Genomic DNA, 72,089 nt, shown 5'->3' on the forward strand with positions numbered 1-72,089 from the left:
AGTTTATAGATTTATTGACCTCTCAAAATGGTAATACTTGTATTGTTAAAAATTTAGCTATGTATATTTATAAAGCATGGGACATAAGAAATACGTATAATACATATTATGATTAGTGTTGGTTGTTGGTATATATTTATGCACCGATTCTCGCTGTATATTGTCTTTTCTAAAATACCCAATATTTTTTTTATTTTTTTATTGTTTTTTTGGACAATTTACCGATCTTTATGTGTGATGTTTATAATTTGAATGACCTGTGGCTTTGTTATATGTATATTGTATTGGAATTTCATGTATACTCATGGACTTATTGTCTACTGTATTATCAAATAAACTCTATATATTATTGTCTATTTTACAAGGATTTCACTTCACTAGACAATGCGATAATACGATGACGACAATGCGAGAGTGCGAGAATACGATGACGACAGTGCGACTATAGGTTGGCGACACCGCAATAATACCATGGCGACAATGCGATAGTATAATGGTGACATCGTATTCTCGCACTCCCGCTTTGTCGTCATCGTATTATCGCATTGCGCCATCGTACTATCGCACTGTCGCCATCGTATTGTCGCACTGTCGTCATCGTGTTCTCGCACTCTCGCATTGTCGCCCTCTGGATTGTAATGTGTAACCACGATTGCTCTAACGGTATTCCGTAGGATACTTCTGTCCGCAGATCTTGCTACCATGTTAACAACATAGCCATAAGTTTATAACTTAACAATATACGTTGAGTCACCGATAATCTTTATTTGATTGTTTTGTTTTTCGTTGATGTATGTCAACATAGTTCTTAATCTTTCAAAGTAAGTTATCAACTTAATAATTGATACTTTTACATATACGTTTAATTTTGATACTGATACCCGAATTTGCAATATAAGTCTACGCGTACTTATAACATGTTGGTTTGAAAATATTTTCAAATTCAATTTTCTAAAAGCTTCGTCATATTTTTATCCAGTGTTAGCATAAAATTCTTCGTTACACAAAGCGGTCACTTTCTTTGCACTTCTAATATGAAGCTTTCGAATGTTTTGGAAAAAAAGACTATTTGTTTTTTCAAAGCAAATACTGTTTACAAAACAAGCTATAGTGTCGACCGTTGTAACATTGATGTGTGTTATATATTCACCTGTATAGGCTAGAAGCTTTATTTTAAGCTATATTGCGGAAATAAATGTTGTTTTTGTTGTTGTTGTGTGTTGTGAAAACTTAAGCTGTATCGTGATGTTTGCCTCGTAGATGAATAACTGAGAATATACTTTCCATTCTATCATAAAAAACATTTAATTTCAAGATTTTAATTGATATAAACAGTGCTTTGTTCTAGTCAAAATCATGTTAAATACATTCACATCGGTACAAACCAAATAATATGTGAGGATTTATTCATAAAATGCACTCACTATTAGATCAAACACTTACAATTAATGTGTCGGTATCAGTATTACATAAGATGCAAGTTTGTCGTTATGAACTATATTTAACATTACTATTATAATGGATACCACCCACTATCTCTTTAATAGATTTAAAGCTTTTCTTATTTGTATTCGTCTGCTAATTTGTTTCGTTTATAATCATTGAGAATAAGCAAACACAATGTTGGCATACACTCTATATTTTGTTTAAAAAACGTATCGCTATGTTGATCGAAATGTACGAAAAACGTTAACGTACCCAAAGGAAAATGTAAATCAATAAACATTACCCACCATACCAAAAAAGGATCTTGATAAAATATTCTCTCGGTATCTACGTTGTTCATATTGCCGTTGACTGTGTACATTTGGAAACGATACATGTGTAACGGTTCAGCTTTGTTACGTATCAGATGTCCGAGATGTCAAAGCATACTAGTATGCAGAATCTGGACGTTTACGGGGCGAAACGTCTCACAATTTTATTATCTGGCAGGACTCTAAATTTTAAAAACATACATTGAAAAACAATAGCATTTACTACCGATTCTTTTATTTGTCGGTAAATAAATTATTTGATTTATGGTTAATAGAAATATACATCATGAGTAGATCAGGAAAATATAGGCTACCGGACGAACAGACACACGTACGACCTCAGAGAAACACTATTTCTGTATCTTACATCATTTAATAGTGTATGTTCGATATAAATTAGCAGTGTATCGTATATATTTATATTGTTTATGCGTTACAACTGGGCCATATTGTTGGCATTAATTCGTTTCCAAGCATGCGATAAATTTACGGCATTTACGCTTGGTTTCATGTGTATGCGGCAACGCGCATCTGTAGTATTACGTTTTCTTTCGGTTCCGCGATTGCCGATTTACCTATGCTTAGCGGCTGAAACTATTATAACCGAGTAATATACATCAAGTTCAAGCTTGCGTTCTATGCTTTAAAGTACTCTTGACTATTTACATTATGTGTTATTCGTATTTGTTGACGTTTTATTGTGAAGGTAGAGTTGCACATCTGCAAGCCAAGGCTGAGTGTAATGTCGATTATGACATACATCCATAAAATAAGTACTCTAATAGTCTTGCAATATGTTAAAGACTTAAAAGATCTTTGTGGCTTATATTATTATAAATGAGTTATAGACATCAATGCTATTTCACGATTGTGTTATATGTCTCTTTATTTACTTGCTTTTTAGCTCACCTGAGCACAACGTGCTCATGGTGAGCTATTGTGATCGCCTTTTGTCCGTCGTCCGTCGTGCGTCGTGCGTCGTCAACATTTACCTTGTTAACACTCTAGAGGCCACATTTATTGTCCAATCTTCATGAAACTTACTCAGAACATGTGTCCCAATAATATCTTGGACGAGTTTGAAAATGGTTCCGGTTGGTTGAAAAACATGGCCGCCAGGGGGCGTGGAAGTTTTCCTAATATGGCTATAGTAAAACCTTGTTAACACTCTAGAAGTCACATTTTTATTCCAATCTTCATGAAACTTTGTCAGAACATGTGTCCCAATAATATCTTGGACAAGTTCGAAAATGGTTCCGGTTGGTTTAAAAACATGGCTGCTAGAGGGCGTGGTATTTTTCCTTATATGGCTATAGTAAAACCTTGTTAACACTGTAGAAGTCCCATTTTTAGTCCAATCTTCATGAAACTTGGTCAAGACATGTGTCCCAATAATATCTTGGACAACTTTGAAAATGGTTGTAGTTAAATGAAAAACATGTCCGCCATGGGGCGGGACAGTTTTCCTTATATGGCTTTACTGTATGGTAAAACATTGTTAACACATTAGAAGTTACATTTGTGGTCCAATGCTCATGAAACTTAGTCAAAATATTTAAACTAATAATATCTGGGCTGAGTTCGAAAATGGTTGAGATCCGTTAAAAAACATGGCAGCAAGGGGGCGTGGCATTTTTCCTTATATGGCTATGTAGTAAAACCCTGTTAACACTCTAGAAGTCAAATTTATTATCCAATCTTTATGAAACTCGATCGGAACATTTGTTCTAACAATAGCTCGGGTGAGTTTGAAAATGGTTATGATCGTTGAAAAACTTTGCCGCCAGGGGGGGGGGGGCCGTTGTCCTTATATGGCTTTAGTGAAAACTTGTTGACACTATATTAGCCACATTTATTGGCCAATCTTCATGAAACTTGGTCAGAACATTTATCCCAATAAAATTATGGCAGAGATTGAAACTGGGTCATATGAGCTCAAAAACTAGGTCACAAGGTCAAATATAAAAAAACATGTTAAAAGTCACTTTTTTGGTCCAAAAGAATCTTCATGAATCAGCTTGCTTTTATTCAGAATAATCTACTTCCTTTTGCTTTCAGGTGAGCGCATTAGGGCCTGATGGCCCTCTTGTTTCATATTTGTTTACGTTTTATTGTGTAGATAGAGTTTCACATCAACAAGCCAATGCAATGTGTAATATCGATTTTGATATAAATCCATAAAATAAATAATCTAATAATCTTTCAGAATGATAAAGACCAAAAAGATTGAAACAATCGAAAATAATAGAAAAAAAAGCGTTTATTTGGTAAATCGCGCGAAAAAAACAACAACCGAGTTTACCTAAGTGGCCGTCTTAGTGTATTCTATATTTTTTGAACGTCGCTGTTTTTTTTGTTTTGTTATAATAAGCTCAACAATATAATAAATTATAATATATTTTCATTTTCTTTCGTTCTTATCTAAACATGGGTGTTTTTTTTGGTCTAATTGCGAACATACACCGACATTTGGTAGTTAACGTTCAAAGAGACCCTGGAACATTTTGGGCGCCCGAGAAATTATATTAGGTTATTATTCCTATATTTAAACAAAACATCACGTCGTTAAGAAACACCGTGTGCATTTCGGTGTTTTCCACGTTATATTTATAACCCCAATATACATATGGCTCTTTTTTTAAATGTATTATTTATAAATCACATATTTGGTTCTAATAATGGCACAATTGGCTAGCATGTTGACCACCAAATTAACGGTTGCAATCGAACCGGGATCAACCGAGAAGCGAATATGATAACCGAATGCCATCACTGGTATGAATTCCTTCCGTCCGAGTTAACGGACGTAAGCGATGAAGCCCACATTCATTGTTGGACATTAAGCTTTAAATGGAAATATTGACGCTACATGAATTTCTTGCTATAACTATATTTCATCTAACCACTATTTGAATATATCTTGAACAAACAACTAACCAATTCAATAATAATTAATTATTAAGAATAAAAACAACCAAAATGAAGATTATTTTCGTTACACGGTGTCAGTGGATAGCCACTCACGTGCATACGCCTAGACATACGTGATTTGCACATTTAATTATCCCCCGCCAGAGGCGGAGGGATATTGTTTTGGCGTTGTCCGTCCGGCCGTCCGGCCGTCCGGCACGCCAAATGGCATTGTACACCATCTGTTAATAACCGAGTTATGGCCCTTTTTATCTTGAAAACATGCTTTTTACTATAGGCACTTTTGTGGCCGGAGCCATATCTTGGAAGTGCTTTGGCGGATTTCATTGAAACTTGGTATGAGTATATATATATATATGGATAAGACGATGATGCAAGCCAAATGGCATTGTACACCATCTGTTAATAAGGGAGTTATGGCCCTTTGTATCTTGAAAAACAATGCTTTTTACTATAGGCACTTTTGTGTCCGGAGCAATATCTTGTAAGTGCTTTGTCGGATTTCATTGACACTTGGTATGAGTATATATATATGGATAAGACGATGATGCACACCAAATGGCATTCCGGCTGTCCGTCCGGCTGTCCGTCCGTCACTTTTGTGTCCGGAACCATATCTGGGAAGTGCTTTGGCGGATTTCATTGAAACTTGGTATGAGTATATATATGGATAAGACGATGCTACATGCCAAATGGCATTGTACACCATCTGTTAATAAAGGAGTTATGGCCCTTTGTATCTTGAAAAAATGCTTTTTACTATAGGCACTTTTGTGTCCGGAGCAATATCTTGGAAGTGCTTTGGCGGATTTCATTGAAACTTGGTATAAGTGTATATATGGATAAGACGATGATGCACGCCAAATGGTATTGTACACCATCTGTTAACAATGGAGTTATGGCCCTTTGTATCTTGAAAAAATGCTTTTTTACTATGGCACTTTTGTGTCCAGAGCCATATCTTGGAATTGCTTTGGCGGATTTAATTGAAACTTGGTATGAGTATATATATGGATAAGATGATGATGCACGCCACGTGGCATTGTGCACCATCTGTTAATAACGGAGTTATGGCCCTTTTTATCTTGAAAAAATGCTTTTTATTATAGTCACTTTTGTGTCCGGAGCCATATCTTAGAAGTGCTTTTGCGGATTTCATTGAAACTTGGTATGAGTATATATATGGATAAGACGATGATGCACGCCAAATGGCATTGTACACCATCTGTTGATAACGGAGTTATGGCCCTTTTTATCTTGAAAAAAAATGCTTTTTACAATAGGCACTTTTGTGTCCGGAGACATATCTTGGAAGTGCTTCGGCGGATTTCATTGAAACCTGGTATGAGTATATATATGGATAAGAGGATGATGCACGCCAAATGGCATTGTACACCATCTGTTAATAAGGGAGAAATGGCCCTTTGTATCGTAGTATGTTCATCCGTCCGATTTGCACCCATCCTTAAACAAATTATATGTTGCGGGGGATATCAAATCTACGATTTTGCTTTTTAAATAGGAATTCACAACATTACATTATTACATCTATGGTTATCATTAGAAGCCGCGGGCATAGGATGTCTTCATGTACATTCAATTCACCATGAGTTAACTACTATTAATGTTTCCAAGCCGTTAAATTGCGGTTTAACACACTCCAATATGTGTGATTTTTGTAGTATGTCAGTAGACTGAATGTGCATATGTTTTGGGAATGTCCCGTGATTCAACATTTTTGGAATGGTGTTAAAGTGTATATCGAACACACTGCGAATTCGCCGTTTATCTCAAATTTTGATTATGAACATATAAGCTTCTGCAACGCTCTAGTTGGTCATTCAACAATGTCACATATTTTTAATTACATCATATTGTTGGCAAAGTTTTAAAGACAGACAGACAGACAGACAGAAAGTTTAATTGAGTCTCACTTTTGTAGATTCACGGTATATAAAACATGTAGCGAATTAAAACAAGTTCATGTATGAAAACCACTCTAATAGAGTTACGAGAGACTATAAAATGTATGAACCTACGTCAAATAAGACGATATTATTTAACAAGAAAAGGATAGGTAAAATAATAAATAAAATATTTATCTACGTTTGTATGTACAACATATTCACAAATATATCTATACATATGAGTATAAAATATTAACAACAACATAATAACACAATTCAATATACATTATTTATACATGTAGTTATGTGTTAATCTTAGTATTTCACGACAGGTTTTGGCACTATATTCTAACATATTTTCATCGGAGAGTAGGAATGAAATCTTATCAGGCACTGACAGTGAATTGAAATCATTATTGATGGATGTCGCTTTTAATTCAATTTCATTTCTCAAGGTATTGTACAATGGACATTGGAGTAAAACACGGGTTTCGTCTTCCACCATAGTTTTACAGTAAAAACAAGTTCGTTGTTCTTAAACAATTCCTTTGTAACGACCAGTTTCAATTTTTAAAGGTGCTACACCGCACCTGAACTTGGCTTAAGCACTCCTCTCATTTCTTGATATAGTTCTATTCTTAACATAAGGTTCAGCTTTAAATGAACTTTTAAAAGTCTTAAAAAGGCGTAATTTATTTCCACCTGTACTGTAACCGTTACCAGTAGCTGAATTAGTTTGATTTAACCATGTCTGATTTATCTTGTTTGACATATTTGATTGGAACAAATCAATAATTCGTGTTAATTGCGATTTACTGACATAGGTATTTATGTTTAAATCATTTTCAGTAAACGATTTAACGGTAATTTTAACAAAATGTGGCCAGCATTTATTGTGAGAAGAAATGGCTCTAAACATAAAATTGTTAAGTATATTGGTGTCCGTATTTGAGAGTCTAATCCAATGAGTGATAACGGCTTTCCACTGTTTTACTATTGATGGCGTCCATCCAATGTCCCCGTTCACAGCGGCATTTGGCGTGTACTTCCCGACCCCCAGAAAGAAGCGGGCAGCTCTATATTGGACTGCATTAATGCACGAGAACTCTCTGGTCCCCCATTTTGCGGCTCCAAAGCTAATGGTAGGCCAGACACATGCCTCGTAGAGTTTTGAGAAAACTTCGTACGGCATCCCGCCCAATGCTTTAAACTTTGCGATGATAAGACCAAGAGCTCGTGTAGCTGACTGCGCTACATGTTTTGCCGTCACGTTATAGTCCAAAGTGTCAGTTAACATTTAGCCAAGATAACGGTAGCTTTCCACGCATTCTATAACGTCATCATTGCACTTGAAATAAAACTTCGTTTTTTGTTTGGAAGGGGGTCGAAAATGCATAATCTTCGATTTATCAGTATTAATTTTCATATTATTTATATCGCACCACTGTGATAATAAAGTTAATAGGTGTTGGAGATCTTCCTTTTTCTCTGTGAGTAAAAACTTATCGTCTGCGTAAATCAAGTGACTTATAATTTTGCCGTAAATTTTCACGCCCATGTTTGATTGCTCGAATAGCTTGCTTATGTCGTTGAGGAAGAGGTTAAACAAAGTCGTTGAGACCAAACAGCCTTGTTTTAATCCCGATTTTACGTCAAACCATTCCGAAGTGTAATCATTTACCCGCACAGCACATTTAACGGATGCGTAAAGGGATTTCAGAGCATTTAAGAATTTACCGGTTAAGCCGTAATTATTTTCTAGCTTGGACCATAATTTATGTCGATTGATTCGGTCATAAGCTTAAGACAAGTCCACGTATACGACAAAAAGATCTTTCTTGCTTTTCTTTCAGACATCAAGACTATGTGTAAGAAAGAACAGCTGATCGATGGTACTTCTTTGTGGGCGAGATCCGTTTTGAGTCTCGGATAGAATATTATTAGTTTCTACCAATTGTGTAAATCTATTGTTAAGCACAGAACAATACGCTTGTATATAGCTGATGTTACCGTTATTCCTCTGTAATTATTTGGATCTCTTTTGTCGTAATTACTACATTTAAGAATTGGGGTAATAAGTCTGTAGTGCAATGTTGAAGGTACACTGCCATTGTAAAAACAAACATTGAACAGACTGTGTAAAAAGTATATCGTGAGCTTATTATTGAAAGTTTCCGCTGATATTCCGTCATATTCTGGGGCTTTGTTTTTATTTAGTGATTTAACTGCTTTCTCGATCTCTATTATGTCTATACCGTTATTTATTGAATGTTGTCCAACAGCCAGTGGTGATCTAGCTTCGAATGTGCTATACGTTTCTGTCGTTGGTATGTTATAAAGTGTTTCAAACGACTTTTTCCATTTATCAAGCACATGTTGTCGTAAGGTTGATATTGTACCGTCCTCAAGAATAACTTTCATTGGAAAAAATTTGTTTCGCTCTTTTCCTATGCCGATATTTTTTATTTCTTTCCAGAAATCGTGTCTGTTTGTGTTGTTAAAAGCTTTAAGCAGGTGTTGTTGTTCTTCATACCAATAGTTTCGTTTTCGTTTCTGTACCGATTTGTCAAACTGTTTACGTTTCTGAACGTATGCTGCTTTAAGTCTTTGTCTTTGAGAATTATTTTTGCATTTTAGCCAAAAATTTTCACTCATGCGAAAATCGGACCACTCCGACGTCAATTCATTGTTCCACCAAGGTTTGCTAACTCGTCCTCTTTTCCCGTTTGAATTACTACGAGTAACCTCCCTTGGGTTAAAATGAGTATTCATTTCCGCAACCAAAATACTCAAAAACTCATTGTAAGACATGTCAATCGATTCCTGTCTATTTAGGTTGGCTTCTAATTCAGTGATTTTTTTGTCTCAATTGTTCATATATAACGGCGTTATTCATAAATTCCTCTGGTATATTTCGTCGGTCGTATTTAATGTTTGGTGCATTGGGCTGTATGTTCCTTTTCGATATTTCACTTGGTGTGTTTTCCTCCGCGCTTGTGAAATCTATTGTAGGATAGAATGGTCTGGTATAGTTATACGTTCTAGTGTGCTTATGTCGAGACTTTGCTGTATTAACTCTGTCGCACTTATTACTTTAAAGTCCCTGAATCGGTGTAAATGCTCATATGGTACCAAGCAGTAGTCAACAACTGAACAACCTCTAGTCGAGATGCTTGTGTAGTCATTATTTATACAGTTTCTATCGTTCAGGATGATAAGATTTGCACTAAGGAGAAAGTAAATGAATGCTCCACAATAGGGCGATGTTTGAAAGTCAATGATCTGTCTTTATGGTAGTTTGTCTACACCAGCGATAAAGTCCTCACTCGTGCCAACACGTATATTGAAATCACCGAAAATATTGATGATTGAGTTATGTTGATAAACGTATATATTTTCTAGTAACGAATCAAGAAACTCGTATATATCCAAACATCGCGTAGAGTTTGAAGGCGGCAGGTAACACACACATTACTTAAGCTGCTCGTTTGTGGTTTTATGAGTAAGTGCGAGCCATAAAATACCCTCGTTATCATCACTCAATCTGTTAACGGTAAATGAATTAAGAAAGGTGTTTCGTAGTAGCACACCTACTCCTCTACTTCCCTTCGGGGCGCGTATATTTTAATGTCTTCTATTTTTCCCGTACCACGTATATCCGTCAATATTTAACACTTGTTCATTTTTAAAATGTGTTTCTGCTATACCATTTATATCAAGGTTTAGATGTGATATACAGCTTTTACGAATTTGGTAGTTATCGGTTGTTTCATTCCACGCAATCAGTTCGGGTTCCAAAACCCGCATGACACCTAATTAACCAGGAAATTAAAACAAAACGAATCGAGATCGTGATATTTTATTTATTTTTATTGTTAGAAATTAAAAAAAATGCAAAAGCAAGTGATATTGTTATTGTTAGAAATAGAAAACAAATATGCAACAGCAAAACAAAAAATCTATTTTATTGACCTCAATGACAATTTTAATCCAATGCTAGCCTAATAACAACTAAGTTACAATGATATGCACGTCTATTTTCCATTTTCTGTTCCTCGATCCATTTATCGAAATGTATTTTAAACCACACTTGTTGTTGATAGCGTTTGTATCACATGCTCACCATTCTGACCCAAAACACAATTTACGAATTCGTAATCCTGTCGGAGCGAGTTGTTTTATTCCTATCGAAGTTAACAATTATGCATGACACAAACAATCCGAATTACGTTTTGCCTTTTGGATTCGTTCAATGCTAATTTTTTTTTATATCATTTGTTACTAGATTTATTAAACACTACCACCTCCATATTGTTGTCCCTAAAATGCAGAGTCTTGCTTATACTAGTATGTTTCGTCAGAGAAATGACGTCCGACGAGATACGTCATAAATTACGTAATCAATGAATGAAAATAAAAATACGGAAAGCTAGTTTGGTAATGGAGTTATAGAATAAAAAGCGTATTAGACGTTTAAACTGTACAATACGTGATATATACGTGACAGCTCGTCCAATATGACTTCAATCTGTGTGCTCGTCCAAATATATCTCCGTATTGTACATTGAAACGTCTTATAACCTATAAATATTCCTTAGTGACAACTTTTTTTAATTCACAAATAAATGACCATTTATTTAAAAGAAACCCATTTTTTATTTAATAATACTAATTAAAGATTAATGTGTTATCCGTTAATTTTGAAAAATAACAAAACAAGAACGACAGTTTTAATGTATGTTTTCTGGGATGTCAATACACTAAAAGTAATTTTAAGTGACGTATTATCTGATTGATGAATGTCTTTAAATCAAACGTATCCAAGATAGAAACAAAATGCTTACGAAGATACATAGAATTGTAATAATAGTCGTTTGTTAAATGTCAACCGAGTGAAATACTTGTTTTAATGTTGATTGCAAATACCATACCTCAGTTCTTAATGAAATGTTTAACATGTGACTTATTTTCCTAGGAACATGTATGGTGACTGGCGGAACCAACGATGGAGTGACTCAACTTGTCGTAGACGCTGTATCTGTTTTCAACAGATTCATGCCTAAATCTGAATATTGTCCAACAATTGGAATCGTCTGTGCGGACCACATACAGAATAAAGATACATTTAAGGTAACATACTATAGTTAATCATATTAAGTAGGCTTAACATTTACAAAACTTAATTCCCTCGAGATTTAATGAAGTGCAGGAAATAATAAGTTCTTGCAAATACAAGTGACACTTTCAACGAAAAAAGGTAGCGCGACCTGTGGCGTATGTAACAGTAACCACTTGAAAAAACTGAGATGACCGACATCAAACAACATCGCAAAAACCGCGGATGTAACGGATACACTACCAGACGTGCATTGACGACATGAATTCAATACTCCTCATATCTTAATTCAACAACATCGGTATTAATGAATGTGGAGTAAAGAGTATTTATCGCGAATTAATTATTATTGAGAAAAAACAACAACAACTAAGTATCAGGACATATGCACATGTTGCTTTAATTGTCACGGATAATTTAGTTTTGTGCGCAAAAATAGAACTCTTCACTGTTTTGATAGAGTGTTTCTTAATAACATTCCTTTAAGGTACATACTCGCAAAACATATGGAGTTCTTAGCTTGACCAGCAACGCAGGCGTTATCTTTATATATATGGAACATTATCACCATTTAGATTGAGTGTTAACGCCCACTTGTCTGTTATAAAAGACAAGCGCGTTATTACCTATAAAAGGTAACAACATTGGAATGGAAAATTCAAAGCATTGGGGTTATAAACCGTTTGATCGACGCGTCGATCCTTACACTTAGCCCATCTTAAATCACTAACATGCATGTACATACATCATAACACGGTATTCAAATTAAAAAGCAATAAACTTAAATTTGATTTAATAGCAAATAAATAATTTCATTTTTTTAATTTGCACCAGAGTAACATTATAACAATTTGCTGAGGCGCGATGCAAATATCAACTAAATGTGTATATGTTTACAAGTTTTGAGAGAGAAGCATATATAATAACACCAGATCATTGTAATGAATCTCAGGAAGAAACCATTTTGCAGGGTGTAAAAAGCACAATAACATTATTCGTTTGTATATGCAAATACTACAATGCACACACCATATTGTTATATTAGAAATTAATCATAATTACTGATTTATGTTAAATAACCATTTTTTTAAACATCAAATGTTTTAATTACCATTATATACATGTAAATAATACATATATTGTTTATTTGTGTGCTTTTCCTTTGTTGAATAACAATACTATACACACATACACGTTCTATGTAGTCTTCTATAGTTTTTTTTTATTATTTTATTAATTTGTATTATTTCCAATCATAATGTACAATACGTTTCAGTTGTAATATACAATGTTCACAATATCAATTATGTTATATGAATAAACACAAACCATTCGAATCCGCACCGTTCGTTCAACAGCCGATGGTCTTCACATTTAAAGCACACGGCCACTGTAAATCCGACGTTCAACATAATATGAAGATGACTTTCGTTAGCATAAAATAATTCAAGATGACAAAGATGGTCGTTTAGGTTACGACTAAGAGCACTCATATGTTTTGTGTCTAATAAGGAGACTTCTGGAACTTGTAAGAAATATTACACGACCCAGTCTACCATCAATCATTATTTATATAGGTGCATTGAATTAACATAGCACATAAGATAGTAAGAAATGCGAAGGGAATGACGAATATCATAAACAGACACGTGTACATTGGTTTTTGACATTAAATAGTTTACGGTCCATGCAAAATGCAATTATTGCATATTGTCTACGCAAATTAAGTTAAAGGGTATGTTGGACTTATATTTATGAAAACTTTTTTAATAGAGAGATATATATATACAATTTCAATGTCAGCATAACATTTGCTAATACATCGAACAACACAAATAATATGACGAATAAGCAGAAGAAACTTTAAAGTAAAAGAACATATATACCATATTACTAGAATGATTATTGATCGACCTTTAGAAGTGTATTCCTGACCTATGCTATCCGGGGGTTCATTCGCCGCTCTCGGCGCATGTGAGCTTGGTTGGTGGTCACTAAACCGGACAGGCGTAGTTTCCTCCGGGTACCCCCACATCACAAGTCTGTTCCAACATTAATTATCTCACTACAAACCAACTACCTGGAAATTTAAGTATGATTCACTGCTCGTCTTTACGTTCATGAGTCTAGTAAGTTAATTATTTTACTGTATGTTTGCTATTTCACGGATGGCAGCATACTTGTTTAAGTATTTATATGGTTGTCTTGATTACAGCCTTGGGAACTGACCAGAGGAGCGTTCGGCATTGACTCAGATGGTGAGCTGTTTACCGTCGATAAAAGCGGTAAAAGGTAATTAACAAATTAAAGTAATTCTATAGAAATAGCAATGGTAGTAGTAATAGTAGTAGTTCTACTAGTAGTAGTTATCGTAGTTGCGATATTATATTTCAATTCAATTCAATGCATTGTGTATTGCTATGTGGCCTCCGGCCCTTGCACGTACAAATAACATAGCATGGTCACACACTTCAATACACATATACGCAAACATACATAGGTAATGGTACAGCTATTGGTAATTAACTTAAATAACATAATACAAATAACAACGCATAGTAACATACTACAAATAACATCACATAGACACATACAGGCACCTATATTAATAATAAACTGCTATTCAGTAACGCATTTCTTCTTTCAAAAGCATAATACAATAACAGCAATACTCTGATCACCTGTTCTTTCCTTTGAACTCATGATTTTATTAAATTAAGTTGTAGTAGCAGGTGTATAGAGCTTGATGGGAATATACATTTCACGAAGATCTAAGTATTTTGGGCAAATAAGAAGAAAGTGAAATTCATTTTCAATATCACTTTTGCAAAAAGGGCACAACCTTCGGTCCCTGTCGATATTCCAATAGCGGCCCTTTTCAATAATGCCCTTATGGGAAGAAATTCGAAAACATACATAATTATGCGTTTCGAAATTCACGAATTGTTAAAATATTTAAATGTAACTCAAATTCATAGTTACTTTTAAATCCAGTGTATGTTTTAAGTTTTGAAGAACTATAACATGTTTCTATCCACTGCTGTACACAACTATATTTAAGTCGTTGAGCATAATTTAGCAAAACAAATAAATTATTAACAACTGCTTGTTATTCCCACACATATCCAAGCCATATGGATAGCAAGTGATTTTGTAATGAGGTGACCCAGTTTACGTGTCTTATGTTATCAAAGAACTTCAACATTTCATAGCACTTTTCAATATGACGGGAATATGGTGTTTCCAGCATTCGTAACCAATATCTTTGAACTCTCATAGATGAATAAATATGTATTGGATATCTTAATCACCTATACTAGCATAATTAACATGAGTACATTGGTGCTAAATCTTTTACATGCATATGTGTTAACTTTTTATACAACTTCAAAAGATTTTAGCCCCCATTGTTCCGATCCATATAATAAAATAGGCATCGTCTTTGCATCAATAATCTTAAAGTAACAATGATATGGCATAGGCATATAGTCGTATAGGGACGAAAGCATAGATATAATGACACCTATTTGCTTTACAAGACATGTTTTCTGCAGTTTTTTTGCACATAATACGTGTCGTCACCGGTGTGATTATAGCCAATTAGAACCCAACAACTATAAATTGATAATGGGGATAGAAATATTTTGAAATTCTGCCCACAACGAGGGTGATCGTTGATAAATTTGATAAATCAAAGTACTAACGCCTCGATCACTAATTATTCTACGTATTTCGTCAAAAACAATAATTTCGTAACATGAAAGCACAGATTCCGAAGGATTCTGAAGGATTCAAACTTATTGCATCAATAAGTGTTGCATATGATTTTGAAACTTTATACTGAGTATTACTTCATACCCCAAACATGCTTACCATGAATACTGGAAAAGATGTACAATAATGACCACGTGTCCCTGAATGGAAATATATGGGACATTTAGAAAGCACCAAGGACAATTAAAACAATTTGAAAACACCGTCATGTCAAAATTTGTCAACATACTTTTCCCCGGAAGGCTCATTTTTATGAAATTCGAATTGTTTGCTTTACCATGTTCCATTTACTTACTTTTTTATGGAAGATCCGTGTTTGAAGGTCGTACAGTTTTTATTGGATAGACAATGGTATCATGCCTATGTGGAATCAAGATTAGTAGAATGGTTCATACATCTGAGTTAAACGAACTATATGTGTATGATATAATATGTTCAGATGATGTATTGTCAATATGAAACCATTATACCATTATATTCAAAAAATGAAGAAATTGTATACATTTGCCTGTTTTCATTTATATGTATTCAGGATAGCAAATACATAAATAGAGACTGATAAAGTCTCTCAAAAGATAATGTATTTATACCCCAAAGACCACAAGTCGCTGTTGGACTCTAGTAGGCAGTATTAAAACATGCAAGATGCTTATTATTCTTCGATTAATCATACTTAAGCGAATAATCTATTTCACAATATAGACGCGCGCATAATTTGAAATTATTTACTCGTTTATATACGTTAATTTGTGTGACTTATTGCTATGATGCAAATCACATCATTTAAGACTATTAAATTATTCTTAATAGCTGAAGAAAATTTGGTTTATTTTGGTGTAAAACAAACTTATTACAACTAATAACTTAAATGAGGTAAGATTTTTTTGTTAAACATGCATCCGGACATAATTGTGCGTCAGCTTAGCGTAAATATCAGGAAGTGTGTGCTTTCTAATTACGTGTTCTAATTTATTTGTTTAAGTGTTGTTGTTTTTTTTTTTCCGTTCTCGAAAATAATTCAATCATATCTTAGTGCTCTTTTAAGATATACACACCTTTTCTGTGTGAGCAGGTTAAACACTACTCAGTGTACATACTTCAAATCCGTGGTTACAATCGCAGACCAGATTCACGATTGTGAGATCGCAAGACAATCTTTCGTTTGGCGGATGTTTAATCTTATGAGCATCGAGAGGCAAACGTGCGGTCACCTCACTTTGACGCACGTTTGTTGATCTTCCAAAAAAATAAAGTGGGTCTGCGAATGATGAATTTGAGGTGCGTGTATCTTGCTTTAGACGCACGACGATCGCAATTCCCACGTGCGTTAACCGAGCGATTTGCGAACATTCCTACGGTGGTCCCAAATATTACAGACGGTTGACGCAGTGTATTAACAAGATTGTCAAAACTACTCGTGTGTTAAAGTCACAAAGAATCATTGGTGCATTTTTTGAACTAAATTGTGTTCTTTTGTTAATGAGTTAATTATAAATATAATGTTGTGGAAATAAATCAACAGCAATAAAGGCACATCCGGTTTATGTCCATCAGAATGTACATACACATCTAAAATAATATTTACACTTAATAGGTCCACCGATGTAGTCCAGGGGAAAAAGAGCATGACAGCTACTTATTGTATAAATAAGCCAAATGTGCGAGTCTCGTAATAATTTGTCTAATTAGCCAAATCTGAGGTCCCATTTCAGTCAATGGGCGCACTCAAACAAGTCTTTTTCACGTCCACGGCGACCAATTACCGCTTATTAATGAGAATCCTAGCGCTCTTTAGGTGTCGGCGGAATTAATATGGCAATAATGAATTTTTATTTTTAATTTTCAACTTTTCTACTTATAAACTAAACCTAGAAAAAGATAGTGTCGACCTATTGTAAACGTGCGTCTATATCAATCTTATGCGGGTACCGTTTGGTGTCTGTGTAAGACATGCGACTTACTGAAGTAAAGTACACTTTGCCCGCACATTAGTTGTACGTTGTCCGCATTAACATCAGTGATGGCGATAATGTCTGAAGCGGCGAAATTGCGATCGAGGAATATCGCACATAAGCTGTACGTCCGACGCACGTTTTCCTCAAAAACCATAACGAACGTTTTACGTCAGGTCGGGGCAACACTGTTGTGACCATTTGTATAGACATTTTTTGACAAATGCCCACTTAAATCAGCGGAAGGGACAGAACATCCGTAGAATTAAGCTAATAAAAAAGCCCTAAATGAACTAACCAGAATATAAATAAGGTAGTACAAATTTAAGTACGGACATGTTTTACCTTTTGTTATTATAGTTAGTACAATCGCCGATTATACATGTATATGATACTATTCATTTACTAGTATTTTAAATAACGTGCCGTTAATGAACATAAAATAAAAAAAATACAATTATACCAAAAAAAGATAATACGACTGTGTTTTCACCCTTGAATATGTTATTACAAATATAATTTAATTGTATTACTTTCATCTTTGAATTTACATGTTATATACATTATTCATTTGTTTCGAACCAATGCGAACAATAAGAAAACTGTAAACGTGTATTGTAAAGTAAACAGTTTTTTAAAACGAATAATTTGTCATTCATTTGATGTCGAAATGATATTGTACGATATTATACACAACTTTGTACTGAATAGTATAACTGCTTTATAATTGTCTTATTTCCTTCGAGCTTATAGTGCACTTTGAAGATATTTATTAATCAAATACGTTTTACTAGCACATTTATCAAATTACGTTATACATTGAATACATTATCCTCTTCGGCGTAAGACCAATTAATACGCTTAAACAAGCCTCGCGCCATTTAAGCAGTGTTTAATTAGATGAAGAACATATCTATGTAGACGTTGTAGTTTAAGCTGCTGTTGTTATTCTTGCTTTTGTAGTAGAATGTATTGCAGTTTGAGTTAAAGTAGAAGTTGTTCATGACAATGCTTAGTATAGCGTTGATGTTATTGTATATTTAGTTTCACTGTTATCATGGTAACGATTTGTCAATGTTACATTTGAAGTCATCACCATTCCTATATTGTCACTCATATTAGCAAAAGTTCTATGAACTTTCTTATAAAGGTGGACGTTGAACCCAGCTTCATTGAACGAAGTTAAAGTTCAAAGTGACGGTAACACCACGGCTAACGCATTAACTGGTGATGTTCATGGCACTTCATGTTCGCCTCCCTTTGCTGTTGGCGACTTGGTGCAGATTGGCAGTGATCTAGAGAGCGTCATGTCTGCAATGGGGGGATGGTGGCGCGGTTTTAAGCAGAAGGTGAGTTTACATTTCAAAGCCGCCATTATATATAAAGAACATTTCTAAACGACATTCATTCATTAGAACACATATTTAAGTCATGTACACATTAGTAAGCCTTTTGAAAAAATGTTTGATTTGTAAATGTAATGTTCCTATGTTCTAGGGTGATAACATCGAACGATAAATCGTTGGTCAATGCCCAAATTCCAAGCACAATGCCGTAAATTATCGAGACTTTACCACGAATTTATATAATTTGTATGTTTACGATTTTGTTATTTTCATCTTTACTTCGTCCTTTTGTCGCGAAAAACATACACTCATGCGTGTTCGTTGGAACTAAAACGAGGCAAAACAAATTTCTAGGTTTGAGTCGGCGGAAAAAAAATATTGTCGGGTCAGTTCGGGTCGGGATTTAAAAACGTGTTTGCAAAACAAACAACTACATTTAATATTGTAAGAAATATAGACAGTTAATCAATTAGAAGCATATTTGTATTCTCTATTGTAGGCTAAAAGCTTTATTGTAAGCTTTATTTCTGATATAAATGTTGTTGTTGTTGTAAATTAGAAGAAGTAGTATAATTAATTAAATAATGACTTATGTATACTGAAGCATATTACTGTGTATGAGGTATACACCACATTATTGAAACATAATTTAAGCTAAATGCGTTCTGTGCGTGTATTCTCATAACTGCGAATACAAACAACGCTTAAAATGATAAAAAAGATTCTGTGACTTCAAATGTTTAATCTATCTTATTCTACAAATTCAGTTCAAATAAACCTTTCGTGAATTAGCGACCTGACCCGGTATCGTTGGTAAAAGCTTTGTCCCGGATCCGCGGGTAATTGTTCGACCCGCAAATCTATCCGTTTTCAGGAACCCGTTTAAGCCCTAGTTAGCGTGAAGATATATAAATAACGAGCGCATAATTCAAGTGACGTTTAACACAGTGACGTTGTTTTGGTAATAAATTATTAGCAAACTTTTTTGCTTAATAATTTCCAAATAAAACTAACTTAAATATGTATGTAGGCTTAAATATATGGCAATTGTTCAAGTACTAGTGTTGGTTCTTGCGTTAATCACGAACGGTTCCAGTGTTGTTTTATGGCAGTTTCGGGGCCGATATTCGGCCCCATTCCCCTCCAAAAATAGTATATATGTTTCCCCAATTTTTCTGAAAAAATCCCCTCCAAAAGTAAAAAACAAAACAAAAAAAACAACATTTTTTTTTCTTTTTAGAAACAACTGCCTCATGATAGATATATCTCAAATTCATTTTTTAAACATCGAACAAGGTATATAACTATAATTAATATGTTTTTTTATTATTATAAAGAGTTATATAAAATTAGGTTTTCCTATATCAGTGGACTTCATGAATTATTTTTTTCCAAAATGGCGATGAAAAGGCCGGATGTATCTATATTGTGTCAATATTTGTTGATAAAATTGAGCCCATTTTATTGATACAAAATGCTCAAATTTGCCATTTTATTGATTACAAAAATCCCAATTAGACGCTAATTGGCTTAGAAAACTGATACTGTGCATGACGGCTGAATAGATGGCTGAACTGACTGAAACTAATGTTGAACAAATCATTGATATATATTTAAGAAAAAGAACAGAGACATTTAGCTGTGAATATTACATTCATACATACATATAAATATATTAAATATCATTTAATATAAAAGAATGACTTCTTAATTTTCCCCTTTTCCTAAAAAACGACGCATTTTTCCCCTTTGGACGGGCCCCGCCACCATTCCCCTATAGGTGAAAAAAACACACTGGGTTCGGAGCTCTGAATCGTGGGAATTTAACCACGAGGGCGATGCCCGAGCGGTGTGATAACACGACTTTGAAAGATAAACTGTTCGTTATTAACGCAGTAACCGACATTTACCCGGAAATAACTTCGATTCTAGAACGAATTTATGTATTATTTATCTGTAAAATAGTATTTTTTGAAATATATTATCCGCCCCTTTTGTTTCATCGAAAGGCATTATATAAATATTACATATCTGACAGGATGACAGTAAATTTGTCAACTTAGGAAAGACTGTAAACCTAGACGAGGCCGTGGTTGACAGAATTTTTCCCGAAAGTTGACAAATTTACTGTCACCCTGTCAGACATGTGATATTTATTTTATTATACCGACACAACTATTCAAACATAATTTTTTTATATGAACCATGAACAAATTTAACATTTAATAATTGTATTTAATTTCAATGAACAACCATTACTATTTTGATAACAATAATAATAGTACACTGGTTAACACAGTCAATTTCTTATCACAGAAAAATAATATTCAATAGTTAAACAGTAGGCCTATTAAGTATGTCTTTTAAAGTGTTTTCCGATTCCAACAAATTGTCTAATTATTTTATTCTTTTTAACGTTTATTTAAATTTCAAACGAGTTTAGCTGGAGAATTTTGCTGGAGCTATGGCGTCATTTCGTAAAAAATGACGTCATTTCACTGTAAAACGAATGGGACAGTTTATTTTTTTTTACCATTCCGCACGTGATTGCTAAGGTAGCGGGCGACAGTATTTATTGGAAAGTATTTTTTTCCGCTGTGTCTGACAGTCTTTCTATGTCACGATGGCCTATGGGAGTTTAGCATTGTGAATAAAAGTGAGGTATAATAAACACATATGTGTTTTATGACGTCAACGCAACAAACAATTCAAAATGACGTCAGCTAACTTCATAAACATTGATTGAATAAAAAACATGGCGTTATATGTATAGTAAAATACATTCACCGTATAATGCGTGTAAAGGCATATAAAAGGGGCGTGTTTACAGAGTTTCGAAATGACCATTTTCTATTTTGTGTCACAGAATTAGATAATGAAAGAACACGGTACATCAGTGAGCGAAACAACACTAATAACTAAGACTCATATTATAAATACATGTATTTTATGAGTTATCGTCATAAGAGATTGATAACATTTATATGATAATAGGTGCTACCTAATTTACGGGCAAAAGCTTATTTGATAACCACGTATCGTAATAAATATTTGGACATTATTGTGTACAAAACATTATAATTGTTTCAATAATAAAGTAACTCAGCCAAAATAAATCTTATGTTTTGCTTGATGAAAAAAATAGCGTTTTACATCTGCCAAGTTTTAACATTTAATATCTCATAAGTGTGTGCATTTTCAGCCTCTGGAATTTAAAGCTGGTTCGGTGGCTGCGGCGTAGTATATATGGTGTCCGCTTAGTGACTTGTGGGTCTCGGCATTGATCCCTTAAGTGGAAGTATTCTTTAGATAACCCTTAAGATACCAAGTACTGGTCCTACCCAGAAAACAGGTTATTTCATCAAATGTCTCAAGTCAAAGTAAGCTGTTGATTCAATCATAAACTGATTTAACATGATCAAAATAATGTAATGTGTCAGATCAATTTTGATTGACAGGATTATCAATGTATAATTATGTGAACTGTAGGATATCTTACTTATTTTTTTTTTGGCAATTGAAATATTTCATTAATACTGGTATCTCCCAAGGATACAGTTTTTTTTTTGCAAACTATTGTCGCATAGTTTAAGTAAGGTGTCCACTAAAAACGAGCCATTTTGTAGTAATTCAAAAATCACAGTCTAAACTGCATACACTAAGTTTGTAGCTGTATGGTAAATATTTAAATGCAAACAAACATAAGGTTATATCATCCATATTTATTTTTTTAATTTATACATTATTTTTACACAAACAACACACACATATATTTCAGTAACCATATGAGCTTATTGTCGCCCTCCAAAGGTGAAGGGATATTGTTTTGGCATTGTCCGTCCTTCCGGCACTTTTGTGTCCGGAGCCATATCTTGGAAGTGCTTTGGTGGATTTCATTGAAACTTGGTATTAGTATATATATATATATACGGATAAGAGGATGATGCACACCAAATGACATTGTCACGTCTGTGACAAAGCTCTAGTTTGGCGGGGAATATCAATTCAACGAATTTGCTTGTTTATATGTCAGTCTGTCTAGGCTTAGAAGAAGAATGTTAATTATGTTAGTATATTCAGTCCATATATAAAACTTATATGGAAATGCATTGCGATACAATATAAATAGTGAACACTTCACATCATTTATTTGCAAATAAAAGACTAGTAACACAATCAGTAATGCTTAAACACTGTCATCAACTTACAAGAATATTTATGTATTATGTAGTTACAAAGTGATGTTATCTTTTGAAAAACTGTTGAATGAATTCCTTATGTATCATAATCCATTCAATGCATTATGAAAAACAAGAATAATACAGCATAGTATGCAGTTTATTCAAAACAATATATTATACATACAATTTTATAAATAAACAATGCTGTTTTTTAACTAGTGTATACAATATTTATCATGAGACAACAACAATAAACAGCCAATTTATTAATTTAAGATGCTAGTTGCTACTGTTTATTATTACACTGTCTTACTAAATGATCACAACGTCTACGTATAGAGTTCTTTTACCAACTTGTGGTAAGTTGTTTTATTGCAAGTTTAACATTTAGTTGCAGACACTGGTCGACATATAGGCTAAATTTGCATCCAAACAATCGCTTTTCTTCAACATGTTAATTGCCTTCAAATCGTTAATTTATCAACCCATTGACAATGTTTGCACATACGTCTTCATAATGTGACAGCTGATTTTTGTTTACAGAGAGACAGATATAGACTCTTCAAAGTTCTATAAAAGTTCACATATTTTCCTTTGAAATTGAAGTAAACCTACACGCACCAATTAACAAGATCACCATGGCTAAACACTTCATTCCATGGAAACTTTGATAGTTCAGGAATCCCTCCTTTGTTGATTTCTGGAAACCAACACTGTCAGTTTTGCTCAAAAGAATGGCTTGTGTGATGTCCAGTGCTTGGCAGAACAGCTTCTAAAAATGGAGAACCAACAGTGAGCACAAATCTTAAAATTTGATAAATGATGCAGTCGTTTTGTAAAGTTTTTTGTTTAATTTTGAACAATCTGGAATATTGTGATACGAAAATCCGACGGTGTTAGATTTAGGGGTTTTAGGCCTAATCTGTATATAGTGATATGTAACCTCGGCAAAAGTGTGACACAGCAAGGTGTTAACAAGTTGAAACTAAGCTAAAATACAAAACAGTTAAATCGCAATATCGATACATTTTGTAAATAAACTTGTTTCTGAAGGATTACAACCGCAACTTACCAGATTATTGCTAATGATCACATGTAAAACTCCTTTCTGAGAGCGAATGCAAAATGTGTCATGAACTCTGACATGTGAACAGCACGTACTGTAGGGTGGCGCATTTGAAATACCGCGAGAATACCGATGCCGACTATAATATTTTAAATGACATTATTTTTAAACAAGCGTTTATTGATTTATGAGGATAATAATAGCAATCAGAAATCAAATATATCGAAGCAAATAGATTCGAAAGAAATCTGGATTTATGCAATACATTTAAGACGGGTTATATTACTAGAAAATATGTTGCCCAAAGTTATCGCGTTTTGTAGTAACCATTCTGTGGAATATGACTTGTTGCCCGTAACGGCTTAATGCCGGGAAACAGGCAGACCGGAAGAAAAACAAAAAAATGCATTTTGGCGGTCAACAACATATAATACAATAACATAGAGTACGATTCGCTACTTAATAATTGCTGCCATGCCGTATTATTTCATGAGGAATGCATCTACGTGTCATATAGCGTTTGTCGAAGTGTCTATGTGCTCCAACGCTCTATGATTTTCCATCGCGAAAATAGGTGACGGCAGGAATTAGTTGACTTGATAGCCTATAAGGTAATGTCTCTTTGTATTTCAGAAAAGTTATACAAATAAACGGTCAACGCCCGCTTCGCGGGCTTTTGCCCGTATTAAATGTTACACACGCGAAACGATTCAATAATGTGGAGTGTTTCTGTTGTTTTCTTTATATTTTGTGACAATAAGTAGATTTTCTTATATAAATTATAAAATACATGCTTTTTTCGTGATATCCGGATGATTGAATAGTTTAGGCGATAGCATTTAAACATTTTGGTCAGTGGTTCGAGCCCGGTTGTGGATTTTTATTCTTCTTTCTTACATAGTGTTATTGTTTTATACGCGAGCTTTTTAGTTCCGATGTTTGCATTTATACATTTTAAGAATTAAATGACAAACTTTAAAAAGTTATAATCTGTAAATAGCCATCCGTTACCATTCCGTGAGCTTATATACAAAAAGTAACACTTATGTGTGATTACTGTTTTGCATCATTCCGAGGTTATGTGTTTGTCAACAGTTTGCGCGTTTAAGGACGCGCATTTAACTGAAATATTGCATAGGTTAAATAGAGATTGTGAATATTTCTGCATGTCATTGGATAATAATTTAATTGGGGAATCTTAAGAAGCTAACGCAACACAAGTATTACCGATCTATTTCCCCTATTTTTTGTAGACACCAATAACATTTTGTGTAACAGTTGTGTAGCAACGTGAGATGTCGCGCTTGACGTTATATGTCATAAGTCTGGTGCTTAATACTTCAACAGACGCTATGAGATTTGCTCACAATATGTTTGTGATATCTCAGCTGAGTTTGAAAATGCTTAGGATTTGTTGGGAAACATAACCGTGTATATATGGCAATATTTAAAACTTTTGAACACTCGAGAGAGCGGGAAGGATATGGTAGTTTCCTTAATATTGCTTTAGAGAAATATTGCTAATATTCTAAAGTCACGTTGTTTAACACATTACATGACAAATATTGCATACCGCGGATAAGGAAAAGAACTGAAAACAACAACAACTATTTGCTTTGTTTTACTTTAATACAATTACTTCGAAATGTTGATTTACCACCTATATGTTCAAAGTCAGGGTTAACGTCGTCTATCTTGTATATATATATAAACAAATATTTCTCGTTCTTACCCACTGATCTTCAATATAACATCAAAAAACTGTGTTTGTATAATTGTATCGGTCGAGTTTAAATATGAGTCCAGTTCTTTCAAACAACTTCGCTTCAAGGCGGTGGGGCAGTTTTCCTGGGACATGTGCATCTATAGTGAAACCTGCTCAGAAACGTTTATTTACATTGGGTTTCAGGTCGGAGTCTTCAATGCTTTGTCTCTCGTGTAATATATAGTTATGGTCCGAGAACGTTCTTACACATCGAAGAGTATTGAGGTTAAGGCGATCGTTGAAAGTTTGGCTGCTACCAGATATAGCTGATCATGGCCCTGTGTCAATGTTTTCCAATATTAATAGATAAAGGTCTACACTTGTCTGGACTAAACATAACGGCATTAACATTTTCTAAGTGTTACGTACATAAATAAACATCAGATAGAGATGCTTAACCGAACACAATTGATAGCCAGAACCTTAATGTAATGTGTTATCATTAACTGCAACTTAAAATACATATATTGATTAAAAGCAGACGTTATTTAATTATGTCTTAGTTTATGAAAAGGTTGACATAATTTCGATTGTTACTCAGTAAAGTTAAAACCGAACGTTATTATTTGTGTTTGTTTTAGCTTGGATATTACTATACTTAAATACGTGCCAACCTTCTTGTTGCGCATTATTAAATTGATTAAATATTTATGTGTGAAATCGATACTTATCAACAGAATTTATCACGTTGCTCTATAGGATTGCTTGTCAATTGTGCATACATGACGTCTGGTAATATTCAGGTAGGATTCGAACATGTAAATCCTTTATAAGGACGAATACCCATCCAGAGGGCTATAACTTACTGTTTTACAATCACACACACGCCGAGGACGGCTCTATAACATTTTTTCAGCAGAATAAAAATTAATACTCCGAATCAAAAGACCAAAAGCCTGCTAGTTAACTGAAACATAAAATCGCACAAATTTATCACCACGCAGAACTACCTGGCACTTCCTCATTATTAGCGTCATAACAAATTCCGTGTTACATTTCACAAACCCCAAATACAGATATGCGTATGTACTTTTACTCATAGTTATGAGTAAATTTATTATTCTCTATTCTCAAAATACTAATAAATCCTCATCATCATTATCAACCATATCATCATCATCCTATCAACATCATTATCATCAATGTCATCAACATCCTGATCATCGATAAAACATCATTGTTATCCTCGTTAATCTTAACAAATGTTTCCAAACAAATAATAACCAAAATACAAAATAGTAGTGGGTGTTTGTATTTGACAGGACTTTTGGAGTGGGTGTTTGTATTTGACAAGACTTTTGACATATACATGCAAAAAAACAATTATTCTGACGCCCATTTGTCTTCTATGTGCAACGGAGATCGACTTCGATTTCGCCGCTCAGTTGGAGAGTCTCGAGACGCCCGTAAACGGTGCAACATCCTTGTTCATATGTATAAAGAACTGAAACGATACTAATTAAATTATGTAAGACATTTCGTTTAATACACTTAAACATGCACATGTGTGGCATGTGAATAGTGCACATTTATTCATAAAAATTGGACGGTAAGTCTTCACCTAAAATCAAGAATAAAATTTTTAATAACCTGATCCACGCCGATGCCCAAAGCGCACACAGGACGCCCCCAACGCATATCCATCACGTTAAGTTGCTTAAAATCGTATACATTTACAAATGTTAAACATTATTTTAGTTTAAAGAACCTGTGATTATTTCCAAGATTTATCCACCGCCACCAATCAAGAGAAGTGTACATGACTTCACGTATACAATAATCGGTAGTAATGAACGATTCAGGTAAAACCGCGAGCGGGACACGCAACCCTAACTGCTAATTTTTCTTTTTGTCCCCTACCGGTTTCACCGGAGGATACTTATGGTCTGCGCTATGTCAGTCTGTCTGTCAGTAAGTCAGTCAGTCTGTAACAATTTTCTGGATCCTGCGATAACTTTAAAAGTTCTTCATATTTTTCATGAAACTTGAAACATGGATGGATGGTGATATGGACATTATGCACGTCATTTCATTTTGTTACTACGTCAAAAATTGTGGTTGCTATGGCAACCTTTATTTATTTATTTTTTATATTTCTGACAATGGTGGAGCTAGTAGGGGACATCATTGCTTGGCAATAGTCTTGTTCTTGCTTTTTTATTTTAATGGCAGGGGGACGTATGACTCAAGATCGGTGTATACGTGCCTTCATCACCTCTCGAAACCTCTAATTTTAGAGAAATCTACAAATAAGCAGCTTTTACTATATTGTTAACGTATATATTCTTTAGCAAAACATATAAATAACACATGGCCAATCTCATTGCGCAAATAAACATAACACACAAACATCATAGCACCCTGCACGCACCCCGGACATCAACTAGAAAAACAAATTTATCACTCAAACCATAACATCCATAAATTAGTACTTAAAAAGAGTATTCGAGTATTATGTATTTACAAATGAAGAAATGTTTGCACCAGCTGTATTAAACCGACATCTACATTAAACCAGTCACACCACTGAGAATTAAAATTCGCATTAAAAACACAATACGAAGTAAACAAAGTAAACAAACTAATTAAGAAAACTGCTTCAGACTTAAATGAAAATACAGCCATTGACTTTCACCGTAATGGAATCGGTAAGTGTTAAGAACCCATCTCACATGGACTAAAAAACTGAACTGAAAATAAACTTAATATCGAGATTAGCATTGCAACATTACACACGTAAAAGTAATGCACCGATTATTTAAACATACACATGTTCATTAAGGGTGGGCGGGTTTCTTACCCTTTCGTCCTCCTTGTCCATACTTGTGCCTGTCAAATACACACCTCGAATGGCGCCTCAATATATTTGCAAATCATATAAACCCTAAAATGCGAAACCCGTGCATTTTTCGCGCTAAATACCACACAGAAAACCCGTGCATTTTTCGCGTTAAACCATTTCCATACTCTCTCTTCTAAATAACATGTACACAACCAATACAATATCGTTTTTATCAAACCGAGAATTATTTCATTTTTGTACGACTTTAAAAAAAAAAAAAAAGCTCTTTTCCAGGTTCACAATTCGCTGCTTTTGTTTGACCATTAGATTGCCATTATTTTATTTTCGCAATATTAAAACTTAAATATAACATTCTTCATTATTTTTTATCAAAAAAATGCGAGAAATCGCAGAGTGAAAATAACTATACGACAATTTTCCCTCGTACTAAATTATTTCTCGGTGATCTAATTTTTGCCCGCTCCAATTATCGCAATTGCTCTGTTCTTAATCATGTTTTCAATGATTGCGACATTTACCGTTATCGCGGTGCCTATATCACGTGACATTTTAAGATCTGTGTTGGGAGAATACTATCAATAAAAGCACGACCCAGGTCACATTTTTGAGGTTTGCTTAATATTTCACCATGTTTAATGGGATAAAGTGAAGAGCCCGCTCGTTCGTGGGAGTTTTCTATAGGTATCATGATTTGTTTAAACAAATACGTATTTTTTTAGTAAAGTACAACCGCGCGTTTGAACGGTTAGAAAAGTGTCGGATCAGTGTGGGGACTTTATATTACAAACGCTGTTGCACTTTATTGAAAAAATACTTAAATGTTTAAAAAAAAGAATCATGCCTATAGAGATCTCACGAATGAGCGGGCTATGTAAAGTATTGACAATCCACAAATATGTTCCTGCCTATTCTTTGACATGGGTTTTCGTCCAAATATCATTATTCAAACCTTACAAGTGTTTGTTTTTAGCAAGGATAAATTTGTTAATAGAAGCTGCATGATTTTTTTTTAAGCGAACACAAGTATTAATCTTAAAGATGGTGTGTCAGAAATCTTAATAAAGAAAAAGCTAGAACAAATTATTTGGATTGTTTGCCGTTTTGTAAAAGTGTCCTATTTGGAATTAATGGTGTCTTAACTTGGTTTACATTTTTTGAATGAGTACATATGTGTAAAAAAGTTAAAATAATGCTTATCTCAGTACGTCCTGCCTCCCGTCCTTCAGTCATACCGTCCCGCATCTTGTTTTAGCATCATTTATGATGTTAAGGGATTTAAATTTATAAACGACTTGGTATGCATTAAGCGGAAATAAAAAGTACAAGAACAGCAATACTCTCATTAAAAGTTTGTACTTATTATACCCCCATTACATATTAAAGGGGGTATACTGGAATTATCATCGACGTTAACCGTCAGTCAGACTTTCTGTCTGTCTCTCCGTCTTTCCGTATGTCTTTCCATAGCCACAAACGTGCCTGCAGGCGTTATTCTACAATTTAAACGTACACTATTTAAACTTGCAGGCAGTGTTCCTTATGGCATGCAGTTGTGCATTTGCGACTTCTATTGTCCTACGTTACGAACTACATACTAAGACCTTTATTAACATCATGATTGTTAATGTACACATTATAGCCCACGTTACAAAAAAGGCGTAAATTAAAATTCTCATGGACGTCTATCCGTCTGTCTGTCTGTATATCGGTCCGTCTTTCCGGTAATCCGTATGTCTGCCCGTAGGCACACACTTATCCCTAGGCGTACGCATATGTTTTTAAAGGTACAACATTAAAACTTGAACAAACTGTTCCTTACGATATGAAGTTGTGCATTTCAGATTTGTATCATCCTACATTAAACATTAGCAATGGTAGTCCCCATTTTCCCTTTAAACAATCTATTATATTATGATTAGCAGTACACACTATAAGCAGATTATAATAACCCCGTAACAAAGTAAAATTGGGTCACCTTGGACGTGTGACCGTCAGTTTTGTATTCGTCCGTCTGGTCCGTCTGTCTATCTATTTATGGGCACATTTTGTTAACGGCGTTCTCATACACTTGTCAACATACATCATTCAAACGTGCATGCATTGTTTCGTATATATGAAATCGAACACGTGCATTTTATTTTTTTTATTTTACGATTACAATTACAAAAGTTATTCCCCAATTTGTAAACTAAGACATTCTATGTGTTGGGTATTTTGGGGTATTCTTCGTCATTATTTTGATAATGTTAAGTTGCTCTGTGCTGATTTTTTTTCTAAAGCCCGTTTCTTGTGTGAACAAGCATGTATTGATGTATCAGAATACATCGTTAAACATGTATAATGATATATTGCTTCATGAGAAAATTCCGAGCACAATCGATTTAGAGCGGTATTAAGGTCAACATGTCATATCAATTTTACCATCTGCGGTCCAATGTTTACATCTGTTTTTAATATTTTAGTTAAAACGTCTATCTTTAAACTTTAAAATGTTATTCTTAGTTGTGTTAATTGTTTTTTTACTTTTTGTTACGAACCGATTTGAGTCAAATGGTTAATTTTTAGCCGCAAACTTTTAACGCTAAACGTTTATTTCATATGCTACAGTATAACTGAAAATATTTTTAAATAAACACCAGAATAATACCTGTAATTATCAAGATCAAATGTCGTGTATTAACGGTCTCATAGTTTACTGAGTATATTGCTAATATGGCTAAGTATTTATATTTCCTTTTGTTAAATTATTCTTAACAATTATAGAATCATAGAGCGATGCAACATATAACGTTGATTCGAAATAAAGCATTTCATAGACACGTGCTTTTTGGTATAGACAATTCTACACATATATGAGTGACGTCACTGGCTTCATGTTAGCCTGTGACTATTTTGCATGTACGATTCGATTCTCTATTACCATAATTTACTAAAGAACTTTTACGACTTAATATCTGACCACTTAATTGAACATCAGCAGTATAATACATATTGTTTATATTACAGTTGCATACCTTACAAGCATAACCATAGTTCTCTACGCCTTTGCATCAATGGCGACATTAGTAAGCCATTTAACTGACACCATGTTTCACAATAATTGACAATCTCAATACAATTATCGTAGCGTTCGCTCAGTTTACTAGTTGATGTTCGAGGAAATTTTATAGAAGCGTCAAAATGCAGATGATTTTGATAAGATTGCAATCATCGTTGGGCAAATAAAAAAAACGCTTCAGTTTTCTACATCGGGTTAAAAAAGCAACAGTGGCAGACGTAGGATGATACGTATGTTATATGTGTTTGTTTTATTAAATGTCATTACCACCTCTTTCTTACTCAATTCTACTGGTAAACAGCTTGTAGAAACGAATAAATAAGTCGTGGGAACGAGTTATTTAGTCATGAATACGAGTAAGTTAGTCGTTGGAATGACTACGCCACCGGTAATTAGTGAGACCGACTACATGTCTCGTTGGAATGAGATAGCTAACTCATGGTAATGACTTAAGCCACAAATAACAATCATCATCATCATCATCATCATCATCATCATCATCATCATCATCATCATCATCATCATCATCATCATCACCATCACCATCACCATCATCATCATCATCATCATCATCATCATCATCATCATCATCATCATCATCATCATCATCATCATCATCATCATCATCATTATCATCAGACCCTTGACCGGTTTAGCCGTTGGGAGAAAATGAGGGACGACGATACAGAACTCCTGCTCCAGTCAGGTTTGTTGTGCGCTGTTGAGACTAATTCATCCATGGGATGGAATGTCCACTCCTTTACATTGTCCATCCAGTTTTTTCTCTGACAGCCCCGACGTCTACCTCCCTCTAGCGTGCCCTGTAGAACAGTCTTGCACAGAGAGTCGTGCATGGTGGCGTGTCAAAATCAAGCCAGCTTTAGTCGTTTGACGGTCGCCAGTAGGGGTTGTTTTGGACTCACAAGTTTTGCAGTAATGTTCCGGACGTACTCGTTGGTCTTGTGCTCCGTGCAGGAGACGCGGAGCAGTTTTCGGAGACATTTACGTTCAAATGCCTGTATCCTGCGATCTATGTCCGTGTGAAGCGTCCAGGTCTCGCAGCCGTAGAGTAGGATGAAGACTACAAGGGACTTTTAGAGCATGTACTTGGTGGGGAAGCTGATGAACTGCTTGTCCACAACCTGCTCAGTCTGGCCATCGCTGCGGTCGCCATGGTCATTCTTATTCGGACCTCAGCGGTACTGGTACCATCCTTGGACATGGTTGCGCCCAAGTACCTTAAGCTGGTAACTTCCTCTAGCTTCTTGCCGTTCATCGTGATGTCTGCACTGCTGTTGGTATTGCTGTTCACCATGATCTTGGATTTCTCCGTGCTGAGCTCCATCTCGTATGCTCCTGCTCTTTCATAGAGTCTCTTTGTGTGATATTGAAGTTCCCTGTTGGTGCCATCCATGAGGTCAATGTCATCAGCGAATCTTAAGTTGGAGACGTGTCTTCCACCGATGGAGATAGAGGTGTGGTGGTCATGGAGAGTCTCCTGTTTTATCTTCTCAAGGAAAATATTGAACAGGACGGGAGAGAGCAGACATCCCTGACGGACACCCACTGATGTCCCGAAGAAGTCCCCCTGCTGTCCGTTAAGAAGTACTGCGCTGCTGGCGTGCCCGTAGAGTTCTTTAATGACTTTCACCAGCCCTTCGTCAATGTTGACCCTCTCATAACATGCCATCGGCCTTCATGCCACTCGCGGTCGAAAGCTTTCTTGAAGTCAATGAAGTTGTGGAAAAGCTCACGTTGGTGTTGCAGATGTTTCTCAATGATGACTCTGAAGTTGAAGATCTGTTCCACTGTGCTCCGCCCAGCTCTGAATCAAGCCTGTTTTTCGGCCAGCAATTTCTCGGCCTTACTCTTCAATCGATTAAGGATGATGCGAAGCATGACTTTCCTGGGATGAATAATTAGGCTAATGGTGCGGTACTTCTCGCACAACTTGATATTGCCCTTTTTCCGTAGGGGTATGACCAGTGACTGGGTCCACTCCTAGGGCCACTTCTTCTCCTCCCAGAGTGCTTGGCATAGTGCCGTCATTGCTGCAGTCGTTTCATCTCATTCGTGCTTAATAAGCTCGGAAGGGACGTTGTCCACTCCCGGAGATTTTCCTGCCGTAAGACTACGCACTGCCTCCTCCACCTCTGCCTTAAGTATAAAAGACTTTCGTTGTCCGCTTTTGGTCTGAGATCGTTCTGAAGATGACTGGAGTCTGGTTTAAAGCGGGCCGTTGTAGAGGTCTCTGCAGTATTCCGTCCACCTGTTTAGGACTGAGGCTCTCTCGGTAAGGAGATTCCCGTCAGCGTCTGATGTAACACTGGCCTTGGGCTGACTGGTCTTCGTGAGGGTCTTGATACAAATAACAATACATGTTGTTAAATGCTTGAGGTATTGAGTCGGACTGACTCAGTCGTCTTTAACGACTTAGTAACTCGTTACCATGACTTATTTACTCATGTAAGCGAAATAAGTAAGTCGTGGATACGAATTAGTCACTTTGTCAGTTAGTAAGTCATGGGAACGACATAGTTACTCGTGGGAGCATCCTAGCTACCGATAACGCAATCGAACGAATATGTTACTCTTTGTAACGACATAAATAACTTATGGTAGTGGAGTCAGCAACCAAAATGCATGATATTTAAAGCATGTTTTAAAATGACATATACATAAGTTATGACGACATAAATCCGACTTATTCGCTTTTTAAAATGCATTTCAAACTTTTTCCATTCTGATTGGTTGATTATGTCATAACCATGATTAAGTTATCTCGTAAACACGAGTTAATAAGCCGTTTCCACGCGCTAACTATTTCGTAACATCGAGTTACTAAGTCGTTCCCTCGACTTAGCTATGTCGTTCCCACTAATTACTTTCGTTCACACTTACTCGTTCGCACAAGAACGTTATATCGTTGGTCGTTGGAACGGGTTACTGACATCTGACAACATAAACATTACATAAATTGAACAAAAACAACAACCCCTAATAACTTAATCAGAATCTTATAGATCAATATAAGTTCTTTAAGCATTTTTCCATTTGCTTTATTGCATTATCATTCAAGAGTCAAGTGCTAACCGTTATTAACATTAAGTACAAAGCGGTTTGCTAATCAAATAGACGTAATGTGGTTGACGGAAATGCGACTAAAATAACAATGTAATCAGTATTTTTAAACACGAATTAACAATATTGAACAAGATAAAACTATATTAATTAACAAATAATGAATACAAACTGCAATATCAAATACGTTAAAGTATTAAAACTATGTTAAACCTCACTACGCTCCATAACACTTGCAGGATATAAGAACCATTATTAATAAGTATTTGTTAGTACTTGCATTTCGTTTGTTTCGCATGTGCATATAATAACTACATACTGTTATTTTGTTTGGCAAAGCATTCCTCAAGTTAATTAATGAATTTAATGGAAACTTCAAATATCGATAAAGGACGTTGAGTGGAAGTGCATACTAAAAATAATTTAACTAATTTGGACATATCAATAGAGTTACTGTCCTTTGTTAATGTTGCTGCGCGTAAATAATTCGTTAAGAAATAAAGGTATGAAGCTCAAATTGATAGATCTATATTTTGGGATGGGTACATTGCAAGATCCATATCTCACTTTTCCCAGTTGTTTTGGATTTAGTGTCTCTTGTAATTTTCGCCTGCAGAGCTCTTTAATTAATTTTAAGTATGTAATTTAAGTAAACAGAGTTTATAAAAAAAACTGTATTCAAATTAAATTTCATATAAAATAAGACAACTTTTAGAGGAATGGCTAAGTTTAAAAAGCATAACTAATATATATATATATATATATATATATATATATATATATATATATATATATATATATATATATATATATATATATATATATATATATATATATATATATATATATATATATTTATGGAGTTTTTGCCCTTTGCAAATTTTCCAGGGCAAATGATAACTCTTTTAATGTATAAATCATTTTAATTAATCATCATATATTAATGTGGAAATTTAGAAACAAATACAAGAAGCATGCCTCCTTCCAGAGTAATAAAGTGTTGTTTTTTTTTGTTATTTCTTTATTTAATATAATTGCTTTTTGATAACTCATTTGCCCTTCTGTTTGATTACTGATTTGCTCATCTATTTAATTGCTGATTTGCTCATCTGTTTGATTACTAATTTGCTTCTTATATAGAGTTAACGGTATTTGCGCTGCTATTATTGTATACAAAATAGCAATGTACGATCCACGAATAGTCCAGTATTATGAAGATTAATTAAATTGTTATAATACAGCCATGTTTTACAGAATAACTGTTTTATAGTACATACGTGAATAAAAGATCAACATTCGCTAATGTCACTTCATGATACTATATGTATACCGTGATGCAAATGTGTATTTAAAATAATACCAACATTCGTAAATGTCTATATGACTATGACGTTATGTCAACTTATTCAAACTGCGATGTTCAATTGCAGTTCCTCGGTAAAATTGGATTAATAGTGAAAGTGGACGAGACGAAACTTATTATCAGTATCAACGGTGAAGCTTGGGAGTACAAGCCCAAAGCTGTTACGTTGGTGACGGGAGGTAAGTAAGAACATATCGACAAACTAATCACACCCATATTTTTATATAAATATAATTTTCAGAGAAGAACAGACATTTTATTTAGACTTATACGTTAGTTCATCGTCTTTATACATACACTACATACGTACATACGTAAGTATGTCAAGTTTTCAATACAAGTTCAATATCAAATCAAATGAAAAATGGAAAACAAAATCATATAGTTAACTTTCAAAACGTATGGTATTTAAAGGACACAACAATTGTGTAAGTGATATCGGTTATATGGTAATATTAGTCAATACATATCGAATAACAAATGCCTTTTTTTATATATTTACATAACTTGACAAGTTCGTTTTTTTTTTGACAGAACGAGTTTTGGGTAGCATTACAGATGCTGTCTTTCACAAGTCAAAATGTCGAGTGCGTGTGTTTAAAATGTCAAGAATATAATTAATTTGACATTTTCGCTCGATAACTTTTAAACGTATGTTTTGACAGTCATAAACATTCAGATAAATACACATATCCCCACGCATTGCATGAAACATTATCGACTGTCAATCCTTAAACGTTTTGTATAAATGTACGCTTACCTTTCTATAAGTTAACGCTACAAATTGTCGTCTACTTAATTTATGTTCACAGAAAAACGATAATAGTATGCATATTTTCTGAATATGGGCACACTTACTGATTATATTGTACGTACAAATAAGTGTTGAATACTCTTGTAGTATTAACATTAACAAAAAAAATTTAATAAGCGGTAAAATAAAATTGTACGCATATCTTTATCACAACTCTAGAAATTAACATTCAAACTGATAACTGTGTTCAATTATAATTTATTATAATTTGTATCTAGTGGGCGTGTATATCATCGAGTAACACGTTTTGAAAGTGTACGAGAAACGAACAGCTATGACATTGCTTCGATATGGGCTCAATTTGATAATATTTATGTTGAACTCACGTTTGGCTGGCGGTAGTTCAAAGTTGTTTAAAGGTAAAAAAGTAGTACATTGTCTATTTGTTATAAATAAGCGGACCAGTACTTATAATAAAGTTGATGGAATTAACATATACTTTTCTTACCGACTATTTGCGTTAACTAATAAGTTAATCATTATTTAAAAAAGCGCGCGGTATTGTTGAGCTTATACACGCGAATCGAAAAGCGTAACCAAGAGTTTTAATAAATACTGTTTTTGTATATAAACTTGCTGTAAACATTAACGTATATTTAAATCGTGTTGCATTTTATTACGAACTTGTGATATAATGTCTCATTTCTATCAAACTAATCGGCACATGCTTCATAATGTCTCAGAATGGTTACCATCTGATCAGAAAGTAATAATCAAAATACTTCGCGTAATACTCCAAATGGTGTTTATTTATTATTTATTTGCCTTTTTGCGTAGTATGAAGACGATATTTGCAAAAAACATAATGTACACAATCATCTCGGTTCTCTGGTATTTTATTTACAACATAGCATCTCAATAATAATTTCAAAGCAATTTGTCTGTTTTTGTATTCGATTCATGTTTATCCTAAGTTTGGCTCTTGGTTCTTGTGTCCATTTTGCGAATGCGACTTTGAGTGCTATACATATTCATTATTTGTTAAAATCAATACAATTTTCATAAAAACATTAAAACTATAAAAACAAATCATGGAAACAAATTCCAATTAGTATAGTGCATGTACATTTTGTTCGCAGCATTGTCCATTCAATATTCTAACTTCATTTTGGGTTAAAATACTTATACTTACGTTTGACAATCTTCCTTTTAGACTCTTAAAACATGCAATTAATTCACATATCAGGACTTGCTATCGAAATTTTAAAGGTTATAAAGAACGATTCAACGCATGTAATAGATTCAAAGAGAAATATCTATAAAACAAGGTATTTGGCGTATGAAATAATTATCATACAAACCCTCGTTTCACAAATGGACTTGATAAGAATAACACGCCTTACCAAAACGCGTCTGAGATACCATTGTACAAGGGAGATTGTTTAAAAATACTTTACTAATTCTTATATGTGCTTGTGACTTTATATAACCATCTTTTGGTTAATTTCAATTAATATACTTAAATAATTAAATATAATTAAATTAGCTTTTGCAATGTTTATCGCCTCGTGTCAAAGACTAATAGAATATAGACTGAATCTCATACGAGCGTGTAACATTCTCCCCAATACAAATTCATATGAAATGGTGACATTATTGCTATCAGCGGCAAACACCCTCGATGATGTGACAACCAGGAGTATATGTAACTTCATTCATATGTGTGTAACGTAAAATTATTCCAGCTCGACATTCAGTTCGGCATTCGCAAATAGTGTTGAATGCTTATTTTCGAATGTCGAGCTGGCTCGGCATTCCAGCTCGACATTCAGTTCGGCATTCGCATATAGTGTTGTATGCTTATTTTCGAATGTCGAGCTGGCTCGGCATTCCAGCTCGACATTCAGTTCGACATTCGGTTATAGTGTTGAACAATACTTTTTGAATGTCGAGCTGGCTCGACATTTGAGCTCGACATTCAGCTCGACATTCGGATATAGTGTTGTAAAATAATTTTTGAATGACGAGCTGGCTCAGCATTCCAGCTCGACATTCAATTGGGCATTCGCATATAGTGTTGTATGCTATTTTCGAATGTCGAGCTGGTTCGGCATTCCAGCTCGACATTCAGTTCGGCATTCGCATATAGTGTTGTATGCTTATTTTCGAATGTCTAGCTGGCTCGGCATTCCAGCTCGACATTCAGTTCGACATTCGGATATAGTGTTGTACAATAATTTTTGAATGACGAGCTGGCTCGGCATTCCAGCTCGACATTCAGTTCGACATTCGGACATAGTGTTGTACAATAATTTTTGAATGACGAGCTGGCTCGGCATTCCAGCTCGACATTTAGTTCGACATGCGAAGATAGTGTTGTACAATGTTTTTTGAATGTGGAGCTGGCTCGGCATTCCAGCTCGACATTCAGTTCGACATTCGCAAATAGTGTTGTATGCTTATTTTTGAATGACGAGCTGGCTCGGCATTCAATCTCGACATTCAGTTCGACATTCGGAGAAAGTGTTGTACAATAATTTTTTAATGACGAGCTGGCTCGGCATTCCAGCTCGACATTCAGCTCGACATTCGGATATAAAGTTGAACAATAATTTTTGAATGACGAGCTGGCTCGGCATTCCAGCTCGACATTCAGTTCGACATTCGGATATAGTGTTGTACAATAATTTTTGAATGTGGAGCTGGCTCGGCATTCCAGCTTGACTTTCAGTTCGGCATTCGCAAATAGTGTTGTATGCTTATTTTCGAATGTCGAGCTGGCTCGGCATTCCAGCTCGACATTCAGTTCGGCATTCGCATATAGTGTTGTATGCTTATTTTCGAATGTCGAGCTGGCTCGGCATTCCAGCTCGACATTCAGTTCGGCATTCGCATATAGTGTTCTATGCTTATTTTCGAATGTCGAGCTGGCTCGGCATTCCAGCTCGACATTCAGTTCGACATTCGGAGAAAGTGTTGAGCAATATTTTTTGAATGTCGAGCTGGCTCGGCATTCCAGCTCGACATTCAGTTCGACATTCGGATATAGTGTTGTACAATAATTTCTAAATGACGAGCTGGCTCGGCATTTCAGCTCGACATTCAGTTCGGCATTCGCATATAGTGTTGTATGCTTATTTTCGAATGTCGAGCTGGCTCGGCATTCCAGCTCGACATTCAGTTCGGCATTCGCATATAGTATTGTATGCTTATTTTCGTATGTCGAGCTGGCTCGGCATTCCAGCTCGACATTCAGTTCGGCATTCGCATACAGTGTTGTATGCTTATTTTCGAATGTCGAGCTGGCTCGGCATTCCAGCTCGACATTCAGTTCGACATTCGGATATACTGTTGTACATTTTATTTGCATGTCGAGCTGGCTCGGCATTCCAGCTCGACATTCAGTTCGGCATTCGCAAAAGTGTGGTATGCTTATTTTTGAATGTCGAGCTGGCTCGGCATTCCAGCTCGACATTCAGTTCGGCATTCACGTATAGGGTTATATGCTAATTTTCGAATGACGAGCTGGCTCGGCATTCCAGCTCGACATTCAGTTCGACATTCGTAGAAAGTATTGTTCAATAATTTTTTAATGACGAGCTGGCTCGGCATTCCAACTCGACATTCAGCTCGACATTCGGATATAAAGTTGAACAATAATTTTTGAATGACGAGCTGGCTCGGCATTCCAGCTCGACATTCAGTTCGACATTCGGATATAGTGTTGTACAATAATTTTTGAATGTGGAGCTGGCTCGGCATTCCAGCTCGACATTCAGTTCGGCATTCGCAAATAGTGTTGTATGCTTATTTTCGAATTTCGAGCTGGCTCGGCATTCCAGCTCGACATTCAGTTCGGCATTCGCATATAGTGTTGTATGCTTTTTTCGAATGTCGAGCTGGCTCGGCATTCCAGCTCGACATTCAGTTCGGCATTCGCATATAGTGTTCTATGCTTATTTTCGAATGTCGAGCTGGCTCGGCATTCCAGCTCGACATTCAGTTCGACATTCGGAGAAAGTGTTGAGCAATACTTTTTGAATGTCGAGCTGGCTCGGCATTCCAGCTCGACATTCAGGTCGACATTCGGATATAGTGTTGTACAATAATTTCTAAATGACGAGCTGGCTCGGCATTACAGCTCGACATTCAGTTCGACATTCGGATATACTGTTGTACATTTTTTTTGAATGTCGAGCTGGCTCGGCATTCCAGCTCGACATTCAGTTCGGCATTCGCAAAAAGTGTCGTATGCTTATTTTTGAATGTCGAGCTGGCTCGGCATTCCAGCTCGACATTCAGTTCGACATTCGTAGAAAGTGTTGTACAATAATTTTTTAATGACGAGCTGGCTCGGCATTCCAACTCGACATTCAGCTCGACATTCGGATATAAAGTTGAACAAAAATTTTTGAATGACGAGCTGGCTCGGCAATCCAGCTCGACATTCAGTTCGGCATTCGCAAATAGTGTTGTATGCTTATTTTTGAATGACGAGCTGGCTCGGCATTCCAGCTCTACATTCAGTTCGGCATTCGCATATAGTGTTGTATGCTTATTTTCGAATGTCGAGCTGGCTCGGCATTCCAGCTCGACATTCAGTTCGACATTCGGAGAAAGTGTTGAGCAATACTTTTTGAATGTCGAGCTGGCTCGGCATTCCAGCTCGACATTCAGGTCGACATTCGGATATAGTGTTGTACAATAATTTCTAAATGACGAGCTTGCCTGGCATTCCAGCTCGACATTCAGTTCGGCATTCGCATACAGTGTTGTATGCTTATTTTCGAATGTCGAGCTGGCTCGGCTTTCCAGCTCGACATTCAGTTCGACATTCGGATATAAAGTTGTACAATAATTTTTGAATGACGAGCTGGCTCGGCATTCCAGCTCGACATTCAGTTCGGCATTCGCATATAGTGTTCTATGCTTATTTTCGAATGTCGAGCTGGCTCGGCATTCCAGCTCGACATTCAGTTCGACATTCGGAGAAAGTGTTGAGCAATACTTTTTGAATGTCAAGCTGGCTCGGCATTCCAGCTCGACATTCAGGTCGACATTCGGATATAGTGTTGTACAATAATTTCAAAATGACGAGCTGGCTCGGCATTACAGCTCGACATTCAGTTCGACATTCGGATATACTGTTGTACATTTTTTTTGAATGTCGAGCTGGCTCGGCATTCCAGCTCGACATTCAGTTCGGCATTCGCAAAAAGTGTGGTATGCTTATTTTTGAATGTCGAGATGGCTCGGCATTCCAGCTCGACATTCAGTTCGACATTCGTAGAAAGTGTTGTACAATAATTTTTTAATGACGAGCTGGCTCGGCATTCCAACTCGACATTCAGCTCGACATTCGGATATAAAGTTGAACAAAAAATTTTGAATGACGAGCTGGCTCGGCATTCCAGCTCGACATTCAGTTCGGCATTCGCAAATAGTGTTGTATGCTTATTTTCGAATGTCGAGCTGGCTCGGCATTCCAGCTCGACATTCAGTTCGGCATTCGCATATAGTGTTGTATGCTTATTTTCGAATGTCGAGCTGGCTCGGCATTCCAGCTCGACATTCAGTTCGGTATTCGCATATAGTGTTGTATGCTTATTTTCGAATGTCGAGCTGGCTCGGCATTCCAGCTCGACATTCAGTTCGACATTCGGAGAAAGTGTTGAGCAATACTTTTTGAATGTCGAGCTGGCTCGGCATTCCAGCTCGACATTCAGGTCGACATTCGGATATAGTGTTGTACAATAATTTCTAAATGACGAGCTGGCTCGGCATTACAGCTCGACATTCACTTCGACATTCGGATGTACTGTTGTACATTTTTTTTTGAATGTCGAGCTGGCTCGGCATTCCAGCTCGACATTCAGTTCGGCATTCGCAAAAAGTGTGGTATGCTTATTTTTGAATGTCGAGCTGGCTCGGCATTCCAGCTCGACATTCAGTTCGACATTCGTAGAAAGTGTTGTACAATAATTTTTTAATGAGGAGCTGGCTCGGCATTCCAACTCGACATTCAGCTCGACATTCGGATATAAAGTTGAACAAAAATTTTTGAATGACGAGCTGGCTCGGCATTCCAGCTCGACATTCAGTTCGGCATTCGCAAATAGTGTTGTATGCTTATTTTTGAATGTCGAGCTGGCTCGGCATTCCAGCTCTACATTCAGTTCGGCATTCGCATATAGTGTTGTATGCTTATTTTCGAATGTCGAGCTGGCTCGGCATTCCAGCTCGACATTCAGTTCGACATTCGGAGAAAGTGTTGAGCAATACTTCTTGAATGTCGAGCTGGCTCGGCATTCCAGCTCGACATTCAGGTCGACATTCGGATATAGTGTTGTACAATAATTTCTAAATGACGAGCTGGCTCGGCATTCCAGCTCGACATTCAGTTCGGCATTCGCATACAGTGTTGTATGCTTATTTTCGAATGTCGAGCTGGCTCGGCTTTCCAGCTCGACATTCAGTTCGACATTCGGATATAAAGTTGTACAATAATTTTCGAATGACGAGCTGGCTCGGCATTCCAGCTCGACATTCAGTTCGGCATTCGCATATAGTGTTCTATGCTTATTTTCGAATGTCGAGCTGGCTCGGCATTCCAGCTCGACATTCAGTTCGACATTCGGAGAAAGTGTTGAGCAATACTTTTTGAATGTCAAGCTGGCTCGGCATTCCAGCTCGACATTCAGGTCGACATTCGGATATAGTGTTGTACAATAATTTCAAAATGACGAGCTGGCTCGGCATTACAGCTCGACATTCAGTTCGACATTCGGATATACTGTTGTACTTTTTTTTTGAATGTCGAGCTGGCTCGGCATTCCAGCTCGACATTCAGTTCGGCATTCGCAAAAAGTGTGGTATGCTTATTTTTAAATGTCGAGATGGCTCGGCATTCCAGCTCGACATTCAGTTCGACATTCGTAGAAAGTGTTGTACAATAATTTTTTAATGACGAGCTGGCTCGGCATTCCAACTCGACATTCAGCTCGACATTCGGATATAAAGTTGAACAAAAATTTTTGAATGACGAGCTGGCTCGGCATTCCAGCTCGACATTCAGTTCGGCATTCGCAAATAGTGTTGTATGCTTATTTTCGAATGTCGAGCTGGCTCGGCATTCCAGCTCGACATTCAGTTCGGCATTCGCATATAGTGTTGTATGCTTATTTTCGAATGTCGAGCTGGCTCGGCATTCCAGCTCGACATTCAGTTCGGTATTCGCATATAGTGTTGTATGCTTATTTTCGAATGTCGAGCTGGCTCGGCATTCCAGCTCGACATTCAGTTCGACATTCGGAGAAAGTGTTGAGCAATACTTTTTGAATGTCGAGCTGGCTCGGCATTCAAGCTCGACATTCAGGTCGACATTCGGATATAGTGTTGTACAATAATTTCTAAATGACGAGCTGGCTCGGCATTCCAGCTCGACATTCAGTTCGGCATTCGCATACAGTGTTGTATGCTTATTTTCGAATGTCGAGCTGGCTCGGCATTCCAGCTCGACATTCAGTTCGACATTCGGATATAAAGTTGTACAATATTTTGTGAATGACGAGCTGGCTCGGCATTCCAGCTCGACATTCAGTTCGACATTCGGATATAGTGTTGTGCAATATTTTTTGAATGACGAGCTGGCTCGGCATTACAGCTCGACATTCAGCTCGACATTCGGAGATAGTGTTGTACAGTGTTTTTTGAATGTCGAGCTGGCTCGGCATTTCAGCTCGACATTCGCATATAGTGTTGTATGCTTATTTTCGAATGTCGAGCTGGCTCGGCATTCCAGCTCGACATTCATTTCGACATTCGGATATAGTGTTGTACAATAATTTTTTAATGACGAGCTGGCTCGGCATTCCAGCTCGACATTCAGTTCGATAATCGGAGAAAGTGTTGTACAATTCTTTTTCAATGACGAGCTGGCTCGGCATTCCAGCTCGACATTCAGTTCCGCATTCGCAAATAGTGTTGTATGCTTATTTTTGAATGTCGAGCTGGCTCGGCATTCCAGCTCGACATTCAGTTCGACATTCGGATATGGTGTTGTACAATAATTTTTGAATGTCGAGCTGGCTCGGCATTCCAGCTCGACATTCAGTTCTGCATTCGCAAATAGTGTTGCATGCTTATTTTCGAATGTCGAACTGGCTCGGCATTCCAGCTCGACATTCAGTTCGACATTCGGATATAGTGTGGTACAATAATTGTTGAATGTCGAGCTGGCTCGGCATTCCAGCTCGACATTCAGTTCGACATTCGGAGAAAGTGTTGTACAATTTTTTTTGAATGTCGAGCTGGCTCGGCATTGCAGCTCGACATTCAGTTCGACATTCGGATATACTGTTGTACATTTTTTTTAATGTCGAGCTGGCTCGGCATTCCAGCTCGACATTCAGTTCGACATTCGGATATAGTGTTGTACAATAATTTTTAAATGGCGAGCTGACCGATGGACGACCGACCGAAGACCGATGGACGACCGACGGACTGGGAAAGATAACCGATGGACGACCGACAGAAAATAAGGGACAGCCGATGGACAACCGATTGGCGACCGATGGACGACCGATGGACGACCGATGGACGACCGATGGACGACCGTAAGACGGGAGAGGGATAACCAATGGACGACCGACAGAAAGATAAGGGACGACCGATGGACGACCAACGGACGGACAAGGGCAGACAATGGACGACCGATTGACGGGCAACAGTTGGAGGAGGGACGACCGATGGACGACCGATGGTCGGCCGATGGACGACCGATGGGCGACCGATGGACGACCGATGGACGACCCATTGATGACAGATGGACGACCGATGGACGACCGACGGCCGACCGATGGCCGACCGATGGTCGTCCGATGGTCGTCCCTGGTCGAACTGATGGCCGTCAATCGGTCGTCCATTGTTTGCCCTTGTCCGTCCGTCAGTCGTTCATCTTTCGTCCCTTATCTTTTTGTCGGTTGTCCAACGGTTATTCCTCTCCCGTCCATCAATTGTCCATCGGTCGCCCATCGGTCGTCCATCGGTTGTCCATCGGTCGTCCATCGGTAGTCCATCGGTCGTCCATCGGTCGTCCATCGGTCGTCCATTGGTCGTCCATCGGTCGTCCATTGGTCGTCCATTGGTCGTCTCTCGTCAAAACTGTTGGTCTTCCATCGATCGTCCATCGGTCGTCCTTCAGTCGTCCCTCGTCCAACTGTTAACCGTTCATCGGTCGTCCATTGTCGGCCCATGTCCGTCCGTTGGTCGTCCATCGGTCGTCCCTTATCTTTCTATCGGTCGCCAATCGTTCGTCCATCGGTCGTCCATCGGTCGTCCATCGGTCGTCCATTATATTTCTCTCTGTCGTTTATCGGCCGTCCATCGGTCGTCCATCGGTCTCCCATCGGTCGTCGCTCGCCCAATTGTCGGCCGTCCATCGGTCGTCCATCAGCCGTCCATCGGTCGTTTTTTGTCTACCCTTGTCCGTCCGTTGATCATCCATCGGTCGTCCCTTATCTTTCTGTCGGTCGTCCATCGGCTATCCCTCTCCCGTCCATCGGTCGTCCCTTATCTTTCTCTCGGTCGTTTATCGGTCGTCCATCGGCCGTCCATCGGTCGTCCATCGGTCTTCCATCGGTCTTCGCTCGCCTAACTGTCGGCCGTCCATCGGTCGTCCATCAGCCGTCCATGGGTCGTCCCTCGTTCAATTGCTGGCCGTCCATTGGTCGTTCTTTGTCTACCCTTGTCCGTCCGTTAATCATCGATCGGTCGTCCCTTATCTTTCTGTCGGTCGACCATCGGTTATCCCTCTCCCGTCCATCGGTCGTCCATCGGTCGCCAATCGATCGTTTTTCGGTCGTCTCTTATCTTTTTGTCGGTCGTCCATCGAGTATCCCTCCCCCGTCCGTCGGTCGTCCATCGGTCTTCGGTTGGTCGACCGGTCAGCTCGACATTTTAAAATTATTTTACAACACTATATTCGAATGTCGAACTGACTGTCGAGCTGGAATGCCGAGCCAGCTCGACATTCAAAAAAAATGTTCAACAGTATATCCGAATGTCGAACTGAATGTCGAGCTGGAATGCCGAGCCAGCTTGACATTCGAAAATAAACATACAACACTGTATGCGAATGCCGAACTGAATGTCGAGCTGGAATGCCGAGCCAGCTCGACATTCAAAAAACATTGTAAAACACTATCTCCGAATGTCGAGCTGAATGTCGAGCTGGAATGCCGAGCTAGCTCGTCATTCAAAAATTATTGTACAACACTATATCCGAATGTCGAACTGAATGTCGAGCTGGAATGCCGAGCCAGCTCGTCATTCACAAATTATTGTACAACACTATATCTGAATGTCGAACTGAATGTCGAGCTGGAATGCCGAGCCAGCTCGTCATTCAAAAATTATTGTACAACTTTATATCCGATTGTCGAGCTGAATGTCGAGTTGGAATGCCGAGCCAGCTCGTCATTAAAAAATTATTGTACAATACTTTCTACGAATGTCGAACTGAATGTCGAGCTGGAATGCCGAGCCAGCTCGTCATTCAAAAGTAAGCATACAACACTATCTGCGAATGCCGAACTGAATGTCAAGCTGGAATGCCGAGCCAGCTCGACATTCAAAAAAATTTGTACAACACTATCTCCGAATGTCGAGCTGAATGTCGAGCTGTAATGCCGAGCCAGCTCGTCATTCAAAAATTATTGTAAAACACTATATCCGAATGTCGAACTGAATGTCGAGCTGGAATGCCGAGCCAGCGCGACATTCGAAAATAAGCATACAACAATGTATGCGAATGCCGAACTGAATGTCGAGCTGGAATGCCGAGCCAGCTCGACATTCAAAAAACATTGTACAACACTATTTCCGAATGTCGAGCTGTAATGCCGAGCCAGCTCGTCATTCAAAAATTATTGTACAACACTATATCCGAATGTCGAACAGAATGTCGAGCTGGAATGCCGAGCCAGCTCGTCATTCACAAATTATTGTGCAACACTATATCTGAATGTCGAACTGAATGTCGAGCTGGAATGCCGAGCCAGCTCGTCATTCAAAAATTATTGTACAACTTTATATCCGAATGTCGAGCTGAATGTCGAGTTGGAATGCCGAGCCAGCTCGTCATTAAAAAATAATTGTTCAATACTTTCTACGAATGTCGATCTGAATGTCGAGCTGGAATGCCGAGCCAGCTCGTAATTCAAAAATAAGCATACAACACTATTTGCGAATGCCGAACTGAATGTCGAGCTGGAATGCCAAGCCAGCTCGACATTCAAAAAAAATTGTACAACACTATCTCCGAATGTCGAGCTGAATGTCGAGCTGTAATGCCGAGCCAGCTCGTCATTCAAAAATTATTGTAAAACACTATATCCGAATGTCGAACTGAATGTCGAGCTGGAATGCCGAGCCAGCTCGACATTCGAAAATAAGCATACCACACTATATGCGAATGCCGAACTGAATGTCGAGCTGGAATGCCGAGCCAGCTCGTCATTCAAAAAATATTGTACAACACTATATCCGAATGTCGAACTGAATGTCGAGCTGGAATGCCGAGCCAGCTCGACATTCAAAAAAAAATGCACAACACTATATCCGAATGTCGAACAGAATGTCGAGCTGGAATGCCGAGCCAGCTCGACATTCGAAAATAAGCATACAACACTGTATGCGAATGCCGAACTGAATGTCGAGCTGGAATGCCGAGCCAGCTCGACATTCGAAAATAAGCATACAATACTATATTCGAATGCCGATCTGAATGTCGAGCTGGAATGCCGAGCCAGCTCGTCATTCAAAAATTATTGTACAATACTTTATCCGAATGTCGAACCGAATGTCGAGCTGGAATGCCGAGCCAGCTCGTAATTAAAAAATTATTGTACAACACTATATCCGAATGTCGAACTGAATGTCGAGCCGGAATGCCGAGCCAGCTCGACATTGAAAAAAAAAATTGTACAACACTATATACGAATGTCGAACTGAATGTCGAGCTGGAATGCCGAGCCAGCTCGACATTCGAAAATAAGCATACAACAATGTATGCGAATGCCGAACTGAATGTCGAGCTGGAATGCCGAGCCAGCTCGACATTCAAAAAACATTGTACAACACTATTTCCGAATGTCGAGCTGTAATGCCGAGCCAGCTCGTCATTCAAAAATTATTGTACAACACTATATCCGAATGTCGAACAGAATGTCGAGCTGGAATGCCGAGCCAGCTCGTCATTCACAAATTATTGTGCAACACTATATCTGAATGTCGAACTGAATGTCGAGCTGGAATGCCGAGCCAGCTCGTCATTCAAAAATTATTGTACAACTTTATATCCGAATGTCGAGCTGAATGTCGAGTTGGAATGCCGAGCCAGCTCGTCATTAAAAAATAATTGTTCAATACTTTCTACGAATGTCGATCTGAATGTCGAGCTGGAATGCCGAGCCAGCTCGTCATTCAAAAATAAGCATACAACACTATTTGCGAATGCCGAACTGAATGTCGAGCTGGAATGCCAAGCCAGCTCGACATTCAAAAAAAATTGTACAACACTATCTCCGAATGTCGAGCTGAATGTCGAGCTGGAATGCCGAGCCAGCTCGTCATTCAAAAATTATTGTAACACTTATATCCGAATGTCGAAGCTGAATGTCGAGCTGGAATGCCGAGCCAGCTCGTACATTAGAAAATATTGCATACAACACTATATCCGAATGTCCGAACTGAATGTCGAGCTGAAATGCCGAGCCAGCTCGTCATTCAAAAACTAGCATTACAACACTATATGCCGAATGTCGAACTGAATGTCGAGCTGGAATTGCCGAGCCAGCTCGACATTCAAAAAATAATTGCTACAACACTATATCCGAATGTCGAACTGAATGTCGAGCTGGAATGTCGAGCCAGCTCGTACATTCGAAAAATATTGCTACACACTGTATATCCGAATGTCGAACTGAATGTCGAGCTGGAATGCCGAGCCAGCTCGTACATTCGAACATAAGCATACAACACTATATTCGAATGCCGAAATGAATGTCGAGCTGGAATGCCGAGCCAGCTCGTCATTCAAAAATTATTGTACAACACTATTATCCGAATGTCGAACTGAATGTCGAGCTGGAATGCCGAGCCAGCTCGTCATTAAAAAATTATTGTACAACACTATATCCGAATGTCGAACTGAATGTCGAGCCGGAATGCCGAGCCAGCTCGACATTGAAAAAAAAATTGTACAACACTATATACGAATGTCGAACTGAATGTCGAGCTGGAATGCCGAGCCAGCTCGACATTCGAAAATAAGCATACAACACTATATGAGAATGCCGAACTGAATGTCGAGCTGGAATGCCGAGCCAGCTCGACATTCGAAAATAAGCATACAACACTATTTGCGAATGCCGAACTGAATGTCGAGCTGGAATGCCAAGCCAGCTCCACATTCAAAAATTATTGTACAACACTATATCCGAATGTCGAACTGAATGTCGAGCTGGAATGCCGAGCTAGCTCGACATTCAAAAAAAAATTGTACAACACTATATACGAATGTCGAACTGAATGTCGAGCTGGAATGCCGAGCCAGCTCGACATTCGAAAATAAGCATACAACACTATATGCGAATGCCGAACTGAATGTCGAGCTGGAATGCCGAGCCAGCTCGACATTCGAAAATAAGCATACAACACTATTTGCGAATGCCGAACTGAATGTCGAGCTGGAATGCCGAGCCAGCTCCACATTCAAAAATTATTGTACAACACTATATACGAATGCCGAACTGAATGTCGAGCTGGAATGCCGAGCCAGCTCGTCATTCAAAAATAAGCATACAACACTATTTGCGAATGCCGAACTGAATGTCGAGCTGGAATGCCAAGCCAGCTCCACATTCAAAAATTATTGTACAACACTTTATCCGAATGTCGAACTGAATGTCGAGCTGGAATGCCGAGCCAGCTCGACATTCGAAAAAAATTGTACAATACTATATTCGAATGTCGAACTGAATGTCGAGCTGGAATGCCGAGCCAGCTCGACATTCGAAAATAAGCATACAACACTATATGCGAATGCCGAACTGAATGTCGAGCTGGAATGCCGAGCCAGCTCGACATTCGAAAATAAGCATACAACACTATTTGCGAATGCCGGACTGAATGTCGAGCTGGAATGCCGAGCCAGCTCCACATTCAAAAATTATTGTACAACAGTATATCCGAATGTCGAACTGAATGTCGAGCTGGAATGCCGAGCCAGCTCGTCATTAAAAAATTATTGTACAACTTTATATCCGAATGTCGAGCTGAATGTCGAGCTGGAATGCCGAGCCAGCTCGTCATTAAAAAATTATTGTACAACACTTTCTCCGAATGTCGAACTGAATGTCGAGCTTGAATGCCGAGCCAGCTCGTCATTCAAAAACTAGCATACAACACTATTTGCGAATGCCGAACTGAATATCGAGCTGGATTGCCGAGCCAGCTCGAGATTCAAAAATCATTGTACAACACTATCTCCGAATGTCGAACTGAATGTCGAGCTGGAATGTCGAGCTAGCTCGTCATTCAAAAATTATTGTACAACTTTATATCCGAATGTCGAACTGAATGTCGAGCTGGAATGCCGAGCCAGCTCGTCATTCAAAAATTATTGTCCAACTTTATAACCGAATGTCGAACTGAATGTCGAGCTGGAATGCCGAGCCAGCTCGACATTCGAAAATAAGCATACAACACTATATGCGAATGCCGAACTGAATGTCGAACTGGAATGCCGAGCCAGCTCGACATTCGAAAATAAGCATACAAATGTCGAACTGAATGTCGAGCTGGAATGCCAAGCCAGCTCGACATTCGAAAATAAGCATACAACACTATATGCGAATGCCGAAATGAATGTCGAGCTGGAATGCCGAGCCAGCTCGACATTCGAAAATAAGCATACAACACTATTTGCGAATGCCGAACTGAATGTCGAGCTGGAATGCCGAGCCAGCTCGACATTCAAAAATTATTGTACAACACTATATCCGAATGTCGAACTGAATGTCGAGCTGGAATGCCGAGCCAGTTCGACATTCGAAAATAGGCATACAACACTATATGCGAATGCCGAGCTGAATGTCGAGCTGGAATGCCGATCCAGCTCGACATTCGAAAATAAGCATGCAACACTATTTGCGAATGCAGAACTGAATGTCGAGCTGGAATGCCGAGCCAGCTCGACATTCAAAAATTATTGTACAACACTATATCCGAATGTCGAACTGAATGTCGAGCTGGAATGCCGAGCCAGCTCGACATTCAAAAATAAGCATACAACACTATTTGCGAATGCCGAACTGAATGTCGAGCTGGAATGCCGAGCCAGCTCGTCATTCAAAAAAAATTGTACAACACTTTCTCCGAATGTCAAACTGAATGTCGAGCTGGAATGCCGAGCCAGCTCGTCATTCAAAAATTATTGTACAACACTATATCCGAATGTCGAACTGAATGTCGAGCTGAAATGCCGAGCCAACTCGTCATTCAAAAATTATTGTACAACACTTTCTGAATGTATATAACTTACATTCAAGAATAAATGAAACTCATCTTCGAGCTTATTGCAAACAATACACTTATGTTGAACTAATGGAATTGGTGTAGGTCTAGCCCATCTAATAGTCTCAATATTTAATCTATGTGATGACATGCGTAATTTTGATAAACTTAATCGAAACTTTTCTACATGACATATATATAGGTACGGTTAAAATTGAGAAACAGCGACATGTTTATAAAAATTTGCCCTTGTAGAAATGTGAAGTCTCTCAATTTGAAAATATATACGCATTCTAACCGCGATGTTCGTTAAAATATATATCATTGGGTCATAAAACTAAAACATTATGTGAAGAATACGCACATTCGTTTTGAATTCTGTATGGAAAGTGGACTTGCTTTCATATGAGACGCGGCATGCGAAAATGGGTCTTATGCGTCGTGCGGCCAGAGTAGCCCCAGACCATACTGCGCATGCGCTTAGCCTGTTCAAGAGCTACATTGTTCACCATAAGGTCACGCAAAGTGTCGTGGTCTTATAGCGGACTGGACAGATCCTGACCAGACTGATTGGATTCGTAGGCTGGTATGGAGCTTCGTTTGCCGCATATGACATAAGACTTTATGTTGCGTGATGCGGAAAATATATTAAAATTGCATATCATATTATTTCGGATTAATAATCGTGTGTTTGCGATTGCGCTTCTTTAGTTTGACCCTAGGAGATTTCTCGAGAGCGAGAGTATGGCCATTCGCTTCTAGTATGATACTCACTCTGCGATAGTAATAAGAGCCGCTTATTTAAAGAATATTTAGTTGACACATTGTAACGTAGTTCGTTCACTTTACAACGCCAAGCGCTTATTGCCGTTATGACGTTAATTGTATTAACTGAGCGTATGTAGTTTATAACATGGTGCATAGTTCGTGTTGGTTCCATTCTAATATTGTATATTCATCCGTATAATAACGTGTGATGAAATGTATAACAAAGTCATAAATGAATTTAAGTCCAATTTAATTTCTGTTTCAACTTATATATGTACAATTAAGTTCTCCAAATATACAACACTTTTACATTCACGAATTCGTTCGAGTATGACTTATATAAGAAACAGTCTTATTCCGTTAATGACTGCATGACGGTACGTTCTTATTTTTTCCATCCGACTCTCTCGCGCGCTGCCCAGTAAGTGACACGTAACACATATCTTAAATACTTCTGAGAGATTGCGCATGCAGATAACCAATGAAAAGGTTGCAAGTAGAAAGAAGTTTGCAGATAACCAGTGAAAAGGTGGAAACGGGAATTTACGAATACATACGAAATTAACCGATGATTGACACTCTGGCTACAAAAACGTTATTTAGACCCAGACTGGTTTGAAAGTAATTGCCTAAGTCGAGGGAATTTTGTCAAAATAACTATTGCGAATCGTAACGTTTTTATCTTTGTGAATATTGCAACAAAATTTAGTAACTGCATTAATACAATAATTTCTTTTAATAATGATTTTTAAGAAATAATTATATATTTCTCTTTTACATGTTTCCATATGCTTTACTTGACAACATTTTGAAAAAAAATATCAGACTTATACTATACAATGTATTTGATTATTAGAAATACAATACTGGTTCATAAGTAAATAATTCAGCAACAAAAATCAACTCTTAAGTATAAATTTGATACACCAAGCAGATGGATGACTCATAATGCTCCTTTAAAAAAATCAACTCATAAGTGCATATTTGATACACCAAGCAGATGGATGACTTATAATGCTCCTTTTTTATTTGTAGACCTCAACATGTACGTGACTTAATGTATTATGTTAGAGGCTTGATAGTGGTAGATCATTGGATAGTTAATATAAAATAAACAACCTTTAAATGGCGACATTGCCTGGTTAAGGGGTAAACAAAAACGGTTAAATAAGAAATGAGATATGTCAGATTAACCTATTTATCTTAAAAAAAGACAGCAAGTATTCGGTGAAAGATCATTGAACTTAGCCAATGCGATCTTAAGCTGTATACATTCGAGTCTTCTTTCTTGAAATGGCATCATCATTATATTCGCTCTTGACAAGAAAGTCATTCATTTGAGGAATGAAAGGGGCACCATTTAACAGTTTCTTTTGCGACACAAGTAAAACAATGATGAGAGTGATAATTGCCTCTTACTAACATAACACGTATTTCTTTACTCACTTTATACGAGATTCTCAAAATAACGACATTTGTAAGAAGTTGACAGAAAGAAGAATGTAATAAAGGCAGTTGAAGTATGAGTAACTGAACGACTCTTTATTGCAAATACACCCATTTTAATAAAGGAATCACATTTATCCACACACAGTACTGGTTTTGTATGTCCTTCATGGTATATTGTTATTGATGGTATATTATTATCGCCGAATAGTAGCTACATGATGTTAAGGGTAAATACAGTTAAACTCAGTAATAGTATTTCGAAATCATGTATTTAGTCCGAATAGTAGAATCACATTTCTGCTCCTCTGACAAGTAAACAAAAACATATTTTTTCTTGACAAGATAACATCATTGTACATTCCCGAGTGTTGGATCAATAAAATAAGCGTAATAAGCATCAGAATATGATACTAGCATAGTTAGGCATTTCAATCCAACAAACTTCGATTATCACATCATTTCATAAACTAAACCAAATAATGAGGAATAAGGTGGTATTAGCGGAGCTTAAATATTATATGAGGCATAAGTCCCGTGAATGTCGCAATGTACATTTGAGGCGACTAGATTCGTTTAAGTTAGTTAATTACCAGGCATGCCGCTAATGAAAAATGTAGTTATATTGTTATATGTATTTAATAAATGTCCTTCCGAAAGCTACGGCAGGTCGCACGCATATGGCTCAATTGCGGCATTCGACAGCCTACCGCGCGAAACACATACAATAACAGACGGAAACCAGAATTAATTATACCATAACATGCCGCATCCATTTAAAGTTTCAGCACAATGAAGAAAAACATCACACTTACTAAATGGAACATTTGCATGCATTTATACTATTTAGAAATAAATATAACAAATTAAATAAACATACCACGTGTGATCTAACCAGTATAACTTGTGTAAGGTTTGACATGTTTCGAATTAGTGTGGTCTCTGATCATGTGTTTGTTTAAATGTACATTACTCGACTCCATTCTTTACATACCGTAACGTCACTACGTTTTACTTCGTAGCTGTCATCTGTAAACGGATGCGTAACCACACGTTCACACTTCTATATAGTCCGCGGAAGAATGCAATAATCATTTTCGCAGTTGTGTCGATACTTTTCACTCAAAATAAAAGGCCATGCAGTTTTTCCAACTCAACAAAAAGGCAAGTTATTCGATAAAAAGAAAATCAAACTACTATATAGTCCGCGGAAGAATGCAATAATCATTTTCGCAGTTGTGTCGATACTTTTCCCTCAAAATAAAAGGCCATGCAGTTTTCCCAAGTCAACAGAAAGGCAAGTAATTCGAAAAAAAAAATCTAACTTACAATTAAACATACGAAACCACTTTCCCGGCGTGGTTGCCTCCATCTTTAAAAAGGTGCCCTCCCATCATGCTCCGCGCATAAGCAAACAGATCTTTTTAGAAGCGACACAAAGACTGGAGTCAAAACTACTGAATCCTGATAGTGCCATCTATAATGTCGCCCTTCTTCCATCAAGGGCGACACACGAAGCGATACACGATATTTTGCGCGGCACGCGAAGCGACGCACTATATTGTGCGCGATAGACGAAGCGACGCGCGATAATGTACCGCGAATTATCACCCTTGTGTAGGTAGCCCAAAAGGCGATATATCGTGGTAACTATCGCGGGTCGCTTCGTGTATCGCGCAAAATATCGTGCGTCGCTTCGCGTGTCTCGCAAAATATTGGGTGTCGCTTTGAGTATCGCGCAAAATATCGTGTCTCGCGTTCAAAGGGCGACGCACGAAAGCCACGAAGCCACACATAACTATTTTGCGCGACACACGAAGCGAAACACGTCGCCCACATTATCCGAATCTCGTGTATCGCGGTCTAAGTTCAGACCGCGACACACGACATACGAAGCGATACTCGATATTTTGCGCGATACACGAGGCGACACGCGATATTTGTACTGTTTAAAAATCATTGTAATAATATCGCCTGTCGACACTCGCGTTTTTTAAACGGTGTTACAGTAATTTGTAGCCATTTATTATCAATATGGCTGCCCTCGACACACTTATAAAAGATTATTCTAGCATTAATTAACCGAGTACACATTTACTAATTTTCATAATAATTTTGATATATATTGACAAGGAAATATGTTAAAACTATTCAGAAATTCGAACAATGGAGTAAAATTTCTATCAAATTTAAGATAAATATATCATTATAATCTGTATCACATACAATAGGACTGCAGATTTGTAGATCACGTTGAACTTCAAGTAAGACATCAATATGAAACCAGAAGATTTATTTTCAGTACATGTGTAATCATCATGTATATGTTATCCAGATAATTGACGAGCAACATTAATGTCAAGTCTATTGATACATAGACAGTGTTTTTGTTGCTGGTAATATTTTACCTTTTTAATACGTTTTATAATGCTTTATCAAATATATTATCGGAATTAATTAAACTGCATACAGTGCAAACAACAATGTTGTATTATTTAAATTGGCTAACGAACACGCTTTTGAAGGGCGCAAAACGTTTGTTTCATATTGCTTAACAGGATTCCAGATATAATATAAATGACTATTATATAATTACTGTTACTTTTGTGCATGTCTTATATGATTTTAACAAAAAGCACGTAATGCACGTTGAACCGTAGAATCGAACAACTAATAATTTTAGTTTTTAAACTCTTACTTTGTTCTATAATGTACGCGGCTGTTCTTGTTAACTTCTTGTTATTGTAATTTGTCGTGCTAATTAAGATATGGTAATTGTATGTGTGTGTTTATGTGTGTGCATGCATGTGTGTGTATGTGTGCCTGCGTGAAAGTGTATGGGAAAATATAATCAACAAGAAATTAATATTCTTAAATACTTTCTGTAAATAAATAATTTTTCCTTGAGACCATTTCAATATTGAAAGAGAAATTCATAATATAAGAAAAGTCATTTAATAAACTTGCTTTTTATGACACTTCTATTACACGGTTACAGTACTCTTAAGTTCGTCAAAGTCGTTCTAATGAAGGCCTCATTGAAAATAAGATTGCCATTGTTAAACTGTTTGCATGACTTTGTATCAACTTGTTGTCTTAATGAGTTACCTTCGCAAAGTTAAGAGATTATTATGGTATAATGCGCTAAGGAACTCATTGTTAAATTCAAACTCGTTATTTCAAGCGATTTTCCTATCCTCAAATATACGTTTATATAAAATATGTATGTAATATTAAATATTTATTTATGGCCAGATGGCCTGTTCAAATATCGCTGTAATAATATCGCCTGTCGACTCTCACGTTTTTTAAACGGTGTTACAATGATTATTAACCATTTATGATCAATATGGCTTGATGACTTAAAAATATCCCCTTTTTGTCTCCCCTGATTTTTTGAAAATGCGAGAGTCGAGAGGCGATATTATTACAGCGATATTTGAACAGTACAAATATCGCGTATCGCTTCGTGTATTGCGCAAAATATCGAGTATCGCTTCGTGCGTCTGAAATTAGAGAGCGATGCACGAGATCCGGATAATATGGGCGATATTTGAATAATAAAATATCGTGTATCGCTTCGTGTGTCGCGCAAAATATCGTGTTTTGCCGCTTCGTGTTTCGTGTGTCGCCCTTTGAACGCGAGACATTTTTTGCGCGATACTCAAAGCGACAAACGATATTTTGTGCGATACACGAAGCGACACACGATATTTTGAGCGATACACGAAGCGACATGCGATATTTGCCACGATATATCGCCTTTTGGGCTACCTACATAAGGGCAGTATTTCGTGGTACATTCTCGCGCGTCGCGTCGTGTATCGCGCAAAATATCGTATGTCACTTCGTGTGTCGCACAACATATCGTGTATCACTTCGTGTGTCGTGTGTCGCCCTTGATGAAAGAAGGGCGAGATAAGTGGCATTATCCGGATTCCGTAGATCAGTGACATCGCGGTAGATTTTTTTTATTGAGAAGTCGATACTTATTTATTCCAGGAGGGCAATATTTTATATACAACTGTTATTGCAATTATACTTAGTAAAGACTTTCTCATGTTTTGAATACTTGAACGTTAACCCATTTAATTACATTTGTAGAAAGATTCGAGTCAAATTATATTCAGTCGCTTATTGCAATCGTGAACATAGTTACTAGTTATCGCTTTTGCATAGATGGATGTGATAACGTCAGTCGCCAAACTCAATTGTACATTGATACATAACATACCTTTTATTTAAATGTGAAGATAATTATTAATGCGATGTCAACAGTAGCAACTACATTTATAATATTGCTGTTCACATTTCCATCAGTTTTAGGGTATTTTCGAAATCTGTATTTTCCGTTCTATTGCAGCTTTCATTTGAAAAAAGCAGAAGCATTTTGAAAATACTTATGAAACACAAAACATAATCGGAGATAAATACTTATTGTTTTGGATGATGCATGCATTTGCATAAAAAATCTAGAATATATAGACGTAAGATAAGATTTACTGTTTTGCATTGACTTAACATTCAAAGCGGGAATGCATCACAAATATGTCAGTTCATTTCCAAAAAAACTTTTAATACAATAAAATGTTATTTATTTATGTGAGTATGAGGGAGCATTATAAATTAACGTCACCTTTCTTTTCGCTATACTTAATATATGTCGGAGAAGAGTGTGAGCTCCTACATTATTATAAAGGGGATTCCCAATCATTCTGGTCTAAGACAAATACACGCTAGATTTGTTTTCTTGTTTTTTTCTTTCCATTGCTTCCAAACGTTTTTTGTTTGTTTTTGTTTTCTCAATCAAAACTACATGTCGATGTACCATATGTATGTGCAGATATATGTCATGACGTAACAGCCTCACCATTAACCGGTTATATATTTCTTTGTCGTGTGTTACATGTGGAATGATGGGCATATTGTCTCTTTTCTTGAATAAAGCATCTATGATATCTTTATATTTTTTTCCGTACAATATATTGTATTGTCCTCGTCAGTAGGTGTGTGTGGGGGTCGAATGCATCCCCCTCCACACCGTACATCATCCGTATATATAATATATCATATTTCAGGGTGTACAATATTGGATTGTGGACAAGTGCTAATAACTGCATAATAAAAAATACAATCATACTTGCATAAATAGCAATGCATGTATACGAATTGAAATAATGAATATACGGCTCAGTTATACAAGTCACAATACATTATTTACAGTAGTGCAAACTAGACCAGTGCTCAGAGTTTCATAAATAGAGTATTTTAATTATTGCATATATAGTGATATTCTACACGATACATACATTACAATTATCAATTAAGGGATAAAGTACGCGAGTTCAATTTGTTAACGATACAGACTTTACAAAATACCCCATTCTTTATTTGAGGTTATTGGATTAGAATCTCTATTGCAGAAAACATTTGCATCCTTTAAAATATAATACTGGATTGAAAAATATGATTTTGCTGCGATCACGGTAGGTAGTTTTTGATTCATTTTACAATTATAAATAAATTGTTTAGTGATAAAAAATGTTCGATTTAGAGGAACACTTGTGTTTTATATCCTAACATAAACGAGGGTGCATTTATAAAGTTAGTAAATACCTCAAAACCTTCTAATAGTTCTTCGATACAAGTTTTAACATATTTACATTCCCAAAAAAGTGCTCGATTGTTTCCGGCATATTATAACAGAAAATGAATTGTGCTGATGCTTTATAGTTGATTTAATACAAAAGATAGTTCGTTCCAATAATTCGGTGTATAATTCTATACTGAAACCATTGTAGTGTAGAATCTTTGGTTATAGAAAATGACATTCCAAAAATATGGTTCCAGTCTTTAAATTCAATAATTTCAAAAATGCTAGTCCATTTTGACATGAACATGTAGGTAACGTGTCATTTGTTTTAACAATGTTATACATGGGCTGATACCTTTTTGATATTTTAAAATAGATATCACTTTTAGGGGAACGAACTGCTTAACCATGTCGAGATTTATTTAATCTGCAATTTTTTAGAGCAGGTGTTTAATCGAACAAACTATATTTCTTTTAAGTATTAGTTATAACATTAGCAATACCTATATAATGCAAGTGGTTTAGATAGAAATGATATTTGTTACACTGATCTTCATAGGCATACAATTCAAACCCCTCGTGGTTTTAATGAAATCACATATAAACTGTATACCATTTTCAGACCATGTTTTGAAGAAAACATTTTTATCACCGATCGTTATATCTGGATATAAAATACTGGGGTTTGTTATATGTTCTTTATCTTTATATTAAATGATTCAGCTTTGCGGAAATCCACAAACGATTTTAAAGTGTCCTTCCAAAAAGCATTGTCTGTTTTATGTATTAGGTTTTCCGGGTAGTGAACACCACAATTTAAAAGTTTTTGGGTATATATTGTCATCTTTACAATATTTCTCCATTTACCATTTCCCTTGATAAACCTTCGTATCCATGAACATTTGAGAGCAATTATAAAAGAAAAGATGTCGATAATGTTAAGGCCCCCTTCAGAATATTCTTTAATACACATTTAACTAATAGAACAAATTAAACTTTCGCTTTGCAAGTAATTCAAAGAAAAAGGTATATTATTACCCCCGCTTCATAAAACGAAAATGGTATAAAAATGATCTCCAACCATCGGCCCGTCCTTCTGACGCTGTATGTTCTTTTGTTTTCATATAGTCCAGTCAATCTACTCTTAGACCTCAAACAAATTGCAACATAATTTCTGAGTGCGTAAATATGTTGATTAAAGCATTATATCAATCATATAAAAAGTCTAGAAAAATCCATGTGGAGGGAAGTTGTACAATTTATGATTTTATTTTAAAAAAATTAAAAGATATTTTGTGAACCGTCTCGACTACCGTAGATATACACACAAATAGCATCGTCTGCATTCGATCGATACGCCTTGTGTTTCGATAAATTCTTAAAAGTCGGAAAATTGTACATAATGGACTAATTCGAATGAGAAAGGTAAGTCAGTCAATATATTTCATTAAATAATTTATATTTTAGCGCATACAGGTTTTTACGGTGCAGAAAGTCCGTAAATGAAAAATGTTATGTGTTTTCGAGTTTTTAAATTGATGACAATCTAATAAAAAAAATAAAAAAGAATGTATCGTTTCAAATAAGAAGCTTCAATCATTCCTTTTGTGTCATATTTCTTCTTCACGTGTCATTATATCATGTTTTTAATCGATGGAGCTATTTTCCTCTATTGAAATATCGCTTTATAGCGGTGGCGAGAAAAACAAAATACTACGGAAGCCTATTCGTGCCATAAAATCATTTGTTATTTAACTTTAGCTGTAACAAAGTTGGCAAAACTGGCTCTACATTATTATAATTAAAAGTTTGAGAGGTTTTGTATTATATGTATACACGTTTTTGTCTCATTTCAGAATGTCCAGTAACAAGGAACTGTGCATAATTTGCAACATCTGTATAGACGATGCAAAAAAGCAGCAAAGCTTACGGAGAAATGGTGCAGTTCGATAAAGGGAGCAAGAAAAAAACAACAAAGTAATACCATATTTGACAGACCCGGTCAGTTCGTTCATGTGAAATGTAGAAAATAGTATTGTAATTAATATATAATTTTTCAGGATAAATAACAAAAGAACCAACATTCTGAATGTAGGGCATCAAGATCCAAACTTGATTCATTTATTTTTTAAAGAACACTGCTTTTTTGTTTAGCCGGCAAAATATATTAAGAAAAAAAACCGTCATGCTGTATTGGCTGTTCGAACTTTGGACTTTCAGAGGACATTTCAAGACAACTGTGAAACAACAAAAATGATTGGGCTGTTGCCTTTCGTTCTCGTTTGGAAATTGTATCCGACTTGCCAGCAGCAGCAGCTTCAGATGCCGTGTACCGTCAAATGTGCAATGTCAATTTCAGAACCAATAAGGCAATTGCTGTCTACTTCCAACAAGAACACCTGAAAAAAAGCAAGACATCCCCAGGAAGACCAAGAGACGCTGATGCAGGAGACGCATGAAAACAGTTGACTTTTTAGATGGGAATGGGGATAAACAAATAACTATTTATGACTTTACAGATACAATGAAGAAAATGTGTGGTGAAAAAGCTTATAGAGCTCAATACAATGGACATAGATTGGACGAATATTTTGAGGAATCTGCGATTAAAACAGATATTACATGGCAAACAAAACATCGAAAAATACTGCAGCATTAATACTTCATGATTTGTGTTGTGCAAAGAGATATGACGATCCTTATAAAGAAAAAATGAAACTTTTTAAACGCAGCAGCAAAGCTTTTCAGTAATGATTTAAAGACTGTTTATACAGACATAACTATTGTGTGTATCCAATTGCAGATGTGATTTAATCTGTTGGTATGAATACAAAGTTTATGCCACAAAGTATTATTCAATTTTTCCTGGATTTATTTAGCGCAAATGATTGTTATATAAAAGTATGTTCTATAGGACAAGCTATCATGCAGGCAGCCCGTCAAAGGTCGGTTTTTTGCCCGTTGCATTTAGGACTAAGTGTTCGGTTGCTCTATCACTATGCTTCAAAGTATCTACCGGTAATTGCTATTGTGAATAGTGTGTTCTTCTGTTTTTCTTACTCAGAGGTTTGAAGCAAGTGCTGCAAATGCTAATAACACAGATATAAACAGTTTCCTAATGGACCTTTATAAACAGTATGTAGCAGACAATGTATATCATAGTCTTAGAACACTTGATGGTCATAATACCTTTCATGGTATGGGTCTGGTAGCATGCGTTTCCCTGGGGAAACTTTGGTTATACACCTATACAACAGATCGCAGTCTCAGCTGAGGAACCTATTGCTGCCGGAAAATTGATGAAAACGACACAAGTCACCTCAAAGTATTCTCGTGTGATGGGGTGGTTTTTATTGTATTTTGACTGACCTCCTTGGTTGTATCGGTAAGCTTATGTCAGGCTTAGATTGAAAAATTAGTTATTTGAGACAGTATTCTGCTTGTATTGAACTTATTGATTTGTACGAGAAGCTAGTTTCTGGTCAAATTGACTTTAATCCGTCTACAGCAATAGGTTTTAAGATGAAATGTACACATCCTTCCAAAATTATAAACTAGAAATTTCAAAACATCCGACAGCTTCACTTTGGTTACAATATTTTTAAATTGTAAACCTTTTAAGGACAAACATTTAGCACAGCAGATGTAGGATTGTATTCGTAAGGAATCAACACTTGACATAGCATTTTTTGGTTGGGCAAAAGAACAGGACAATCTCGTACCTATAAAAACCGACATCCAGGTTGCTCCTGAAAACTTTTCAACATAATCTGGTGTGAATGTAAGCAGAAGTGTGACTCAAAAAGGTGCACATGTATGAAAACTGGACTCGAATGCTCCACTGCTTGCAGAAAATGTAAGGGTACAAGTTGTTCGAACAGCACACAATTTATAAACTCGGATTCGGAACAGTTTTTGTTGAAAGACATGTATACTTGATTACTAAACTACATAACTAAAGCATTGGCACTTTTGTTTAAACTCAGGATCAGTTTTGAAGAAAACATGCCAAAAAATGACCCGAAAGGCATATACAATATCTCCGACGACTATAAGTTTGGATCTATGGTGTTCAAAGTCTTATTTATATGGTTGATCAGATATTCTTGTTTACGCTTTTGTGCTGTGTTCTTGTAAATAATGTATTATGTGCATGTTGCAATGTGTTCTTGTAGATATATAATTTTTGGTCATTTAATATTTAGAGTTGTACACTATAAAACGGATAATACATCCAGGAATGTAACAATATTCCAAGTTAGACTGCATGAACTGCACTGACTTGTAAATTAAACAGACTGAGGTTTTATTTTAGGTAATTGGGTATCTCATGTCTATCCACCCCCAAATAAGGTAAACTTGAATACGAATGATCTTAAATTAAAAAGTCTTGTTTTTATTACATTTTTTACAAATATTTTGTTGTCACTGGATTTATCTTATACGTCCCTGACAACAATAATGACTTAAAGCAGACAATCAAAGTATTATTATAAAATGAGAAATTACTTATAATAAGTAAATAATCATTTTGTAACAATGTTTTCGGTTGCTATATGGACAATAGACTTTAAGTTCATGCACACAAAGGCAGATATTTGCTTTTTTAATTTAATCGTCTGCCAAAATTTGCAGCAGGTTATAATGAGTTAAATGCAATAATTAAATATATATGTATACAAGTGTTCCGCGGTCGGAGACATATGCCCCAGCGATTTTTTCCCTTCTTTATAAAGTACCCGTAAAAGGTACTTTCCCAATTGAAGAAAAACTACAAAATTCCCAATTGCTGTCTGAAAATTTCCCAAAAGGAAGGCTAATTCCGTCAATTTTGTTCCAAAAGTGCAGTATCTGCAAGTTAACAAATAGATTGAGCACTTACACTAAACAGTACAAGCCAAAATGAATGTAAATCAATATTTGAGTTGATTTTTGCTTTTGATACCAAGCAATTAAAAAAACCTATAATGCCCAATTGGAAGATTTCACGGCGCGATTTTACCCAATTTCAGGGGTTTTCGTGCTAATTTTTCCCAATTGGTATGGTACAGGTACTTTTCCCAATAGGGGAAGAAAAATCGCTGCATATGCCACCCCCCCCCCCAAAAAAAAAAAAAAACAAAAAAAAAACAAACGTAGCCTTGACCGTGTCCTTGACCTTTAACCTAGTGATCTGAAAATCAATAGGGGTCATCTTCCAGTCATGATCTATGTACCTATGACGTTTCATGACTCTAAGCCGAAGCGTTCTTGAGTTATCATCCGGAAACCATTTGGTGGACGGAACGACAGACATGTGCAAAACAATATACCTCCTTTTCTTCGCACGGGGCATAATAAGCAAAATAAAGTAAAAGCATACGATTACTTGTCCACACCATAGAGATTCATTTGGATAAAGAAAACTTATTTAATAAAAAAAAAGACATTTCTGTTTACGTTCAGCGGGCATTGTCTAATTTGTAGATACTGAAATACCCCACCCACTTTTTAACTATTGTTTGGTCAATAACTAATAATTTGACAATTTTAATTTTGCTTAATAAACTTAAAAATGCATAATTATTAATTAGTTTATTAATTCAAAACATAGGGCACCTACAATTGCAGATTTAAAAACAAAAAAATATACCAAGCATAATCATTAACTATGTGAGTGAATATATTTTTTGTAATTTTCTACCGTACAGACACCAACTACAACTAATTTTTTTTTTGTTTTCCCCTTATTAGATTCTTCTAGACTTTTGATATGTTTAAGAGTGAGGGTTGAAGTATCAAAATCAGTCATCATACTTTCTGTTGCAATTTGTTTGAGGTTAAGCCTATTTTTTTTACTAGATTGACTGGACTAATAAGGCTGAAAATGAAGATGTGTCTTCCGTTTCCGTGTACAATCCTCCCACGCTGATATCTAAATATTGAACATTTTCATCTGATGTTAACGAATTTAGAATCATTTTATTCCGAGAAAAACATTAGATTTGAATTGCGTGATATTGTTGTATGACTTTCCAGGAAAATAACGCCGAATTTGCATACGCACAAACAACGCATATATTTTTAGAAATTTTATTCACCAATACAATACGGAAACAGGCAATTCCATTCGTTTAAATATAAAACACAAAGACTTAATTATCTGTAATTTAAGCAGCCATGACTAGATAGTTATTTATTTGCACTCATTTGCAATAGCCACCACACAGTGAGAGTTTTTTTTTAAAGAAAAGCGGATTATTGAAAGTGTTATCTGGCAGACATACACGTGTACATTAAGCTAATCAAAACAATGAAACTATCGTTTTGCAAGTAACTCAAAGGAAAATGTACATTATTACACCGCTTCAAAAACAGGATATGGTTTATAATCAAAGTACTCAATGTATTTGAGGGGCGGTTTTCTCAAATTTTGTGGTCGTTAAAACACATTACACCGTGATGCCAACCAATCATCTTTTTTGAAGAAAACAGATGGAAGTAAAGAAGGGTGAGGCTGTCAACATTATATGATTTAGCTATTGGGTTTAAATATACATGCTTCTTTAAAAAAAGAAGAAGAGAAATCGGATACTGAAGGTCAATGTCAACCAGGGTTCAAGGTAAAAAAGTCAACCCAGTTGCAAACTTGACATAAATTTGATAACGAAAACCATTCAGTAATTTCTAGTTAGTACAGTAAGGTTTCTGGATCGATCTAGCCTAAGTACAGGGGCATCCGAGTGTGTCAACGTATAAATTAAATCCATTCACTATCAAGTTAGATACGGCAAATGTTAGTTTTTGAGCAATTGGAGTCTAAAGGTCAATGTCAACCAGGGCTCAAGATAAATAAGTCAACAGAAAGGTCTTGTCCAAGAATTAAGTAAATCCATTCAATAATAGGGAAAAATGTATCTCCCAACGTGGTACTTGAACCCACGACCCCGAGTTTAACAGTTTAGAGCTCTACCGACTGCGTTAAGGCTAGCCAAGCAGACACAATTGTATCCGCAATATGCATTATTAAAACATCAAACAATTTTCGATATCATATACATCTTCTGATTGGTCAATTTTTGCAACGGAAAACACAGATGTACTTTGTCACAGTGTTTTTGTGGCGCATTAATATTAATTCCATGCGATCGGAGCTATTTTGTTTGCGAATGCAGAATCTGGATGCAAAGTTAGGTTAATTGCAGCAACGAATTGTATTCTTCGGTTTTTATGTATATCATATTTTATATAGAGCGATTGCAGAAGGCAATCGCCCCAGAAATGATCTCCAACCATCGGCCCGTCCTTCTGAAGCTTTATGCTCTTTTTTGAATCAGGCTGAAAATGAATATGTGTCTTCCTTTTCCGTTTACAATCCTTACACGCTGATATCTAAATATTGAACATTTTCATCTGATGTTAACGAAAAAAGTATCATTATATTCCGGAAAAAAAAAACATTAGAATTGAAATGGATTGTATTGTTGTATGATTTTCCAGAAAAATTACGCCGAATTTGCATACGCACAAAATACGTATATTTGTTTAGAAAGTTCATTCACCAATCCAACACGGAAACATGTAATTTAATTCGTATAAATATATAACACAAAGACTATATAAGCTGTTCTTTTAACAATCAAACTACAGCAATAGACTTCTTTACGCTTGCGTTTAAATCAAGTGGCGGTTTCATTTTCATCGAACGCTATTCCGTTTACGTTCCCGCTTAACTATGACGTCATTTCGAATGAAAAACAGCGCCGTTAAGATTCGCGCTATTTATAATGACGTTTTAATTTTACTTAAATTAAAACCCAGTGTGTTCATCGCAGATAGAAAAAACCGGTCAACTGTATTTTACAAACCGAAGGCAATGTTGACGTGAAAATGTAAGAAGCCGTAATTATATTGCTGCATTTAATCATAATTTTGGGCAAAGAAAAAATGATTATCAAAAGAGAACCTTCACGTCGGGTATGCGGAAACTTTGATAGCGGAAGTTCTTCAGCTTTTTGCTTTTATTTTCGGTTCACTTGGCTTTCAGACACGGAACATTGTTAGGTCGACTAATGGTAAAGAACTTCGTATTGCAAAGAAATATATTCGGGGGGAAATGGTTGATTATATAAAGAAAAAGATAAAATGCCACCCATAATCAGCATGAATTCAATAATCAGTACATATTTCAACAAAATAAAAAAAGCTGGAAATAAATCAAGAACGTGCTTTCTATTCGAAATAAACGATAAATGTGTCCATTAATGTTACAGCATGTTACATTTTAGTTTAGTTTCGTATTTGAGCACTATTTCGGCTAGTCATCGTTATAAAATAAAACGTAAAATCCCCAAAAAATCGCCGCCCCAAAACCAGTATTTTTTGTAATCACAGGCCGTCAGTGCAGAAGCCATGTGTCCCCTCTCCGTCTGCTCTGAGGATGCCAATAGTGATGTGTCAATATCCCTTGTTAGGTGTCATAAACTAGGGGCCGGGGTAAATGTCATTGCGTTGTTTTATTGTTTATTTTCCGTGATTGCACTGTGGGTGTTTTGATTAATGACAGGCTATTCTTTTAATTTTGATGTATCACTTTAATTCAAAGGTAACTGCCACTTAAAACATTTTTGAGTAAATATACGCTTGAAAAACTTTAATAAGTTTGAAAATATTTTTGTTCTATAAGTATTACACTTATTATTTGATTAGAAATCATTGGAACAATATCGTATATGTAATGATTCTTGTTAATGTAATGTAAATGTTATTATTTCTAATATCACTTGTAAAACTCAGTCATTAAAATACATAAACATTTACTTAATTTTATGTTTTAATTTGCACAAGCTTTTAGAAAGAAAATAATAACTGTTGAGATTACTTGGTCGTGGGCGGCGGCATTTTACAAATTTATTTCATTACAAATTGAGAATGAGACAAACATCGAGCATTAATACCAACATGAACGTTCCCCCAAAACGCACCATATTAATTGTAATTGTACAATTTTTCGGAACCACGGGAGAGGACAACTCTCTTAAACGAACCCCTTTATGTTCCCAGAACAGAAACTGGACCGCCCCCTTCCAATGTTTGGAGGTTATCTACGCCCCTGGGCAATACATTAAAATGTATGTTCCGACCTAAATCAAAAACGAATTACCGAAACATTTTCTTATTCCTTTGGAATATAATTTTGATTTTGTATAAAATGTTGAAGATAAATGTGAAAGTAATTCGATATGATGAGTACAGTCTTTGTGACAATATATTTTCCAGTTTTCGAGTCACCAAACCGCCGGATATACGCATAGTACACGAACTTAAACCATTTTAAATTACATTCTTTGCAGCAAGATTGTTGATATAGCGCAATGTATTAAACATAAAAGCCTAATGTTGATAACACAGTATTGCTTTCAAGATATACAATAACACGAATTTTAGGAAAAGACATAGATATAAACCTATCGGTAAATGCCACTTGTCTTGTGAGACAAAACTACCGATATAGTATAGTGTCCATGATAGAAGGGCAATCGTGTAATTATCCAGCCACACATGTGTGACTTACTCAAGCCAGAGAATGTTACCGACATGTGCCAGTTTGCTATAAAAAAAAACAAAAACTGTGTGACTTTAATTATCTATCGGACAGTATCGTGTTTTTATGTTTCATTGACCGCAATGAGATTTTAAAAGACCTGCGTCATGTGAAAATGGGTCTTTTGCAATATGCTGCAATCGTAACTTCAGCGCAGGCTACGCATTCGCGCAGTCTTGTCAGGATATGCATAATGAATAGGCTACTCTGGAGATACCACGAAACCTTGCGTGCTTTTATAGCGGAAAGCGCAGCCCTTGACCAGATTATGCAAGTGCACACGCTGAGCTTAAGCTGCGCTGGCCGCATATGCCATAAGGCCAATTTTCACATGAAGCGTGTATAATAGTTTTATTTAAATGTGTGGAAAGAAAACTGCGTCTAAATTAAATATCAACATACGATATGTTTCGATGACGAAGAAAAACATACATAATAAACCATGTGAGGACACATTTGAGGTGGTCTCACGTTGTAAAATTTGTATCTACAAACACTATTATGTGGTTTAATCCAAGTCCACTTCCTAACAAACATTTTACGCGGTGGATATGCGACTTTTAAGTGAAAAAAGAACATAACAATACTTAAACCTTTGCTTTAAATCTTATAACTTAGAAACATCAATTTTCTACCGTTATTTTAAAGTCAGGATATATGCCGAATATCTTTTTAAAGACATTTCTTGTTAATTTTGTGGCTACGCATTAGTATCGTCTTGATTAGGCGGTTCTAATGAGCACCAACGACAAAGGATTTTAGGAAGAAAAAAGGTGTATTTGCCTCTTTTCGACCCCTTCTTTTCCGTTACCTAGAGCCTTGTTATAAGTTAAATTAAACACGATCATGTTGATTCACATGATCCGCTGTATTTTTCATCTCTCTTAATCACAAGTAACCACTTAAAAAAACTTCCTTATGTAGACAATTATTTCCGATCGTCACTTGAAATACATTTCTTCAGAAATTTGCATTTAAATTTTATTAAATAATTGCAATTATAATATTAACAATATACGTTAATTAGTTAATTGTAATGTGATTCTTGAAAACGAACAACGCAATTGGTTATAATTCACATGTGTAATAAAGTCATGCATAGGTTTCCAATGGGTCGAGATTGACTATGCAAATTGATTCGTACTTCAAAATGTCTGGTCACAATACCCATAATATACATAAATGCATTTCAGGAAGAAGATGAAACTCGGTTATCAGAGTGCCCAATTTGTTTAAAATCTCCGTTATCCGAAGTGTCCTGTATCGGGAATCAAATTGTCTGCAACTTCATGAATACAACATATTAAAACATGTTCTATATTCGTTAATATTTCATGAAATACTCAAAATGTCAGTATTTGAAGCACAGTGATTACTCTTCATGCTGTAACAGCAAACAATTTCTTGCAATATTTCTAAATAGTGTTATTTTGTTGAAATGTTAACTGTTCATCCAGTTCATGCTGTTTCTAGACGCAATTTTTTATATTTGGGGCAACAATATACCATTGTTCGTTTTTTTTTCTTTCCCAATGCAAAAGGATACACCATAATAAAAGCGTAGCTTTTTTTTTCTTTTATCAAAGTGCCATCGGTTATCGAAGTATCCGCATTATCAGCGTGACCTATGACCTTCATATAACTAAGCAGTGTTTAATATGTTTCGTGGCAACTCACAACAACGAATATTTCTCAATTCAGCGGAAATGGTTTATATTTAAACAGTTTTGTTTTGTCCGAAGAGCACTCGATGAAATGCATCGAGGATGTAATTTATACTGAAAATAAGAACATCGAAAGGTCAACGTTTTCATACACCGACACCCATACACTAAATGTCTTACTTTTGCGATCTTAAACAACTTACTGGTTAAGTGTGTTCTTTCTGTCCATGCCCTGTTCTAAATCGCGGATGTTTCTAGGGTATTGAATAAATAGTTCAAGCACATACTGATTTTTGCGTGTGACGATCAATTAACACAGTTGTCTTTTTTTGTTGTTTTTTAATCGCTTATATTTAAAAATTGTTATGTAATTAGAACAGATACGACGCTGAATAGATGGACTAGTTCAAATCCAAAATATAATACTAAATGTATTTGTGTTATTTTGAATTTGCTTCGTTGAAAATGCACGCTTAGATATATGTTTTGAGACGTTAAGAGTTAAATTCAATGAACTAAACCGTCAATGTAAGAGCATACTGTTATTTTATTTGAGAATATATATATATATATATATATATATATATATATATATATATATATAT

At 36.4% G+C, this 72,089-nt stretch overlaps 1 protein-coding gene across 1 annotated transcript; it reads left to right on the forward strand.

Moving 5' to 3' along the window:
- The first annotated feature begins 11,566 nt into the window (after positions 1-11,566).
- LOC127863945 (uncharacterized) lies at positions 11,567-18,955 on the forward strand. The gene is made up of 4 exons (XM_052403624.1): positions 11,567-11,725; positions 13,927-14,003; positions 18,588-18,786; positions 18,935-18,955. The coding sequence occupies exons 1-4, from the start codon at positions 11,579-11,581 to the stop codon at positions 18,953-18,955; spliced, it is 444 nt and encodes a 147-aa protein (XP_052259584.1). The 5' UTR covers positions 11,567-11,578.
- Positions 18,956-72,089: the final 53,134 nt, after the last annotated feature.

The sequence above is a fragment of the Dreissena polymorpha genome, unplaced genomic scaffold (genome assembly GCF_020536995.1).
Source record: "Dreissena polymorpha isolate Duluth1 unplaced genomic scaffold, UMN_Dpol_1.0 chrUn065, whole genome shotgun sequence".
NCBI classification, from domain to species: Eukaryota; Metazoa; Mollusca; class Bivalvia; order Myida; family Dreissenidae; genus Dreissena; species Dreissena polymorpha.

Bases quoted from the DNA above. Each gene is read 5' to 3' on its own strand.
- LOC127863945 (XM_052403624.1), top strand. From the start codon at position 11,579: ATGGTGACTGGCGGAACCAACGATGGAGTGACTCAACTTGTCGTAGAC. The intron at 11,726-13,926 runs GTAACATACTAT...TCTTGATTACAG, and splicing joins AGAATAAAGATACATTTAAG to CCTTGGGAACTGACCAGAGG. The intron at 14,004-18,587 runs GTAATTAACAAA...TTTCTTATAAAG, and splicing joins GTCGATAAAAGCGGTAAAAG to GTGGACGTTGAACCCAGCTT.